Genomic DNA, 72,089 nt, shown 5'->3' on the forward strand with positions numbered 1-72,089 from the left:
GGCTTAGTCCTATGCTCATCGCAAGGTTGTTTTCCAGCTGAGTTTTCAGCTATTTTCAGACTGGAAAACCATCAAATTTCAGGTTACATTTTCAGCTGAAAGGCCTGCTGATATCAGGTTGCTTTTCCAGCCATTTTCAATGTGAACTCAGGCCCACTTTTTCAACCTGTTTGCATGGTTGGATGTGGCCAGGTCTGAGCTCTAATCATGGCCCAAAATATGGCCTTGCTATAATGGGGGTTAAGACGGACTGACGTACCTGGACTTCCACGCTCAAGGAGTAGTGCTAGCAGCAATGTAGTGGCTGCAATGGCGGAGCTTCTGGTCTACACTGACCCAACTCGGACCGAGTTAAAATGATCCAGGTTAGTGCAGTGCGGTACTGAGTATGCCCACAGTCTTGGTCTCTTCGTTTCACTCTCACACCCTCTCTGTTTTCTCTCCTTTTTCCTCTATTTGGGAGGTGATTACGAGGTGCACTGACCCGACTCGGTTCGAATCGAACGGCTCGACTTGGTGTAGTGCGGCACCAGATTTACACCCACTCTAACCCTCACACACCCTCTCTCTATGAGATTGCTTGGTGCTAATCTCGAGGGAATAGGGCTCTATTTATAGAGCCAGATCCACGCCTATCTCTCAATGGATGGTCCAGGTGCAAGCGGATTGGGCCCACATTTTCTCCATTTTTGTCCATCGTGAAAGTGATCTGATGGTGGGGAGATGTTTCTGCCACCATGGGCCATTGAACGGGTGCCTTAGATCTAGAAGTGGGGCCCATTGTTTCATGATGGGTTTCCCGACTAAACGGGGAAGATGGCATGGCCGTTCATGGCAATTTTTTGTTAACGGTGTTTCTTGGTGATCTGATCTATTTTAATGGGTCAAATGCGACCCATGATCATGGTGCGGCCCATTTTTATTGCTCATCATCGCCGTTTGCCCACCTTCAGCGATATATATTTCGTCTCCTCTGAAATTCTCGCGAGACGAGAAGTTTCTGGTGAGGGAGCAAATGCGGCCCAAGATGAAATGGCTGGGATTCATCCATGGAGTCCAGAGAGCCGCTCAGATCGTGCCAGCTAGAATTTCCTAGGAAGGAAATGTCTCCCAAGCCTTTCGTTCGTACAGACCGTTGTCTGTCTACTTCCGAAAATGGATAGAACGTCTGGATTTCTACTCTGAGGAGCGGCTGAGATTCAAAGAGGGTTGAAGGCACAGATTGCTGACATGGAGGACTCCCCACCGGTTATATTTTGAAGAAACGCGTCAGCCCATTTGAGGTCGTCCGCTGCATGTTCTCATTCACAAATGCATGGGATGATTTGAACGCCTAGGTCTTGGTCATCTGGACTTCTCCTACCTGATAGATGGTTCGAATTTGTTGGAGGATGGGTCTAGGTGGCCCATAATACGTCCACAATAATCTATTCCCCGCCATCCCTTTTTTATTCACGCAAATGGTTGCATGGGCTAGATGGACTGACTTGGGTCTAGTCATCCTGATGGTGCAAGATTGATGGACGATCCAGATCCCATGGATGGTGGCCAGAGATGGGTTGCGACTTGTGAGGGTGGACGGTGTTCGGTGTGACTAGGTGCAGCGGGAGAATCCTGTCCTTTTTCGCAAAGACGTCGGGTCAGCTATGCATTGACTGCCTTGGCGGTCCAATGCATATCGTGCACAGCCATGTGAGGTGCACGTGCACCTCATGTGAACCCCATTGTGATGTCTGAGGGGAAATCTACACCGTCCATTTTCTATGCGGTCCCAAGTTAGAGACCTAGGTCAAAGGTCAACCTATTCTAAGGTCCAAATGGGGCCCATAACTTGATTTAGAGTTTTACAAGTGATCTTTCGTTAATCCGATGATCAAATCATTCTCAGGTCTGTTCTTCAATGGTCCTCAGTTGACCCTAGAGGAATCGAATGGTTGGTATCCCAATCAAACGATTGGTTTAGTGGATTTCAATCCTCATTGACGAGCCTCGGGGGAACTAATGTCCTGGATTCGGGTTAAAGATGACATGAGGTCATTTTATGATCCAATAACTAAAATCCTAATTTAGTTCCATCTGTTGTCTGACATTCAATATCTTTGTGGCATCTACTTATGCTCGAGATTCGTCCTTAGTGTGTGTGTTTGCTCTGTTAAGTTTCCTTTAAGTTAGGTATCGTTTAGCGTTTCGGTTTATGATCGTGCTAGTTCAGGTTTTAAATGGTAACACCCACATACCAGAGGTGCGGGGTGTTACAGTCTACCCCTTAAAAAAAATTCATCCTCGAAATTTACCTGTGTCATGTCGCTGAATAGGTGCGGGTGGTTCTTCATCTTCCGCGGTGGAGACAACATACATACAGGCAGGGAGATCCCCCTGCTGTACTGGGGCTCAGGCTCTGGGTGGTTGTGGCCTCGCTACTGGCCTAACTGCTGCCTGGAAGGGACGGGGATGATTTCCTCTTGGTGGGGGCACGAGGCCCTCAACCTCCATTCTCTTGTAATAGAAGCAGATCATATGTCCTTCCTTCCCACAATAATTGTAACTCCTCGCTGTGAATGCTGGTGCAGCGGCAGCTGGCATGGCCTTGAAACGCATTTCTGGTAATGGTGGGGCGGGGGGTGCCTGCCTTAGCCTACTCGGGGGATCCCTAGCTGGGAGGCGCGACCTTGCGGTACGCATAAAATCCTTCTCAACTCGCATGGCCTTGTCTGCGAAGTCTACGATGTCCCAGGTGCGTAACCGCGATTGGATCCCTTGCCGGAGACCTTCCTTGAACTTCTGAAGTTTATATTCCGTATCTTCTAGGGCCTTAGGTACGAAGCGGGAGAGTTCGTTAAATCGGGCTTCATATTGGGCAACGGTCAGGTTGCCCTGTTCCAACTTCAAGAATTGGGCTATTTTCTCATTCCTGCATGATCGAGGAAAGTATTTTTTTAGGAACTTTGCCCGGAAGCCTACCCATGTCCAAGCGTACATGGTTGGGACGCCTCGCTGCACACTCTCCCACTAGTTTTCTGTTTCGCCTTCTAACAAGTAGGTAGCCAAGGTCACCATCTGCAAATCAGAACACTCCAACGATCGCATTAGCTTGGTGAATCGTGCCAGCCAGTGCTCTGCCCGCACCAGATCTGGTGCCCCTTCAAACGTGGGAAGTCGGAGCCTCTGGAATCGTTCAAAGATATCTACACCCCGGCTCTCTCTATCTCGTGATGACTCCCGGTGATTCCTACTACATAGAGTCTCCATCATCAAGGCATGCACGTCCTGCTGTTGCCGTGCAAATGTGTCTTGTTGCTGCTGCATCGTTGCGGCCATTTGCACGAAAACAGTAAAGGTCGCCGCCCCTATAGGCATATCTGTATACGTGTTAGCTGAAGGTTCAGCCGAAGGCATCCGCCGCTCAAAGTATTGTGAGGGCAGCCCAGAAGGAATAACTTGTGGAGATGGAGAATCCCCTATGGCTTCAGATCCTGTATCCGGATTTTCCACACTAGGCGGAAGTCCTGGCATGTATTTAGGGCTACACTCCCTCCGACGCTCGGTTGATGGAATAGGGTAAGCATCGACCATATTGGTTCGCTAGGACTGTAATACGGGTGGCATGATTCACTGCGAGGCCAGAATTTCATGGTTCAGGTACTAGGAAAAAGGCGGTTGTAGTCGAATGGTGAAGTAATACAAGAGTATGCTATATTACTCGCCGTATTCATGTCATGATGGGCATTCGCTTTTTCAGAGTGTATGACTTTAGCCCTTAAGTCTAACCGATACTTCTCATCGGAATTTAAGGGAACTAGGGTTTTTGTTTCTAGGTTCAGATGACTTGATTCACTATTTCTAAGGGATCCTAAGTTTCTTTTCTAGAGAACATAGGAATTCAATTTGTACCCCAAATCTCTTCTAGCTGGTGGAAGTTTCCACGTAGGTTTAATTTGTCAATATTTGAGGGAAAAACTAGGTATTTTGTTTCTATGTTTAATCGTCTTAGCTACTTTCTAAGGAAAAGTTTTTATGTTTTGCTTAAGTTAATCCCTTGAGGTTTTGTATGTTGATCCCACAGCCAAGTTGTCTCATACTTCGCTTTGATACAAACTTGTAATGCCCCAGTTTTTAGAACCTGAGTACATGACTCGTTTTTGAAAACCCGGGTGTTAATTGATAATCAAAAGATAATTAAACCAAATCAAAGTGCGATTAAAGGAACTAAGCATAGTATAAATGTAACCCATCCAAAAATAATATTCAGGGCCACTCAGCTGGGGCCCATGTACAAAACCTCAAATCTTAAAATGTTTCGAAAGTTACTAGCTAAAAAGGAAATAAAACTAGCGATTGATTTAGTCCGTAAAACTCTGTTGCGTCTTGACGAGGTTCCTCTTCATAATAGTCTTCTCCCAATCCCGTGGGATCAACATCCAAATCCGCCCCATTCGCACCCTCATTTATGCCTGCATTATCTATACGGTTATATATTCGAAGGATGAGTGGCCAGCTTAGTGAGAACTCCCCTCAAGATTACACACTACCATATTAACCAAGCATTGTTCCAGATAGTAAAACATACAAAACATTTCATGATGATCTTGTTTAAGTGCATGGATACGTGAGTGCACGTCAACTAGGGGTGCACATCCAGTTAGTCAATGAATGGGCCTTTCAAATAGTCGGTCCGATAGAGAATGGCCTTTCAAGCAGTCGGCACATTCATGCATGGGTATAAGCCTTTCAAACAGTCAGCTCATCCCAACAAGGGAATGGACCTTTCAAACAGTCAGTCTATTCAAGCGAGAGAATGAGTCTTTCAGACAATCGACTCATTCAACTTGCAAAGGAACGAGTCTTTCAAACAGTCAACCTGCTCAAGTAAGATAGTGAGCCTTTCAAATAGTCGGCTCACTTAAGCAATGAATGGGCCTTTCAAACAATCGGCTCATTCATACTAGGAGGATGGGCCTTTCAAAACAGTCGGCTCATTCAAAATAGACCCTTCCAATAGTTAGTTCATTCAAAAATAGGAGTGTCATGTATGCATGATTAATTCCAATCATTATTATCCGAATTTGCAAGCAACCAATTTAGAAAGACTTTCTAATAGGTATCGTAGTCCAAGGTTTATTATAAGCATGTATTACATAATTATCCTCAAGCAAAATTTGGCATACTACATATATAGGTTTCCACAAAATAGATATTAAGCATGTAATTAATTTTAATACTATCGCAAATAGCCATAAAAGCAGAGTCGTTAATTTTTAGGTAAAATTAGAGTTGGACTAACACATGAGTTAACATGGAAGAGGAAAACTCAAGGGATAGAATCCTCATTTGTAGGGTCGTATTCGTGTTCTTGGTCCAAGCTCTCTTATGGTCCAAGGTCACCTAAGGAATCACCTAAAATTATAGTTTGTATCTGTCAAGTATTCCCATAGTTTCATCCAACTAACATCAGAGTTCGAAGGGACAAATAACAAGGCCTTTTAGGCTTGTGTTAGAGCAAACAGGCCCACCATATATTTATCCAACAAGGTGGCCCTACCAGGCTCAAGCCCATCATTATTATGGGTCAAACTGAGCCTCACACGTAGATCCTATATGCATCAGGTGGGCCTCATGAATGGGCTGCACTATCTATACCATTTAGCTATTTTTAATGGATCACTTTAGAGTATTACCCCAAAAGGATGAATTTTGTTGAAAAGGTCATCTAGACCATATCACCAATAGTAATGGTGATCATGATTTCCACTATTGGAACCCCACAGGGCCCACCATGGTGTTTACTTTCCATCCAATCTGCTCATATGGTCACCAGGACCTGTCTTAAGAGGATGAGCAAATATCATGTTGTTCCAGAACTTCGATGCTCCAAAAAGGATTTCAATAGTGGACGTCCTACTCTCCACTGTTTATGGCAGTGTGGTCCATTTGATAACTAGATCTGTCTTATTTTTCTCCTGAGCTCTTAGGACAAGCTCACCAAATGTATGGATGGTTTGGATGAATCACATACATCAAGGTGGGGGTTCACGTCCCGACTGGTTGGATGGTTTAGATAAGACCCATATACCATGGTGGATGGTATCCACGTCCAGCACTGGGCGTCCACTGATGGACGGTCTGGAAATTTCCATTGATGGATGGCCAGGAATCAATGGCCCTTGGTGGATGGCCTGGAATAATTACAGCACTTGTCGTAGCCTACTGAGATTGAAATCTCAGGTGCGGCCCACTGTCTTGATGGTGTGGCCCACTGAGATTGGAATCTCAAGTGCGGCCCACCTGTAGCCCCATTTTTCTGGCCGATTTTGGCTTGGTCCTGGGCTCACCGCAAGGCTGTTTTCCAGCTGAGTTTTCAGCTGTTTTCAGACTGGAAAACCATCAGATTCCAGGTTACATTTTCAGCTGAAAGGCCTGCTAATATCAGGTTGCTTTTCCAGCCATTTTCAATGTGAACTAAGGACCACTTTTTCAACCTGTTTGCATGGTTGGATGCGGCTAGGTCCGAGCTCTAATCATTGCCCAAAATATGGCCTTGTTGTAATGGGGGTCAAGACGGACTGACGTACCTAGACTTCCACGCTCAAGGAGTAGTGCCAGCAGCAATGTAGTGGCTGCAATGGCGGAGCTTCTGGTTTGCACTGACCCAGCTTAGACCGAGTTAAAATGATTCGGGTTGGTGCAGTGCGGCACCGAGTACACCCACAGTCTTGCTCTCTCCCTTTCACTCTCACACCCTCTCTGTTTTCTCTCCTTTTTCCTCTATCTGGGAGGTGATTACGGGTTGCACTGACCCGACTCGGTCCGACTTGAATGGCTCGACTCAGTGCAGTGCGGCACCAAATTTACACCCACTCTAAATCTCACACACCCTCTCTCTCTCTACGAGATTGCTTAGTGCTAATCCTTAGGGAATAGGGCTCTATTTATAGAGCTAGAGCCGCGCCTATCTCTCTATGGATGGTCCAGGTGCAGCTAGATTGGGCCCACATTTTCTCCGTTTCTATCCATCGTGAAGGTGATCTGACGGTGGGGAGATGTTTCTGCCACCATGGGCCATTGAAAGGGCGCCTTAGATCTAGAAGTGGGGCCCATTGTTTCATGATGGGTTTCCCAACTAAACGGAGAAGATGGCATGGTCGTTCATGGCAATTTTTTGTTAACGGTGTTTCTTGGTGATCTGATCCGTTTGAATGGGTCAGATGCGACCCATGATCACGATGGGGCCCATTTTTATCGCTCATCATCGCCGTTTGTCCACCTTCAGCGATATATTCTCTCCTCCGAAATTCTCATGAGACGAGAAGTTTCTGGCGAGGGAGCAAATGTAGCCCTAGATGGAATGGCTGAGATTCATCTACGGAGCCCAGTGAACAGCTCGAATCGCGCCAGCTAGAATTTCCTAGGAAGGAAATGTCTCCCACGCCTTTCGTTCCTACGGACCGTTGTTTGTTTACTTCCGAAAATGGATAGAATGTCTAGATTTTTACTCTGAGGAGCGACTGAGATTGAAAGAGGGTTGAAGGCATAAATTGCTGACATGGAGGACTCCCCAACGGTCATATTTTGAAGAAACGCATCGGCCCATTTGAGGTCGTCCGCTGCATGTTCTCATGCACGAATGCATGGGATGATTTGAACGCATAATTCTTGGACTTCTGGACTTATCCTGCCTGATAGAAGGTTCGGATTTGCTGGAGGACGGCTCTAGGTGGCCCATAATACGTCCACAGCAATCCATTCCCTGTCGTCCCTTTTTTATACATGTGAATGGTTACTTGGGCTTGATGTACTGACTTGGATCTGGTCTTCCTAATGGTGTAAGATTGATGGACGGTCCGGATCTCACGGATGGTGGCCAGATATGGGCTACGACTTGTGAGGGTGGATGGTGCTTGGTGCGACTAGGTGCAGCGGGAGAATCCTCTCTCTTTTTCACAAAGCCGTCGGGTCATCTATGCATTGACCGCCCTGGCGATCCAATGCATGTCGTGCACAACCATGTGAGGTGCACGTGCACTTTGTGTGGACCCCATTGTGATGTCTAAGGGGAAAATCTACACCATCCATTTTCTATGCGGTCCCAACTCAGAGACGTAGGTCGAAGGTCAGCCTATTCTAAGGTCCAGATGGGGCCCATAACTTGATTCAGAGTTTTACAAGTGATCTTTCGTTAATCTGATGGTCAAATCATTCTCAGGTCTGTTCTTCAGTGGTCCTCAGTTGACCCTAGAGGAATCTAATGGTTGGTATCCCAATCAAATGATTAGTTTAGGATATCAATCCTCATTGACGAGCCTTGGAGGAACTAATGTTTTGGATTCGGGTTAAAGATGATATAAGGTCATTTTATGATCCGATGGCTAGTATCCTAATTTAGGTCCATCTATTGTCTGGCATTTAGTATCTTGGTGGCATCTACGTATGATCGGGATTCATCCTTAGTGTGTGTGTTTGCTGTGTTAGGTTTCCTAGAAGTTAGGTATCGTTTAGCGTTTAAGTTTATGATCATGCTAGTTCAGGTTTTAAATGGTAACACCCATGTACTAGAGGTGCGGCGTGTTACAACAAAATTCATTCGATGCAATTTAAAGAAAAAATGAAGCAACTAAAGGAGGACAATGCTTCGCTAAGGCAGGAGATGAACCTGTTAAAGGATGAAGTTAATACAAAAGATGTATGTGAAATTGCACTTGTTTTAATCTTAACAGGACATTATGAGCTACATAAACAATGTGTGATTTTAATATAGGTCATCATCTCATCGATGCAAGCTGAAGAGATAAGGAATTTAAAGGAGGACGATGCTTCATGCAGGCAAGAAATAAAGCAACTAAGGGAAGAATTTCAATAAAAAAATGTATGTGAAATTGCATTGTTTAAATTTTTAACGAGAAATTATATTATGAATTACATAGATAATATGTGATTTTATTACAGGTCACCATTGGTCCGACACAATTGAGTGAGGAAGGGAGAGGACAACCCATGGGTACGAGAGATGCAACTGGGCTGGATGCGACTCCGATTGCAGATGTTCATAGGCCCCAACACAATGCATTGGCCTCAAAATGGAGGTGTTCTCCATACACGACTCCATCTTCTTCTTTTATAAGGGAAAGTCGTCGGGGGTATGTGTATCCACATCGAGCTTTAACCGATGCGGAAGACAACGAGTTGAGACTTGTTAGGGAGTCAAGTGCACATCAATGGTTGAATAACATCTACGACTTAAATTCTTGGGTCGATTCTGAAGTAAGTTTCTATCCTTTCTCTTTCTTTATTTAATATCTTTGAATGAATATTATATGACACATTTTCCTCATTACGTAGGTCATCAATCTATATATAAACTACTTATCAAAGCATCAAGAAAACCGATCACCACATAGACAGGACTGCGCATTCGTCTCGTCAATATTTACGATAATGTGAAATTGAGGACTATAGTTTTCTTTATTGCATCATAAATTATTTATGTTTCTAATACTCTCTAATATCATAATAGCAAATCACGGAGTTTCAACTTGACTTGTTGCGTACTTATGGAGCTGGGAACCATAAGGACTGACAACAAATGAAGCTAAAAAAAGTGAATGAAAATCTTATAGTTATAGCCGAAGGTGGACTAAAGGCTTTATGGAAATATGACATAGTAAAATCTTACTTACTTGCACATGTACTTGGAATTAAATGATATTATTCATTTTAGAAAAGCATGTGTTTAACTGTTGTCTTATTTGTTGTGCTTGACAGATATACCTCCCTCTGAATGCAAGACAGCAACACTGGTTCATGGGTGTTGTTTATCCAAGGAAGAGAGAAGTTATTTTGTATGACAACATGAATACTGAATGGAATGAGAAAAATGAGTTGGTCGTCAGGCAGATAACGGACTGTCTAAGGTGGTTATTTCACATTCTTGATGGTGGAGTTAAGTTTTGGGAGAAGCCATGGAATGTGAAGATGATAACTGATAGACCGACGCAACAAACGGAGAAGATTGCAGTGTATTCATGTTAAAATTCATAGACTTCCTGAGTAGCATGCATGTAATTGATTTTCAACCTGTAAGTATATATTTTATTCATCTACATTAAATCTTGATTGCTTTGTCTTTTGTTGTTAATACTATTTCAAACTTTTTTTGTAGGAGAAAATCCCTAAATTCAGAAAGACAATTGCATACGACTGTCTACAGTACAAAAAAGAATCTGATGCTGCTTTCTTGAAAAAACAGTAACAGATATTAGCTAGACTAATGAAAAGAGTCAAACACTGATTTTGTATTGAATGTTGAATGGATTGGTGCTAAATTTATTGAATGGATGTTGAATACATTGGTGTTAAATTTATTGAATGGATTGCTGATGATATTTTCTTTAAATGGAATTGTGTTTATAATGTTTTTCCATATTAATATTTGTAATGGTTTGGTGAATGAGATGGGTCGTAGTTGTCCCATGGGTCATAGTTGTCATGGACTTTGGATTGTGGTTGTAATGTTATATGGGTCGTGGTTGTATTTCTAGATGACAACCACGATCCATTTTTCATGTGAAACACGATCCATGAATGGATCGTTATTGTCATCCACAAATGGTCATTGTTGATCCATTTTGGATGTGAACCAAGATTCATTCTATCGTGGATGACGACCACAATCCATATAACGTGAGAACCACGACCCATGTAGCAAGAAAACCTCGACCCATCATAACCACGACTCATATAACATGATAACCACGATCCATGTAACATGACAACCACAACCCCATCTGACATGGCAAGGGTCGTGGTTATAAGGTGTTAAGGGTCATGGTTGTAGGGTTGATGTAATTGAATAACTTATTTATTTAAAAATAATAGGAGTCAAGGTGATCCGTTCCGTCCACCTTGTCGGCCAGCTCGTCGTGGGGCCAAAAAGTCCTGCCTTGTGCGGTGCCCACTTCTAACAGACATCGCAGTGGGCCTGGAAAGTATCAACATGAGGTGGCATAACCTCCATCTCTTTTCTTCTGTGTGGCCCGCTCTATCTCTGGATCAGGCTAATACTTGGGCCCCAGTCGTAACTTGACACGACAAGAGGGATGGGCGGCATGGATTATACACATGTTTTAGTGTAGGACTCACGAATTGGGGCTTGCCCATGTGGATGACAACCACGATGCATATAACATGAGAACCACAACCCATGTCGCAGGAAAACCTCGACCCATTATAACCACGACCCATATAACATGAAAACCACGATCCGTGTAACAAGACAACCATGACCCCATGTAGCATGGCAAGGGTCATGGTCGTAATGTGTTAAGGGTCATGGTTGTGTAGTAAGGGTCGTGGTTGTAGGGTTGATGTAATTGAATAACTTGTTTATTTAAAATTAATAGGAGTCGAGGTGATCTGTTCAGTCCAATCACCATTTCTTTTCTTCTGTGTGGCCCACTCTATCTCTAGATCAGGTTGATACTTGGGCCCTAGCCCTAAGTTGACACGATAAGAGGGATGGGCGGGATGGATCATACACGTGCATCAATGTGGGCCCCACAAATTGGGGGTTGCCTATCGTGGATGACAGCCACGATCCATATAACATGAAACCATGACTCATTCGTGTAAAGTGCATTTTATCTAAAAAAATGACAACCATGATCTATATAACATGACAAACATGACCCATATAATATGACAACCACGAACCATAACAACTGACAACCACGATCCATGCAACACGACAACTACGACCCATATAACATGACAACCACGATGCAACAGTGTGGGGCCCAACGAGTTGGGCATTGCACATGGCCCTGAAAAGCACGACCCATATAACATGACAACCACAACCCTTATAACATGTCAACCACGACTCATAAGAACTGACAACCACGACCCATGTAACATGAAAACCACAACCCATATAGCACGACAATCACGACCCATAACAATTGCCAATAATGACCCATGTAACATTACAACCATGACCCATAAAACATGACAATCACGACACATATAATGCCTTTAAAGCAAACTAAATTGAAAATCAGTTCCAATCACCAAAGGAAATACGACTACAAGTCTCGAACTAGTGCATAACTCTACAAATGCATGTGTTCATTTATCTTATATAGAAATGAATTATTAAAGATTACTGCAAGAAATACAAAATATTATACTTTCTCTTAAATTAGGTTCAAATTACAACAATATCAAGCATATTCAAAATGTTTGCAGTATTCTATTCAAAAGTTCGATCTTCAGGATCGACTACTAGTCTTCAATTATAATATATTTATCCTTTCGAAGAAAGCCACGGGGTCTTTCTGTCTCTTGTTTTCTTAACGATGAAGGAATGTTATATCGCAAAATTCTCAAAGGCGGAGGAGAATGATATCGCAAAGAGCTATCATTTTCTTCCGAACGGCTTGATGATTCAGATGTATTCTTTAAATCTCTTAAAGGAACGTCAAATGTTATCCACCCTTTAAGGGTATCAGCAGGCTTCACTTCACAAGTATTATCTTCCAGAGAAATCTTTATGCAAAGCTGACCTGGATAGTGGGCACGATCCACTTCTTCAAAGTAACCTATGCCTTGGTCATTCTGATAACTTCTTACATGCAGCGGAAGAATACGTATGACATAGTCTATTGGATAATAATTGCACACCAAATAACATTGATGAGCCCACCAATGCATCTAGAAATAAGAAGTATGGACTGGATAGTTATAGCCAGGAATTATGAAGCGAGATCCAATATTATTATTCTAAAGTTGCCTCCATGTCAAAGCCCTTATATGGTCTGATGTCATAACTCCTCACGAACCTTGTAACAATGTCACAAGTCTCTGGTACCATCTGATTGAAACCAAAATGGCGAGCAAATCTACTAGGATAATATGGTTCTCGCCATAATTTATTACCTTCTATCAGTGGAAGAGTACTGGATCTAATAGAAATAAGAAATGAGTGCTCATCAAAAGAAATGGAATCATTATCGATAACTTTCGTATCTTCTAGGAAGCTAGTGAGTGGAAATTGAAAGAAGTCAATGGGCTCATTATTCTATATTTTCTTGGTGACCGAGCCGTTTGATTTTTCAATCATTTTCCTTAATTGATAATGTTGAAGAAGGAGTCGGTGAGGATTCAAATAGGCTCTTTCAGAATCAGCGAAAGTCCAAGGAAAGTCTACTCCTAGCCGGCCTACGAAGAAATGCCAAGGAGGGCAGACTAAAGAGGCTCAGAAGATGAATTTTTAGAATTAGAAACAATGCTTCCAAAAGCACGATATAGTGAGCAAAGGACCGAAGGAGCTAATGAATATTTTTGACCTTCTGTCATTGCACCCGCAACCACAAAAAGAGATAGACTAATGATTTCCACTTCTGTTGAATTTGAAAATATCACTAAGCTGAGCCAATAAGCCAAGAATGCAACCAATTCGCAAGAAGAACTATATTCAGTAGTCTTGATGATTCTGACCTGTAAAGCTGTCAAGATAATGATGCAATTATTAGACAGGTGATATGAAAAAATATATATATATATGATGAAGATTTTGAAGAAGAAAAAGAAGTATACCACATGTTTTAAGAGAAATGAGCCAGCAGTCAAGAGAATGAATTTCATCAGGCCATGGGAAATTAGCCATTTCTCTGTACAGTTCAAGAAAAGTTTCTAAAACTTTAGACATGGTGCTTCCTGAAGAAGTAAGAACGAATTCTTCATTTGAGGGCATATATTCGTCGAAGATATTACCCATGATAGGAAGGCTCGCTATGCAAAAGAGGTCCCATAAGATGATGCTGATCTCACCCAGAGGAAGATGGAATGAATTAGTAATTGGAGACCAGTGATTAAGAAAACTCCTGAAAATAGCTGCATCCCCGAAGAAATGTTTAGATGTAGCTATGATTACATTAAAAAGACCGATCTGCTTCAGTATGACGGTATGTTTTTAAACAATAGCACGAGCCCAATCACTATAGAAATCTCAAGTTGATAAAAGACCTTTTGTCAGGAATCCATCCGTTTTCCAAGTAAAGTTTTCGTTGAAGAAGCATTGTTGGGCAGTCTCGAAGAAATGAGTGGGAAAGAACTGATGAGGACTATAACAAGGACGTAAAAATCACATTTTATAGACCATGGCAACTTTCTGACGAGATTTGTCTTCTTTCAAACGTCCTTTTAAAATTCATGGCTCAATCATAATCCAATTATCTACAGAAACAAGACCATTTCATTGATCAGAGGGTTCGCTATGCAAAATTGACCAATGACGCTGCAAATTGATAGGAATGACAGTTGTTTCATTTACAGAGGGGTTATGAAACTCCAAGACTTTTTCATTGATCTCTATTTAATCTCAAGTACATTGGAAAATTTGTTTAGACTCTGGAGAAGATGAACACCCCTTCCTTCTTGAAGACGAAGCCTTTGAGTGCTTCATATATGTGAAATAAAGATTACCAGATCAGATATTAGATTTTGGAAAATAAAGGAAGAATTTAAGGGCTAGAAGAAAATTCAGAACTTAAGGAAAAATGGGCAGAGTTTCAGAATAGGAAGAAATGTACTAACTACAGAGGAGTTGTGCGAGCAACGAATTGTGTGGCTAGACGAAGGGTCGTGGTTATGATGAACAATGGGTCGTGGTTGTCATCCATAATGGGTCGTGGTTGACAACCACGGCCCTATGTGGATGACGACCATGACCCATAGGAAGGGTCATGGTTATTATGGACAATGCGTCATAGTTGTCATCCACATTGGATCGTGGTTGGGAACCACCAACCACTGTACATGACAACCACGACCCGGACGAAGGGTCGTAGTTCACATGCACAATGAATCATGGTTGTCATCCACATTGGATCGTGGTTGTCAACCACGACCCACTTTAGATGAAATCATGATCCATTGCTCAAAAAGGCTTCCATCCAAGTCACATTATCGGCATTGAAATAACAGGTAACTTCTTCTGCACTTTGAAATCGTACAACTACTAATCCAAGGACAAGGGCATTTTCGTCTGAAATAATTTATAACAATTGTCAGAAGGCTACCCTTAGAATATTTGGGAGGTAGGACCATATATCGATGCCAGTACGAAGGGTCATGGTTGTGAAGAACAATGGGTCATGGTTGTCATGGACAATAGGTCGTGGTTTGTGTGTCATGGTTATGATGAACAATAGATCGCGGTTGTCATCCACATTGGATCGTAGTTGTGAACCATGACCTAGGGTGCATGACAACCACGACCCAGACGAAGGGTCGTGGTTCACATGCACAATGGATCGTGGTTGTCATCCATGTTGGATCGTAGTTGTGAACCATGACCCATTGTGTTTAACAACCATGACCCAGATAAAGGGTTGTGGTTCACATGTACAATGGATCGTGGTTGTCATCCACAGTAGATCATGGTTATCAACCACGACACCCATTGTGCTGTGGATGACAACCATGATCCAATGTGCATGTGAACCACGACCCTTCATCTGGGTCGTTGTTTTATAACATGAAGGGTCGTGGTTGTCAACTATGAAGGGTCGTGGCTGTCACTGTCAATGGTCGAGGTTTGTTTTCTTAAAGGGTGGAAGGTATCAAAACATGAAGTTGTGGTTTTCATTTATCAATGATGAATGTTTGATCAAGGTGTGCCCTACAGTAAGATCACTTCACGTGACAACCAAAACCCTCACCTTCTCCACTTTGATCTTCATTTACCTTAGCAAATGCCTAGAATAAAATACTAACCTCGTAGTGGAAGAAACTTTCAGATGAGAGAAATGACAAGGAGAAACAACGTCCCTCTCTGGTAGTTAGTCCCTTGATTTTAACTTTTTTAGGAAAACGATAGAAGAAGAAGGTCTGTAAAAAGTGAATAAACGCAACATTTGGCCTTTCCCAGGCTCATAAAGGCTTCCATCCACATCACATTCTCAGGATTGAAATAAAATGTAACTTCTTCCACACTCTAAAATCGTATAACTATTGATCTCAAGAACAAGTGCATTTTCATCTGTTACATTTTATAAAAGTTTTCAGAGGGCCACCCTCAGAATATTTGGATAGTTGTATCTCTTTAGGGAATTTGACAGTACATAAGGTTAGTACGGTCAATTTCCCTAAATGTCCACTACTCCTATATTTAATAGGGTTGTGAATGGGCCTAGCTCAGGCCTAGCAACATTGAAATTTTAAATAAGCCTGGCTCGGACAGTTTCAAAATCTGGTTTGAAGCTAACCCAAGGCTTGGCCCGTTGACAGCCTTATTAGTTCATCAAGTATAATATTTGGTTTATGATCAATCTAAATTAAGATACATAATTCAGATGGTCCTGTATCATTTTTGTGTGCCTGTGTATCACTCATCACGCTCTATTGGAGTATCTATGTTTTTCTTATTAATTAATTTATAGTACAGCTAGTCTGTGCTGAAGGCATAACAAATTCCTGAGCGGCTCCTCTTATTGGTCCATGTCACCGGTTATGACATCGGATAAGGTGAGATGAATTTTTGAAAAATAAATAATCAGAATACATCAATATTTAGACTTTGCTCACATGTGTATTCTTACATTTGGTGCCCCGCTTCAGTCTCTCACAGTATCTAAGGTAGCAATGGATGTGGTGACGTGACAAACTTCTCTGAGATCCGTCATCATACATGTGTCATATCCACATCGTCCGTCCATTTTGCAAGGTCGTTTTAGTGTATGAGCTAAAAAACAAGATAAAGCCAAAAGCTCAAGTAAACCACTTCCAAAAAATAGTGGGACAGTGATGTCCACAGTTAAAAACCTTTCTATAGCCAACCTGTAGACACTTCATCTAAGGATGATAAGCTAATAAAGTTTAAATAGATGGATGGACAACCGAACCCCAATCCTAAACCCTAACTATAAAAGTCAAAACCCCAAGAACTCTAGTCCTAAATCCTAAACTCAACCAATTCAACCTAGTCGGCCTAATAATAAACCCCAACCCTAGGAGCCTAAACCATAGGAATCCCCATCCTAAACCCTAAACTCAACCCACTCAACCTGGTCAGCTTAACCCTAAAGTCTAAGAACTCAAAACCTTAGAGCCTTGAGTCAACTCGGCGAGTGAACTCACCTGGTCGGCCTACCCAACCTCACAACCCAGTCAACTCACCTACTTAAGCCCAAAACCAAGCCCAATTGGAGAAATAGCCAAAATCTTAAAGCAACAACCCTCATAGCAGAGCCTCCACACGCTTAGAGGATGCTGACTGCCAAAGTAGGGAGTCCAAGTGGGGACAGGCGGTAGCCAAGTTGCCACTGGCCATGTAACACTCCTCCTCTTTCGGGCAGCATCCCTCAAGCATGTGGGTTTCTCCTTTTTCAAACTTTAAGTGTGCGGTTGAGGTGCGTTTACTCCGATGCACATCTCCTTACTCAAAATTACCCTTTTACCATATCATTCAACCCACAAGATGATTGCATGTGGCAATCTCCAATCCCAACCATTCAACCATATTTTTCCCCTATGATTACCAAGAATTACCAGAAAATTGGGTGGGAGACTATAAATTGCCTCTCTCCCCTTCTTATCAGAGAACACGCACACTAAACATCTCTTATCCTTAGCCATCCCTCCACCAAGGAGAGTGAGAGTGTGTGTGTGTGTGTGTGTGTGTGTGTACGAGAGAGAGAGAGAGAGAGAGAGAGAGAGAGAGAGAGAGAGAGAGAGAGAGAGAGCCTAGCCTAGCCAGAGTTTAAGCATCTTGAGCCACCCAAGTTCAAATCTACGCCACTTAATCTAGCCTTGCGACACTACTGTTCATCTAACTGTTCAAGCCTTTATTAGTTTCATCAAATCAATGCATCAGCATCGTGCAACATTCATTCCCTTTTTAACCCTCTGCTCCTCATATATATTAGCATAATAGTGCATTTTTCATCGTTTTCACATATCTGACTGGCGAGCATATGCTCTGTGGCTTGCCGATATTATCGGATCTTACCCATCAGAAACCTTAGCTAGTTAGTCATCGTTTTAGCATATACATTACATTCCATTATTTTCCATCATATCTGACTGGCAGGCGCATGCTTTAAGACCTGCTGATATACTCGCAGCAAGTCCACTAGAAACCTTAGCCGGTTGGTTATCATTTTATCATAAGCACAGCATCGAGCATCCCATACATACACCTTATATGTGATCGTTTTGAACGTATACTTTGCGGCTTGCCGACATAGTCAGATCCTACCCATCAGAAATTCGGATCGATCAAACACCTCTACCATTACATCGCATTACATTTACAACACGCGAAAACTATCCCTTATTCTTCAGAAACTAGCCAGATCTTGTGAAGTAAAGACTATACATCTATACGGGTAGATTGGGTGCCTAATACCTTCCCTATTTGTAACCGCGGTCCCTTAATTGGAATCTCTGAAACTTAAACTTACGGGTTATCTTAGGGTTAAGAATCTTTGGGTTCTCAATCTTAAGTGTTTCTACGAGCTCTAACATACTATAGAATCGTAATAATTGCTTAGTGGTGATTTTAGTCAAATATAACACCTTCACCCCCTTTGGCAAAAGCTCTTGAGCGAGGCACAAAATGAAAAGAAGGGAGTAGATCTCTCGTACCCTCCGGGAATTCGCTCCTTCTAGCGTCCACACAACCATGATGTTTATTAGCACCCAACCTATTCATAAGGTCATAAAGACCTGGACGAAGGCAAAACACAAACATCAATTTGATCCAAGGCTTCTACAGCCTTAAGAAGTTTTCAACAGTTGGTGTTCAATACCAACTGATTTATGTGGTGTGGTCTACTTGGGCTTTGGATATCCTTTCATTTTGGGATCATGCCCTAAATTGAATTGGCAAATTTAAAATGGATGGAGTGCATGGATAAAACACATACACTACTGTGGTCTCACATGGTCATTTCACGACGGGCCACCGTGGTTTGGTTCCACAGAGTCCTTACACCATAGTGGTTCCCACGTAGTTCTTACACCACAGGGTTTACCTGGTAAAACCAACGCCAGCCAGCTAGCTGGGTGTCAAAGCTATGTGGCACTTACCATGATGTATGTGTTGCCGTCCATCCAATTTTTTCCAGCTCCTATAGTGCACGAGCCAAAAAATGATGTAGATCAAAAAGTTCGAATAGACCACACCACGTGAAGCTGAGGAGATTGAATTCTTAATGTTGAAATCTTCCGGGCAACTACGGAAGTTGTGTATCAAGCTGACATTTGTGTTTTTCTTTCGTATCCAGGGTTATGTGACCTAATCAATAGATTGGATGGCAAATAAACATTACAGTGGGCCCTAAGACACTTTTAACGGTGGGAGTTCAATCACCACTGTTTCTGGCTAGTGTGGTCCACCTGACATTTAGATCTACCTCATTTTTAGGCTCCCGTGCTAAATGAACTACCAAAATAGATAGACGGCAGGGATAGAAAACATACAGCCTACAAAGCCAGGTAGCCTAGTGGTGGTGGCACCCCCCAACCCGTCCAAAACGGATGCCCTAAAATTGAGTTGGCAGTACCCAGCCGAGGGAGAGGAAATTTGGACGCGTGGAACTTCAGTGGTCCCCACCATGATGTATGTGTTATATCCACACCGTCCATCCATTTTTCTAGATCATTCTAGGCATGGTTCCAAAAACGAGGCAGATCCAAAGCTCAAGTGGAACAGACTACATGAAACAGCAGGAATTTGACATCAACTCTTCAAAACTTCTCAGAAGGCTCGCATCAAGATGATGTTTACGTTTTCCCTTCATCGAAGGGAATTTGACATCTACTGTTGAAAACTTCTCGAGGATTAAGAAGGCTCGCGTCAAGATGATATTTATGTTTCCCCTTCGTCGAAGGGAATTTGACATCTGCTGTTGAAAACTTCTCGAGGATTAAGAAGGCTCGCGTCAAGATGATATTTATGTTTTCCCTTCATCCAAGTCTGTATGACGTCATGAATAGGTTAGATGGAAAATAAATATCAAGGTGGGCCCTACAAAGGTTTCAATAGTTTTCGTTCAATCGCCACTTCTTTGTGAGTTGTGGTCCGCTTTAGCTTTACACCTGTCTTGTTCTGGGCTCATGTGCTTAAATGGTAGGGGAAAATGGATGAACAGTGTGGATCTAAAACATACATTAGGGCGGGGCCACAGAAGTTCCACACGTTGAAACATTCCGTTGATTCGTTATGCAGGAATTTCGGTGAGAGAAAATCGTTGTACCAATGCTCGTAAATGTCCTTGTTGAAATCCGTATGTATTTTTATTTTTTCTTAATCATCGGCGCTGATGCGGAGCAATAAAAAGGGAAGACTCAGAATTCACCTATGCTTTCAACACAGACGATCCGCACTCTAATTTATAAGATCTGACGGCATTCACTGAAAAAGAACGTGTGTAGGTATTGTGTCCAACTGCACACATTGTCATGACTTTTACTCTCATGGGCCCGTTATCTGAATCAAGCTTTTAGGTGTTGGCATCTGTGGATGGTCCCCACATCATTCATGTTCTTTTACTACCTATGGCCCCAACTCCATTGATACGCTTCCGTGCTTCCATCCAGGAAAAGGAAAAAAAACAGAAGCTGTTGACCGTACAAAAATGGTCAAATGGGCTTCAGATAAACGAGACAGGAAGATGGCGCTGTTGATACTGTGGAACTGGAAATATGATGGAGCTGTCTCTCCACAGCACACGTGGCAGGATGACATATCGTTTCGGACCGTACATCTTGTTGTCCCCACCGTGGATGAAAAAGGGTCTAAAATAATCATAGATCGGGATTAACGTAGTAAACTCATCAGAGGCCTTTGAAGTAAATGGTGTAAAACAAATCGCTTACTGGTCAAACATTCAGGATAGAAAAATGAGGAAGGTTATCTAATGGTGTGATTTTTAAAACATGATGGTGGGGCCCACTCGACAGAGGAACATGATTGAAACATCAACCACTCAGATGTGGGGTGAAGAGATGACAGAGATGGCTCCACCGCTCATCCCTCCATGCAGGATGGGAACTGGCGTTGAGTGAACGAAGTTTTCGAACTTTCATATTAATGGGTAACATGCTTGTCAGGCCTTTTTCGTGTGATCCTAGCCTATTTAAGAGCTTTAAAAGCCTTGGGAAAAGAACATACACTAATGTGGCCCACCAATTTGAAATTTGAGTAAACGCAGTCCGTCTTGTCACCGTCCCGTAACTTTAGTCTTCCTGAAGAAGAGGGCAATTTCTCTCTTCTTACTTTTCATGAATTCCAAATAATGTATCATCTCATCTGACAAATTAATAATTTACTTGGACATAAGGTTAGAAAGAACATGATTGAGAATGTTAATAATTTACTTAGACATAAAGTTAGAAAGAACATGATTGAAAATGATGCAGAGGGCATGCATACATTAGCTACGAGCTGAGGAACATCATAGGGTAATTCGGATAAAAATAGAATAGAGTTTAAGGAAGACTTAGGTACTGGGTCTTCAACCCTGGTGATCTATTTTGGTTAATTATTTATGCTTTATGGATCTTTTATTATTACCGTTTTCTTATGAAATGATTATTTAATGATTCATTCGATTTATATAATTCTTCCTCATTAATTTTACTCTTTGATTATTTGTTTCTTTTGTGATTCATCTTTGACATGTTATGTGATTAATACTCCTTATCTCCACTCTATAAGGTATTCCATGTTAGGAAAATGGCATTGGATTCCTTCAATAACCTAAGAAAGATATTGTGTAATAGTCACAAGAATTCTACTAAAAGCATTAGAGTACTCGTAATTATTGTAGCCTCTTAAATGCCTTATCAATTGAATTCAAGATGGGCATGATATATTGTCAAACACATACTCTTTTAATACATACCACCCATGTTAGATAGTAGTGATAAGAGCAACGGCTCTGGGCGTATTACTTGGTGATGTGTGATGAATAAATGTTTCTAAGATGGCTTCCACACTTGCTTTGCATGTACATGTAAATTATGGAACGAAGTTTTTCATCTCATCTGATTGTGGGCACTATGTTCGAGATGGTTATTACCTTAAATTGAGAGTTAATTGCTTGTATTTTCTTTTGATTGATTGAATATAAGGCATTACTCAAATGATACCAATCAAAGGTACACCAAGGGATGTGGACCAATAGGTCCTAATCTACTCACAAGTATTCCCTTGGTTGGATTGTGCGTGCATAATATGACTTTAAAAAAAAATTCTTAGTTAATGGAAATGGACATAGTAATGATTCTTCTTTGATATCAGAGGACATTCATGTTAAACAACCTTAGTTAATTTCCACCCCTTATGGATGGATGTGCTTCTCCTGTTAAAATTTTAAACATTGTATTTGTATTATGTCACTCGTATGTTAACATTATCAGTTTAGCGTGTAATATGACATCGGTTCTATGATATGCGCCCTAATCTACAGGTCATGTGCATGTGATATAGTCAATCTCAGCAATTGATCTTAATAATCATGAGTCCTCAATGTATGTTATAAACTTAAATATATCTTGTGTTACATTGTTCTTACATTCAATGGGTTGAGTGAGGAGTACCTCGTACATCCTTGTCTTTGAGAACTTAAGATTGGATATGTTGGTCACTGACTAGGGAGAGTTGTGTTCTATGAATCTCAGTACCTAGATGAGACATGGCCAACACAGATGCTTAAGACACATGCGGACATCAATCATTAGTATGTATGATCATCTTATATGAGGGGACTGACTTGCGTCAGGATGGAAGGTCGTCATCATTAGAAACTGACTTAGCGTTGGTCGTTCCTTTTTACCATATAACCATGGATATGGGATCTTGATTTGGATCCTTGGACACTCACATTGGTTGATCAAAGTTTAAGTCAACAATTTAGGGGCACATTAGCTTCGAGTGTGATCATAGATTAAGGACCTGACTGCTCACATTAATTTATCAATCCTTAGACCTAAGGACTTGCGAGGGTCTTAGATCTTGGTTAGGTAGCTTTGGCTCACTTTGTGATGTTCTCTAAAGGCCACTAAAAATTAGTGATGTTGGGTATATCTATCAAGGTTCATTAATTCTTGCACAGGCCAATAGGTAATCCATTAGTTTTACCATGGAACTTGTATAGGGAAAGATTTGTTAAATCAAGGACTCATCATCTGATTTTTCCACTTGGCCCAACACTTAAAAAATTGTAATTGAGTTTTTAAAGGTTTTCAACTATAAACGTTTTGTTCTAATAGTTCAAACTATTTTAATCACACTTGATGATCTGATGGTCTACTTCATGATCCACGTGGGATCTATATCATAGGTGGATGGCCATGATATTGGAAGGATTTAAATCATAGGCATATACATGTGAGAGGCGGATTCATGGGATTCTTTTATAGTAGGTTACACCAAAGTTCATAAGGTGGTAGAGCACCATACTGATTGCGACCTGAAATCCCAACCTCTACTTATATATAAATCCTAATATAAAGGAGACTTCCACCCTGGGGAGAGAGATTAAACGTGTCTTGCCCCAAATTTGGGTATTATAAAGGAACGTGTTGTGCAGCGTTGCAATCGTAGCACCGGTGCGATCGCAATGGTAGATGTCTCGAATCAAAATGACATAAAATTTCAGGGGGGGATTAGTGATCGATAATCTAGTTGATCCCGGTGTAAAAAACAGGCATATGGAAAGTTCCAACTAAACATGAGTCTCATATTTTCCCTCTTAAAAGAAAATTTTGTCCTCAAAATTTCTTAACAATCCAACCCCAAGCAAAGCACACTTGTCAAGGTGCTACATTTAGAAGTTTTTAAGTTCTCAACGAGCGATAATTTAGAATACATTCACAAACTAGGAAGTCTAATGGTAAATTTCTATGCCCTTTCAAACAAGAATCTTAGTGATTCTAAGTTTACAACCACACACGATTAAAGATTCTAATGGCCAATAACAAAAATGTAGAATCGTCCACAAGTATTCCCGAGTTATGCTTTGATATCATCTTCTTTCATATCCGAAATTTGAGTATTGTAAAGCCGAAATTTAAGTATTGCAAAGGGACGTGCCATGTGACATTATGATCGCAGCACCGATGCAGTCTCTACGATAGAGGTCTCGGGTGTTCACAACCCCAAGTGCAGGGTCACGATGTAGTAATAACTCAGTGAGACCAAGGTCGAATCCACAGGGACTAAACTTGTACGTATTCTGAAAATAATTAGAACTAAAACTAGAAGAAGATCTAAATATAAATCTGGAATAATTGAGAGTAATTGTGAATAAAGTATCAAATATCAAAGGGAACTACAGTGCCAAGGATCCATTTGTAGCTATCAAGATGCTACCTTACTTGATTTAATAAACACAACTAGAATCGAAGTCTTATCCTATCTAGCTGAAAGATAAAATAATTGAAGCACAATTTGAAAATCGAAGTCCTATCCTATCGATTTCAGTCACACCAAGCTTGGGTTTCGGTCGGACCAAATTAATCCTCGGTCGAACCGAATTAACTCTAAAATTCATCGTTCTTCACTGGAGCTTTTTGTGCACTTTTAGTCACACCGAATCCTTCCTTCGATCGAACTAAATTATCCTTTGGTCGAACCGAATTAGCCCTGAATTTCATCGTTGGTTGCTGGACTGTTTTGTGCGATTCTAGTCGAACCGAACTGGGTTTCGGTCAAACCTAACTGTCCTGTTTTCTTTATGTGGATCAAGCTATCTTCTCCAGTCTTTTCTTCATCACTTATACTTGGTTTCCTTGGATCTTTGGCATGTGAATTCTTCATTCTTGGTCTCATAAGATCCATCCTTTGTCTTGGTGATTCTTGAGCATCAAATCCATGCTTTTAACATTATTTTCAATCCAAGCTCTCAGACTCACCTCACAATACAAACATGTATAAAATGTACTCATTAAGCATTATCATGTTGATAAAACCAAGATATAAATAGGGGTAAATATACAATATATGACACTCAACATCAGGTAAAACTGGCACAAAATTTCAGGGCAAAATCGGTAATTGACAATGTGATTGACCCTGATGTCTAAAATAGGCACACGAAAGGTTCCAATGGAACACATGTCTTATAAAATGTCCCCCTGGATGTCCTATCTTTAAGAGAGAAAAGAAGAGAGAAAATGTGAGAGATTCATCATCTCATTTCCATAATCTCCTTAGCCTATTTATTTTCCTTATGTGTAGTTTACTTGTGTAGATAGTTGTTCTATTTTCTCAGCCCTACCAAAAGAAATACATTCTCTCTTAGGTGTCCCTTCATTTGTGAAAGATCAAGAAGAGACTTTGGTTTAGGAGATCGTTATTGGCAAATTTACTTTGTCGAGATTGTCTACACCATCAATTATGTCTAAGTATGATTTGAACCTTATATATAGTTATTTATATTTGTTAAATTTGAGGTTACTACATTCAGTGGTTCCCTAGGAATGGATCCTTTGAGAAAGTTGAATTATATGTTCATCTGTTGCGCTTAGATTCCAAAGGACCCAACACTTCATACCTGAGCACTAAATCATCTGCGCCCCTATGGCTCAGTGGTAGACTCACAAGAGTTTCAATATGCGGTCATGGGTTCGAGCACCTAGGCGTGTATATGTGTGGGGTGTGTGAGTTTCAATTGTAGCTTGTCTAGCAAAAGCGGTTGTGGAGATTACCAGACGGTCGTGGCATAAAGTCAACAAGATGTGATTGATGATGTATCAAGAACTCGATAATTGAGAAAATCCAATGATGGGTGCCATGGATATTTAACATACTCCTAAGTGTGTACTGCAGTGGTGCGTTGAATAGTAGAGAAACTAAGCTAAACTAATGGCTCTGGATTTGCCGCAACATGGCTGGACAGAAGCGTTGCGACAAAGTTAAGAAGCTAAAATTAATAATCGTCATGGATAAAAGGATAAGTAGTGTAGAGTTAAAAGGATTGATTGATTGTTGTTAGCGAAGGCCTGGATCTCTTCTTCGAGTACTGCTTTTATAAGCTTCTAAGAAGCGGTGCGGTGCCGCGCGTAAGTCCTATAGTTTACACATGAATCTTTCAATTATGTAGCGGTTTTATTCTATTAGGATTTGGAATCCTTAGTGTGCAATGCTATCATATGTGATTTGCTTTTATTTTTTAACAACTTTCTATAATTTGTTCTTATTCCTTGCTACCTCTGAGAGAGTCTCAGACGTCCCTTTGGAAACATTTTCATTTTGGGTTAATCCAAGACGACTAGGCCATATGTTAGACTACAAAGAATCCAACATCGGTAGGTCTTTTGGAAACTTCTTTAATACACTAAAAGTCACACATGTGTGGCATATGTCAGTCAGATGCCCTACGAGTGATGACCACCTTTTTGGTGTAGACGTGTGTACGACTTTGAGTATGGCTCATCTTGAAAGGCTACGTGTCGTTGAGAGATAAGTGCTGACAATCTCTCTTGGTGTGAGTACATTTCACTCCCATATTTTGCACCAATATGCCAACATGTGCTGGCTTCTCGTTAGCCAATGTGAAGTTTGTTGTTTGTGCCTCGATTTGTAAATGATGTGCGCTAGGGAGTCTTGTATCAATTGAGGCCCCCATTGGAAGACACTAAAGATTGAATACTTGAATACTTAAAGCATCAAGGCTTGAAAACAATAGGTAAATTGGCGTGCCTAGGTGATTCTAGCCCTAGACCCCCTTTAGTTCCAAAACAACCTTCCTCTAGATGATACATTCTCCCATAATAAAATCCTTACTTGATCATCCCAAGCCTTAGTCGTAAAATGAACATGATAATCTAGGCTCATAGAGGTTCAGATTTGCTAAAAACTAGAAAACTCAATCAATAGAATTCTTGAGACAGTTGATTGAATCGACAATCCATCGATTCTATTCGATCAATCGAATGGTCTGGTCGATCGATCAAAGGTCCAATCGAGAATAGCCGGAACTATCTAGCGAATAATATGAACATTTCTATGAAACTTTGGTTGAATTGAAGGATCGCTTGATCGATTGAAGTAGTTGTTATCTACCCATTTTTTTTCCATTGCAAATCTATTTTCTATATGATGGGCATCCGTACCTCTTTGCAAATGATGGTTTTTGATGATTTAAAAGCTCTAGTGTATCACACTCCTTCCAATTACTCCTAGGATCTATCCTAAAGAGATTATTGTCATCTTCCTTGTGATTTATCACTCTAATGAGCATTCCAAGCTTCATTCGAAGATGAATATGGTATCTCGCATTCTCTAGAGATTAAACACTGACCTTATAGGTAAACCCTTATCTATCATTCTCTAGAATACCAATCTAGCTAAATCCCCAAATTGGAACCAACTAAGCCATTTGTTGTAGGAGATTCAACTAACCCATCTCTCCCATTATCTTGGTACTTCATACATACATCTTCAAGGTAGCCGATCGTTTGAAGCTAAAGAAGATTCATATTAAAGTTCAGAGGAACAAAAAAGAAGATGATTCAAGTGTGGATTGATTAAGCATCTCAAGAAGGCACATCAATGGGGTTCAATCCAACTACAACTAGTGAAATTTTATATTTAAGTCCATCATATACTCCTACCTTGTGTATGATTAAGTATAGAGTTTGCAACCCAAACTCAAACATGTCCTTGTCTAGGACCGCCTTTGGGGGGAGTGTACGTAAATTAGTTCTTGTGTGGGACTAATCGAATGTTATTGGTTAGCCTATAAAAACCCTTGAAGTCTCTAAGGGAGCCACAAACACGGCTTCGTACGTGTAGGAGCGCATAGGTTATTGGTGAGCTTACATAAAATCTTGAATCTTCAAGGGAGCCACCGACATGAGTGTATACGTGTCTACCAACACACGTGTGTAAGTGTAGGTCCTTATTTAGAACAGCCACCAACATGGGTGTATACGTGTCCATGACACAAGTGTGTATATGTAGGACTGCCACTGACACAGGTGGATACATATAGGTTTGTGGTGAACCTATGGAAAACTAATTGAGATAGTGAAATCCAGTACACTTGAGTTTGAGTGCATCCCTCTGGAATGAAGTAGGTACTTAACTAAACTACTATACATCATTGTGTTTATGATTGCTTATTTAGATGCATTTTTATTCTTGTTTGTGAATGAATTAGTGTAATTCATATAGATGCATTATTAAAGTGTATGCTAGCCACTTAATTTGTAGCACACACAATTGATATTTCATATCTCACACCTAAGACTACTTTGATCATATAGTTGTACCTTTGTAGTTTATGATATTGGATTCACTTAAATGAATTGTTTGAGAAAATAATTTTAGGTGGTCCTATTCACCCCCTAAGACTACTTAGACATAATGTTAAGCTTCGCAAGCTTCCAAGTGGCGTGGTATCCTGTTAGATAATTTACGTAAGTTCAATTGGTATCAGAGTGGGTTGCTCTTCAAGGACTTAACCGTATAGAGTAAGATCTGTTAAGTGCTTATAATGATGTCTAACAATGAGGAGAGTTCCATTAAACGACCACCATACTCTGATGGATCCAACTATGGCTATTGAAAGGCATGGATGGGGATATTTTTGAGATCCCTAAACCATTTGGTTTGGAAAATTATAAACCAAGGTTGGCATATGCTGATGGAGCAAACCGTGATTGATGGTGTCACCATCACCACTCCCAAAGAGAAATCCAAATGGAGTGTTGATGAGAGAGCTAGATATGGCTATGATGCCAAAGCTATCAATGCTATTTATTGTGCCATTTTTCCTAATGAATTTAAAAGAATTTACACATGAAATCATAAAACAAGCATAAGATACTTTAGAAACCACCCACAAAGGAACCAACACAGTTAAGCATTCCAAGATTCATCTCTTAACCACACAATTTGATAATATTAAAATGAAAGAGCATGAGTCTCTAATGAAGGTTTTATTCTAAATTCCATGTGGAGTTTAAGAGAACAAGTTCTGGAGGTCTGTATATGTAGGAAAATTCTTAGGTCCCTACCAGATAGATTTACCTACAAAATAGCATCAATAGAAGAGTGTAGTGACATTAATAGCATGAAGGTAGAAGAATGTATAGGTTCCTACGTACATTTAAACTACACTTTAGAGAAACACCCTCTAAGAAAAAATACAATGTCTTAAAAACCTTCACATAAGCACAAGAAAACATATCTAAAGATGACTGTGGTGATGAAAATGAAGAGTAAGAAGTGACCTTAATGACTAAAGAATTTATGAGGTTCTTCAAAAAGAATAGAGAAAAATGTTATGACAAAAAGGTAAATGATAATGCCTAAATATTGCATATTTATCATCTCCATTACATTAACTTTACTGACATTTAAGTATTAATCTAATATAATTATATATGTTTTCTACATGCGAGGAGATTTTGGATCTAAAAATGAATATACGCTTAAAAGGAGAATTTAAAGCTTAAAAGAATGATCATTGAAGATTTAGAGATTTAGAGGATATTATTGAAAATTTCACATGCCAAAGATCTAAGAAAACAAAGGACAAAGTATGAAAAAATACTAAAAAAATCACAAAGTATGATAATAGGAATAACAAACTGTTCGGTCCCACCTAAGGTTGGTTCAGTCTGACTGAATGTATACAGAACAGTCCAGAAAGAAATAGTGATTTTTAGAGTTAATTCGGCTCGACACTTAGGTGTGATCGAAGCCATATTCGCTCTAACCGAAGGAGAGTTCGGTATTACCTAGGAGAGGCAGAGACATCAAATAGATTTTTATGAAATTCAGCTCTAGTCGAAGGAATCTTCGACTGCAATCATTGCGACTTCGGTGCAACCAAAGGTTGTTGTCCGTACGACTGAAGCAAAACATAAGTGCGTAAAATTGAAGTTGGCTCTAAGTCAGTGTGAGTTTTCCTTATTTAAAGGGGTGTTCTAAGCTTTCTAAAGCACAAATTAGGGCTTGGGAGAAAGACCTAAGGGTGGTAGAGCTTCCACTGATTTGTCCTTCTTCTTCAATCCCTCAAATCTAGTTTATCTTTTTTGTTTATCTTTTATTTTTTCTATAAGATGTTAGCAATGTTAGGTCAATCTCTTAGTTAATGCTAAGGGATGAAGCTTGCAATTCAATTACAATAATTAATTAATTTATTTCATTAACAATGGTTTGAATGATGATTGTAACTTGATTTCATTTAGATTTAGTTTGAAGACTTTAAGTTGTTTATTTCTGGATTTATTGTCGCCTCTGAGTATAATGTATGCTTTGATTTAACAATTGATTAGCCTGAAATAGAGAACAATTCAATATGTATAATTGATTGATCTCTTGTTACTTAAGGGTGCTTTAGACACTTTTGATTCTCTACGATTGAGATCCGAGTGCTTTATAAAGGAATCGTTCAATCGAAATTTATATTCTTATTGGTGTTAATAATTGGTTTAACCGAATTATCTTTTGGTTGGATAAGATAGGACTTTGATTTCAATTGAGTTATATATTGAATCAGTGAATTGGATATTGTGATTGATATGAGTGGATTCATGGATCCTTACTCTCTTATTTATTTGTTTTAAAACCTTATTTCTATTCACTGAATTAAAAATCCAAATAAACCTTTAGTGTTAGACTAGTTCTAGGCCGTGTTCTCCATTCCCTGAGGATTCGGCCTCAGTCTCACTGAGTTACTACTACATCGCAGCCCTGCACTTGGGGTTGTCAACCCTTGGGTTCGATCAAGTTTTTGGCATCGTTGTCGGGGAGTGGCGCGAACACAATTAGGTTTAGGTTTTCTAGGTTTAGTTTCTATTTTAGGTTAGGTCTTTCTATTTCCTAACAAAAAAACAAAAACTAATCTAGGTTTTCGTTTTTTTAGAATTTTCATAATTTTGTTTTTAGGGTTTTTTTTTTCTTCTAACATTACTAACATTGTTTACATATTTTTGTTTGTAGGATCTTCAGTCTAGTTCCTCTCTTCTGGTTACATCCCTCCTCATTCCCTCTACTTGCTTTCCATATGGCTATAGGATTTTATTTTCTGTAGGATTTTTTTAAGTTTATATTCAAAATTAGGGTTTCATCATGTTCATGTTGGAGTGGATACGAGAATACTCTAATCAACTTCTAAGAGATGAGATATTGGTTGAAGGATTGTTAGATCATTATGTTAGGAAATACCCTATGTCTTATAAAGTAACTGGAGCCACGATCGAGGGCCGAACAGGATATGATGTTCCACTAGTTAAGAAGACAATGCGTGATTATATGGGTGAGAACATTTATCATCAACCATTGAGTACACTCACTTATGACTCGTATGATCTTGAGTCGTGGAACCATCAGAGCTTAAATTGGAGAGGTGTACCAACCATGGATTCTAATGATTATCCCTTGGGTCTCCTACTTATGAGATCCAACTAGAAACAACCTAAGAAGATCCGGTTTAGAGATTCATGGATGCTCAAGAGCAAGTAAATCAAAACATCATACAAACATTCCATGACATCAGAATATCATTAGATATGTTTGCATCCTCCATTCAAAGAATTCAATCATGCCTCATTAATGAGGAAGAAACTTATCTAGCCCAACCTCAGCCCAATCCAGTAATACAATGCAAGGAGAGTGATCTCAACTCGCTTGTTGAGCACAGAGCTTATGGTTTAGTTTCTCCAAAGGTTGATTTCATCTAAGTTTCTAGTTAATGATAAGGGGACACAAGAAAATTTTCAAACATGGTAATGTTGATATAATACACCAATATGACATGTTTGATTCCATTGTGGAAAGCGAGCCCATTTTTACTAGATGTCCCAACTCTATAAAAGTTTGCTTGGCACACTTTGAGGATTCTAATGATAATATGGTAAAGAAAGTAGTGAATGCCTTGCAAAGCAATACCTCCGTAGTTGACACTAACCGGGAGAATCATTATTTTGAAAAACCTCCTTCCACCAATCTGACATGTTTATCATCAAAGGTGGAGTAGGAATTATAACCGAAGTCTAAAACTTCAGATTAAATGGAGAATAAACTTCTTAAAGAGTTTTTTCTGAATTTTAATTGATTGTAGTTTTTGATTCAATGTGGTGCACTAACATTAACAATTTTTCTACCAAATGTGAACTTTATAAAAGATAGATACCTCAGAGCAACAAAAGAAGATTTTATGCTGAGGTTTATAAATTTTTTGGACATTAATGCTTCAAGATATCCCGGCCTACGGTACAATGGACTTTTGGATGATTATGTTGAGAAACCCCTCGAGAAATTTATCAAGATACTGGCCAAAGGAGGAACCTATCTATCCAGAATGAAAAGTTTTTCCCTTGCTTTATTATATTAGGAATTTATTGCTTTCCTAGTATTAGTTTAGTTTAGTTGTTGAAACACTAATTGGTAGGAAGTTTGCGATAGCTTATCTTTTAGTCGCCTTTTAGGTACTTTTCATCTTCTTCTCTTTATTTTTATTGCTCTCAATGTTGCTTTTATTGCATATGTTTATACATTGAAGACAATGTGGAATTTAGGTTGGGGGGTAGGTTTCCTTTGAAAATTATTTGAATTTGTGCTGAATTTTTAAATTTTTGAGCTAACATTTTTTAATTTTTTAATATTTTTTGTGAATTTAAGTGATTTTGAAGATAATTCAGATATTAAAATGATAAGATACCTATTATTGATGATTTTGGATGAACGAATTTTAGTTATTTGATAGATTTCAAAATTAAATTTGAATTTCTTTTAATCTTTGATTTGAAAGTTTAAATATTGATTAAATCATGTAATTCACATGTCACATCTAGCTTATACATTAAATTTTTATTTTGATATTGAATTGTTAACTTGATGATTATTGAGAATGATAAGAATCAAGCCTAAAAAAATTGTCCATAATGTTCACTAAAAGAATTTAAAAAAGAAGAAAAAGTAATGCCCAACTTTAAAAATATAATTGTCGTGAAAAAGGGGCTACCTATTAACGTTCCATGAATGACTATTATGGAAAAAAAAATGAAAAGAAATAAAAAATTGAAAATAATGTGAAAGTCGTCGATGGAAAAATGAAAAGAGTTTTGGTTATGCTAAATACTCTTTTGATTATCAACGTTATCATGAAAGTAGAGAGTTGAACTTTTGGTTGTGATAAGTTTAGATTTCATTATGCACTTATGGAACTCAATGTATAGAATTTTTCAATTATAGGATTAATGTTTTGAACTTGATTAGGATGTTTACCAAGTGCTAGAGTTTAGGTGGAAGTTATGCTTTCCGTTAAAGAATTTTAGATTTCTATCATCTAAATTGTTTTTAGAATTGTTTTAGTTATAAGAAATTTATTTGTTTGGTTTCTAAATATCTTTCGCATGTTTTGCTCAGGACTAATAAAACGTTGGTTGGGGGTGTGACGCCGCCTAAATATTGCATTTTTATCTTCTCAATTACATTAGCTTTGTTCATTTGATATAATGCAATGAGATTTTGGATCTAAAGATGCGTATTGGGGGTGTGACGACGCCTAAATATTACATTTTTATCTTTTCAATTACATTAGCTTTGTTAATTTGATATAATGTGATGAGATTTTGGATCTAAAGATGAATACGCACTTGAAAGGAGAATTTAAAGCTTAAAAGAATGATAACTGAAGAATTGGAGATTTGGAGAATGTTATTGAAGATTTCACATGCCAAAGATCCAAGAAACTTAAAGACAAATGATAATGAAAAGACCTGAAAATTTATAAAGTGCGATAACATGAATAATAGACTGTTCGGTCCTACCTAAGTTTGGTTCGGTCCGGCCGAATGTGCACGGAACAGTCCGGCAAGAAACGATGATTTTCAGAGTTAATTTGGCTCGACACTTAGGTGCAACCGAAGCCATGTTCGGTCTAACCGAAAGAGAGTTCAGTGCGACCTAAAGAGAGATAGAGACTTTGGATAGATTTTTATGAAATTTGGCTGCAGTCAAAGGAATCTTTAACTGCACTCGGTGTGACTTTGTTGTGACCGAAGGTTGTCGTCGGTGCAACCGAAGCGTAGCATAAGTGCCTAAAATTGAAGTTGGTTCTAAATCGGTACGATTTTTCCTATTTAAAGGGGTGTTCTAAGCTTTCCAAAGCACGAATTAGGACATGGGAGAAAGACCTAGGAATGACGAAGCTTTCATAAAGTCGTCCTTCTTCGATCCCTCAAATCTAGTTTATCTTTTTAGTTTTTCTTTTATTTTCTCTCTAAGATATTAGCCATGTTAGGATAATTTCTTAGCTATGGCTAAGGAATGAAGCTTTTAGTTCAATCACAATAATTACTTTATGTGATTCATTAACAATGGTTTGAATTATGATAATGAATTGATTTGATTTAGATTTACTTTGAAGTCTTTGAGTTATTTATTTTTGAATTTATTGTCGCCTCCAAATACAATAAATGCTTTGATTTAAGAATTGATTAGCCTGAATTAGAGAAGGATTCAATCTGTATAATTGATTGATCTATTGTTACTTAATGGTGCTTTATACGCTTTTGATTCCTTGTGATTGAGATCTGAGTGCTTTATTAGAGAATCATCCAATCGAAATTCATATTCTTATTGGTATTATAATAAATGGACCAAATTATCTTTTGATTGGATAGGATATGACTTCGATTCCAGTTGAGTTATATATTAAATCATCAAATTGGATATTGTGATTACTACAAGTGGATTCCTGGATCCTTAATCTTTTATTTATTTGTTTTAAAACTATTTTTCTAGTCACTAGATTGAAAACCCAAACAGACCTTTACTGTTAGACTAGTTCTAGGCCGTGTTCCCCATTCCTTGAGGATTCGACATTAATCTCACGAGTTATTACTACATCACAACCCTGCAGTTGGGGTTGTCAACCCTTGGGTTCGATCAATAAATTGGTTGAACCCAAGAGAATAGTAAATCTTTCAAAAAAAAACCGATAGATGACAAACGTTACAATTGTGAGAATTATGATCATTTTGCCTCTAAATGTACTAGCAAGCCAAGATCAAAGGGAAAGGGTAAGGCAACATGTGATGATTCTGAAAAGTCTGAATCATATTGTGATGATTCCCACAGTGATGAAGACCTTGGATCTCTTAGAGTTCTAATGGCCTCCATCACTACCTCTCTCCCTGAAAACTTGGGAGGAGATTCTGACTATGACACCTCGGAAGAAGAAGAAGAGACATCATTTCATGAAGAAGAAGAAGATGAAGGACATATCTAATTGCAAAAAACCCACAACCTACTTTGCACTAGAAGCTTGAAATTCATTAAAAAGTTAGGTTTAATAAAGGCCGGGAAGATTCAATTGGTTGACCAACTTGAGCAACCAAAACTAGAAATCTCTCTCTGATTCAAATACAAGAAAATCTCAAGTCTGACCTTGAGAAGACTATAGGGAGATACACTGGTCTTGAATTTGAATTTGATACAATTAAATTTGAAAAGCAAGAGCTAAGATTGAAAGTTACCAAACTTGAACTTATCTTGCCAATGCTAAGGTTGCCCAAAAGGACCAAGTAGAAAATCTTTAGGTATGGGTAAACCTTCTAGGTATATGAGAAGTTTTGACCATAATAAGAAAACTCATATAACATCTACCCCTTCAGTGATCACAAATGACTTGTCTGCTTCTTGTTCACAACCCCAAGTGTAGGGTCACAATGTAGTAATAACTCGGTGAGAACGAGGTCAAATCCACAGGGAATGGGGAGCACGGTCTAAAACTAATCTAAATCTAATTTGATTTGTCTTAGTTTTTAATCAAGCGATATAGAAAAAGATTTTGAAATAATAAAGATAAAATACTAAGGATATAGGAATCCACCTAAGGCAATCTCAATATTAATTTACTTGATTCAACAATAACTCGATTAGAATCAAAGTCTTATTCTATCCAATCAGATGATGGAGCTATTAAAAAAAAATCTAGAGTTTTGTTAGAGTAGTTCACACATGAAGATCTATTGCAATGATTGGAAGGGATTCCATCATCCTACTATGCCCAGGAAACAATGGTGAACAACAGGATTTACCAAATGGTAAATCTCCACAACTCCAAATAGATTAAGAATAAATCAAAAGCCTCCACAGAATCTACTGTAATTAAAGTCACAATAAATCATAGAAATTTGGAAATATTCCTTAAATTAAATTAGAAATCAGTGGAAGTTCAACATAAACTTGAATCAAAGCAAGATGAACATCAAAATAAATTATAGGTTTCATCCCTTAGCCTTAGGTAAGAAATTAGCATGAAAAGACTAACATTCTAGAATAAAAAACAAAAAAAAGAATCAACTAAAACCGGTGAGGAAATCAAAGTAGAAGAACGTTGCTGGCGCCACACATAGGCATCCTCTCCCTTTCCAAACCCTTAGAAGATGATTTGGAATATCATAGGGACTCCTATTTATAGTTGTGGAATTCCAACTTTTGCACCGAGTTGGAAAATTCCACAAACCGCCTCAAATTTACACACTCCACATAAGCTCCATGTAACGCCTTCGATTGCACCTTCGATGCTATTGAAAAATTGTCCAAAACTGTCCAGTGAGATTAACTTGAGATATCCTGAAATTCTCGATTACATCCAACTTGCTTCGATTGCACCTTCAAAGCCATTGAAGTCTGTTTTAGAACTATTTCAGAATTATGTTTTTCTAGTTCCGGATTTTCAGAATATCTTTTTTTAGGACAATTTTCAGGATTTCTTTTCTTCACTTCAAATCTTCGATTCTCTTTATTTCTCACTTAGTTTCTTTGGATCTTTTGGCATGTGAATTCTTCATTAATGACCTCTAAATCTTCAATTCTTCATTATCTTCTTTTGAGTTCTAAATCCATCATTTTAAGCGCATATTTATCATAAGCTTCCGAATCACCTCGCATGACAAAAATGTATATAATTAAATCAAATTATCAATTAAATGTCAGGAAAACTAATGTAATTGAAGGGTTAAATATGCAATATTTGAGTCTTAACACTTCTAGAAGTAGATCGAGAGCCTCTCTTGTGTGTCATAATTGTGGAGATGTGAGCAACTTAAAGTTTGGATGCCTCATTTCTAAAAGGCCACAATCCACCTCAGTCCTAAACCGAATAGGTAAATATATCATTCATGACTGAGAAATCGGCACACCAATAAAGGAGTCATCCTAAATGGTCACCGGGAAGGAAGAAGAAGTTCTAACCCTTCTCAAAATGAACAATCATATGAGAGAGTTGATTAAGTAAGTTACTCTTCTGAATAAGAAAATAAAGAAAATGCTTAGTTGGGCAATAAGAAGGGTAGGAAACGCATAGGTAAATCCCCTACCAAACATTGATCTCCAAATAAGATCTCACCTAAAAGAGATAAATTCAATGAAGAAATTCTCTCGCGAAAACAATCCGGGTTTTAGGAAATTTACACCCTAGTTAGTTGTGAAGAGAGATAGGTGACCTTAGATGTTCTATGTGCGCTTATAGGTAAATATGATGATCTTAACATCTTTATCTTTTTTTTATTAGTTTATCTTTAAGTTAATTCATTCTTATTTTTAATTTTGCTAAACTATCTTGGTCATGTTGCTTGATAGGTATATCTTTTGAATTACCACATTATGTATACTCCATGAGTTTAATGTTTATATGCACCCTTTATATATTCCTTTATTAGTATGTGCTTATAGGTAGATTTATGATTTATAGAAATTTTCATAATTTTGAGATTATTGGTATAACCATGGAATTGTCTCTTTGTCATTTACTGAAAAAAAATGAGGGAGAAATCAAGATCCCACCAAAACATGTGTTGAATTCATTTTAAAAGTTCACTTTGTTGCAAGGATTTGATGAAATTAGGGGGAGCATTGCAAGTGTCTACATGTTATATCTTATATTTATTTTGTAAATCATTGTAATATTTGACATGCAATATTTTAAGTTGTTTAGGGTCTAGTTTAGTTTTGTTACATAATTAATAAATGGGGAGATTGCTAGTGCCTCGATTTGTCAATGATATGTTCTAGGAAGTCTTGAGTCAGTTAAGCCTCCATTTGAAGATATTGAAGACCAAAGACTCGAAAACTTAAAACATCAAGGCTTGAAGACAATAGGTAAATTGAGGTGCCTTGGTAATTTTAGCCTTAGACTCATTTAGTTCCAAAACAACCTTCATCTAGATGATTCATTCTCCCATAAGAAAATCTTTGTTTGATTATCCCAAGTCTTTTTCTTAAAATGAACATGATATAAGCTATGCTCACACAAGTTCAGATTTACTGAAAACCAGAAAACTCAATCAAAAGAATTCTAGAGACTTTCAATCAAATCAGTAGTTCATCGATTTGATTCAATTGATCAAAGGGTCCAGTCGATCGATCGAAAGTCCAATTGAGAATGGCCAAAACTATCCAAAAAATAATCTAAACATTTTATTTTATTTTTTGTAAAACTTTGATCAAATGAAAGATCGCTCGATCAATCAAAGTAGCTATTTTCTGCCCATTTTTTATCTGTTACAAATCTATTTTTTATATAAGGAGCATTCGAACATCTTTGCAAATGATAGTTTGTGGTGATTTAAAAGCCCTAATGTATCCTACTCTTTCCCATTACTCCTAGACTCTACTCCAAAGACATCCATGTCATCTTCTTTGTGATTCACCACTCTAATGAACATTCCAAATTCCATTTGAAGATGAACATGAAATATTGCATTCTCTAGAAATTAGAAACTAACCTTATAAGTAAACTCTTGTCTATTATTCTCTAGAATGCCCATCTAGGTGAATCTCCAAATTGGAACCAAGCCATTAGTTGTACGAGATTCAACCAACCCAACTTTCACATTACCTTTGCACTTCATAAGTACATCACTTAGGTAATCAATCGTTTGAAGCCGAAGAAGATCGATATTAAAGTTTGAACAAAAGAGAAGTTGATTCAAGTGCGGAGAAGCATTGATCAAGTATCTTAAGAAGGCACATCAACAAGGCTTAATCTAACTAATAAGAGTTTATATTTGAGTCTATCATATACTCATTCCTTGTGTACAATTAAGTACAAAGTTTACGACCCAAACTCAAACAGGTCCTTGTGTAGGATTGCCTTCGTCGGGAGTGTACATAGATTAGTTATTGCGTACAGCTAACCAAAGGTAATTGATTAGCCTATAGAAAACCCTTGAAGTCACCGAGGGAGCCACTAACATGGGTGCGTACGTGTAAATTTTTGTGTAAGACCGCATAGGTTATTAGTGAGCCTATAGAAAACCTTTTAAATATCTATTGTAGCCACCGACACGACTGTATACGTGTTAGCCCTTATGTAGGACCACACTACGCCAAAATAACCAAAAAAACGAATCGACATTTACGATGGACTTCATTCATCACATGCTACATCAAATCTATTGCAAATACTAAACGACGGATCTGATCCATCAAAGAAAACAATAGATCATATCCACAATTGATGGATGGGTCATTCTAAACTTTTGCGACGGATATGGTCCATCGCTACTCTTTACCTTCTGAAAGTAGCAACAGATTTAGTCCATCATTAAAATTTCATATGATGCACCTAATCAACATCCACCCATTAAAATCATAATATGAAGGCACAAATGACCATTCAAATGGATAGTAAAAACTTGTAAAATATTTATAATGAAAATCATAATATTAAGGCAAGCAAGCATATCTGAATCACGTGTAGCTGTTCACTTGGGCAGTTAGGTAAAATTTCTGCAAAATGTTTTTATTTTATTTTTTAAAAAAGGTTCACATTTGTTGTTTTTTAAATTCGTTGCACCTGATAGCATATCTATACACATTAAAATCATAATATGACGGCATGACCATTCAAATTCGTGGGTTATAAAAACAAATAATATCTATACACATCAAAATCATAACATCAAGGTAAGAAGCGTATCAGAAGCACAAGGAGCTGTTCATTTGGGCAGTCCATTGGAACAATCTAAACCACCCATGCCAACAAAATAAACAACCAGTAGTAAATAATAACAAAATCTTGTCCCAAAGTTGAAAGTGTATAAAACCACACAATAACTAACAACTATACTAGCATCATATGACTTCTCTCGCTATGATATCCAACTTGTGAAAAAGTTGGGAGTGTATGAAACCAGACAGCAGCTGACCATAGTCACCAAGCTTCCGGCACTTCCCTTATGTTTGTAGGGAATACCTGCAACAAAATCAAGCTTTAAGCAACAATATAAACCCAGTAGGCTGTGTTTGGATGCACAAATAAATTCAATTGTGAATATTTCGAAAATGGCTTCAAGAAAAAATGCATACTAGACTAACTGTTGAATATAAGCCTGTTGAAGATGAAAATAACAAAAAAATAAAAAATAAAAAAAAAATTTAGAGAAACATCCAATTAATAACATGTTGGGTAAATGAAAGGTAGGATCTCCCTGCAAAGAACACAAAAGCAATAAGTGCAATTGCATCGAAATATCATTTTACATGAAGAGGATATAAATTTAACAAGTGTAATGATAGAAAACTGCAAAATTGAAAGAGACGGCAATCTCATCATTGTCTAGAACCTGGACTCTTGATGACAGAAAATAATAGGCATGAGCATTCCCACTCCAAACGTAAGAAGTTATGTGAATGTTCTTTTTTTTTCTTCTTTTTTTCTTTTTAATACACACACACACACACACCCACACACTCACGCCGTCTATGTGAATGTTCATTCTCCACCTATTAGCAATTTCTGAATGAAGCAAGTACTTGGAACTTTCTATAACCTAAGCGACAAACCATTTCCACCTTTTTTGAAAGAATCAATGCAAGATTCATATCATTTCAGTCTGTTTAGAAAATCAGTCTATCGGATGATTCAGCTTGAGTCACCCAGAGTCACATTGAGTTGACCGAGTCGGACGGCCAACTCTATGAGGCATGCCGAATAGGGAGGCGGTCACCACCATGGGCAAGTTTCCTAGTGCCTCAGCTTGAAATCTCATCAAGTTGACTTGGTTCCAGTTCGAGTTATCAAGTTTTAGAACTATGATTACAACTTGGTTTTGAGCATTTCTTTGGAATTTTTGGACCTTGAGGATTTTAGTCTCCATTTTGATCTATTTTGGTTGCCACAACTTGCTTTCAACGAGTCATAACAGTTTGGGCCAGGTTGGGTTGCTATGCAAAAGTTAAATCCTTGGAATTATGTATTTTCTAGAAAGTTCAATTTTATTGGCCAGGCATTAGAAAAACTAGAGGAAGGCATGTGCCACGCATGCAACCAACCATAAGCATTCTTACCATTGGTAGAACATGACCAATGATGGTCCACCCATAGGCAATGTACATATGGCATATGTGCAACTCAATACAAACTGTCCAAATCATGGGCCTTATTGTAGACCCTCTATTTATATCTTCGTTTCCAAGGCTACTTATCCATTTGGATCATTGGGGGAAACTCTTGCACCCACAATTCTCATTATATATAGCATAGATAAACATTTGTGGATTCACAAGCGTGTATGCATATTTCCAAATTTTCTTAGTTCTGCAAGAAAGCATTCATAAACACTGATTAGAAAGATTCCACTAGAAAACAGAATGTCGAAATTGGATTATTCATTAAAAATAAAAATAAAAATAGAAAAGTAAACAATCAGAGTCAAGGAGAGCTGTACAGTACAATTATATGCTAATTTACTTCCTCTAATGTGATGGGATACTAAGAGATATGTACCTGGTATCACCCTGTCGCCGCTGTCCAAGATTTGTTAGTATAATAGCAAACCTGGTCCCAAGAATCTGCATAGAAGATCAAACAGTGGCAGGTAAATAAGAATCAAAACTTGAATGCCTTTTCTGGAAACATGATTATGTAAGACTTGCTAAGGTTACATTTTGTTGTTCCCACTTTTGAAGCTAAATGAGCTATGTGCTCCGCCCAAATTACAAGTGGATAAGAACCTTCCATTTCAACCACAATTTGAGGTGAAGTGTTGGAAAACTGAAACAAACACAATGTGGTTTTTGTCTTCCATGCCCCCAAATAAGGATGGGTGTATCATCAGTCGGAATGGCTGCTGACAATAATTACCCCTTTTCATTTATTTTTAAATAGTTCTTTAATCATTTTCAATAAAAAGTTCCGTATGTTCGAGCTGTATCTGACGTGGATCCCACACCCATTTCCATGCCATGCAAATATGCCTAACATGTTTTAACATTTTTCTTCTCATGGGTGATTGCTGCTATAGTGATGGTCTATATTGGCTTCCAGGAGGAAGACATACTAAAGAACGAGCGATAGATGCATTGCTGATTGAGCCAGGTGACATCTTAAAAAGTTCTTCCTCATTCAAAGGTTCTAGCCAATGGTGCGGTTGCATGGGGCTAAGTTATGTTGATGAGAGTGTGGTAACTGGAGAATCGGCAACCATTATGGAGCTAAACTCTTTGGTTATAGGAGGTACAAATAAATTTGCATGGTGCCCTTCACATAAAAGCCACCAAAGTGGGGTCTAAAATATGGTTTTGAGCCAGATAATTTCCTTGGTTGACTGCCCGGATGGCCAAAGCACCTTTTCAATGGTTTACTGATTTTGTAAGTACTATTACTGAAGCTTTACTGGGAACTTTCCAAGTTCATATTTAATCAACTCTATATGATTCAAAATTGTTAGCTCAATTGGATTTGGAACCTTTCAAGTGCATATGAATGAAATGCGATTCAAAATTGCTGGCTCAATTATGTTTACTGCAACTACCTTAGATTCTCTAGTTTTCTCTCTCTGTACTTTCTTTCTACTGTCTCCATCAATCCAATAATCAGCAATGAAATAAGAATTAACTGTAAAGAGCTTTCCTAAGTGAACACATTTGTGCAATAAAGCTCGTGTACACACTACACGTGCTAACATGGCACATGTGTGCAACATCCAACACATCCATTAAGGTTGGTCTAACCTTGTACATATTTTCACAAAATAATAATAATAATAATAATAATAATAATAATAATAAAATCTGGTCCAATCAGCATGTGGACGCAATATTGGAAACAGGTGGATAGGTTAGAAATCTTCAGCCAAGTTTTTCAGAGTAACCAATGGAGTAACTGATTCTTGGGCTACATCTTCAATATAGTAGTGCCATTCCGATGGATGGATTGGATCTTGGACCTATCATGCCATGTTGGTACATGTTTGGCGTGTGCATGAGCTTTATTGCACATGTGTGTGGGCTTAGCAAATCTCTAACGATAAACATGGAAAAATATGCGAATTTTCTTCACAGGAGGCCACAAGGATTTGAGCAAAAGAGTTCTAGAAGAATCATTCTTCTAAGGTTTTGAATCCCTTTATAGGAAACAAAGGCATATAAATCTCATAATAATCTGTTCATAATTAAACCAATATGTATAGCTTTATAGCTGAATCATGAAGTCCTACCCTCCACAAAAGAAACAAAGGTTTTAGCCCTACCGAACAACATAACTTGCCTATTTTGTCTATGAGATAAGGAAACTTAACAAGAGTCCAACTATTCTAAACTGCCTTAAATACCAACCATATGGCTTACACACATGCTGCATGGTTGTAGAGAACCTTCAAAAAAATACCTTACAGTTTGTATAAAAAGGGACAAAGGCCATCCAGTTTCCATACGAGTGTGTGTATGTGTGTGCGTGTGTGTGTGTGTGTGTGTGTGTGTGTGTGTATTCAATTGGTATGTGGACCGAAAAGGGTATCTGGTTGGGTCGTGGGCCTCAAAGTCTAACCATATGATATCTGGCCATCCAATTGATCCTATGAGACCCACCGGTCAATTAGAGCTAGTCAAATACAGAGAAGAGTTCTTTCAAAACAAAAAACTAATACAAAGAGTAGTTAATGACCTCTTAATGTGGGTTCCACTTATGTGATGCCGCTAATGCCAAGACTATGTTGTTAGCCGTGAAGTCTAACAACCGTAATTTTGGTGGTATATCCAAATACAACCTACATGTGTTCATGAAGATGAAGTTTCTTAAGAGTTTGAACCTAAAATGAAATGCCATATAACACAAATGAAACTTTTTCTTCCTTTTTTTATTGATAACAAAATTAATTTTATTGAGCAAGCCCAAAGGTGAAAGAAGTACAAGAATCCATTAAGATAATGGATAGGAAGACCTGATACACAGAAGAGCCCCTTCTGAAGTATCCACCATAGAGTTAGCTTCCCCATGAATATGCTGAAAAGAGATGTCCAATGAGCTTGATTGGAACCTTATGGAGTTGGATATGAAAACTAATTCCCAGTGCAGATCACATTTCCCTAACACCAAAGCACCAGCACTAGTGACCCACCCTCAACTATCACTGATCCTCGTACATGTAAGATGTCAATGAAGATTTCAGTCTCTATTTCAAATGCCAAGAATTCTGCGCTATTTGAAGTTCTGGAGCCAACCAGTTTTGAGAATGTACACATAATATTAATATCATTGCAGTTGTTTCTCACGACTCCAACCCCCATTTCCCCTAGGTTACCTCTTCAACTTTTTTGAATTGAGAGAGCTTTTATTGAATCAAAGATTAGAGAAGTACAGGATTAAAAGCATGCCAGTAAGCAACCCTGTCATCACTACCTTGAGACCAACATGCTGGTGCACGCAAGAAATCAAAAGGTACAACAACCAAACAACAAACTACACATAGTCCATAGTTTGGAAGGAGAATCCACCCAACTAGAGATACTCCATAGCTACTCTCCCATACCATTCCTTCACGATTTCCTCGGAGGAATAACCCTGAAATTCAATTATAGACATAAAGTATCCCGTTAACATAAGGTTGATACCCTTCTTGTTGTGACATTCGATCAACTTTCAAAGATTCCCCTATTTCTGTCGCCACCAACTCCACAATGCAGTGGGGATCATCTTCCACAAAATGCTTCTTCTCCTGGAACAGACCCACATTCCAGCCACAAATGACATCTCGGACAGAACCATGTCATGACTCCAAATGTCCCTCACAACATCAAAATGGAGGAACAGATGGACGAATTCTCCACCGATTCCGTTCCGAGAACGAGTAACGGAACGGGAGAACGGGATCATGACCGAAAATCTAGAGGGGAGAGAGGAACGAACCCAGAAAACCGTAGCAGAAGCTGTTCGTTGAAGCAACCGGGCGTTTGGTCCTCGATCAGGCTTCTACGCGGAGCTTGTCCATTTTCATGGGATTTCCGATGGTTGTCGACAAAAACGAGAGAGAGAAAGAGAGAGAGAGAGAGAAAGGAAATGCACGGCGAGGGTTTTGGAAAAACCCCTCTATTGTCAAAAAGACAATCGAGCAATGGTCTCGTCAGTACGTTTACACACGTGCGCACCCTCGCACACGTATCCTAGGCACAAAACCTTAACGGTCCAGGTGATGCGGCACCCCCGTGAAATCTGCCAGGCCTGAATTTCACCTTGATCCAAAACTCCCTGGGCATATAGAGGAAAAATTAAGGAAACAATTTCCTTTTGGCATGGCCTGCCAAAGTTTTAAATCAAGGTGAAAGTGGAGCCCTAAACTTTTTATAGGATGCTGCATCACATGGATGGTTTAAATTCTTGTACTCATATCACATGAGATGATATCTCAAAAACTTCTCACGCATTCATATGAAAGTTGAGGCTAAAACGATCATTTCACGTGCTCGGTATATTTCGGGCTAATATTGAGTATTTATGCCCATTATCCAATTTAAACCATTGCTAACTTCATCTCAAGGTTTTTCAACAGCTTGGATTAGAGTTTAGGGTCCAAACACTATATATTTCATAGGTTTTCATGAGATTAGCAAGTTACGGCTCAATTTTGAGCTAAAATTTTGGCCCAATTTAGAAATTTGATCCCGTCATTCTATTCTAATTGTCACGTGTTCGATTTGGCTGGTTTCAGGTGAGAAAGATATTGGACAAGATTGATCACTAATTTAATAGCCCATATCCTAAGATCTAACAGTCAGATTTGAGTGAAATTTAATCTGCACATTGAAAATCATTCTCTTCAATCTGAACTGATCAGATTGTCAAAAAGCTGTCTAGGTCTATACAAACTGATTGTGCCAATATAAATAGTGTTTTGGACGGATCTGATTTGTTTCAAGTCAAATTGAACTTTATTTTGTTATATATCCTAATTAGAACGTTTTGAACATATCTAACTGTTTAGATCAACTTTAGGATAACTTGATCATAGAAATTGATCAATCTCATCATTATAAGTTATTCTTGAAATAACACTTCATTATACTTGGGCCATCATTTTATGTACACGTGAACTTGCATGTATGCATAAACACTTGGAGGCTCAATTAGTGGATGTCACTAGTAATTTACTCCAAAATCCCAATTTTTTTTTTCAACTGATAAATTCCAACCAAGCTAATATCCAACTAACTGAATGAGTGTAATTTTTCATATTCAACCGTCATATAAATGTCCACTAATAAATTTGGTTCTCTCATTTCAAATTTCTCAATTTTTTTCAATCTCGCCAATTTACTTTTAAATCTCATTTTTTTATTGAACTACTCAAAATTTTTGAAAATTTTAATTTCTTCCAAATTTTTTTTTTTTTTTTCAAAATATCATTTTTTTTTTTATTATTATCAAACTTCTCATTTCTTTCAAACTTCTTAACCTTTTTTTCAAAATACAAAATTTCAAATTTCTTTTTAAAAAAAAATCATATTTCTTTTAAATCTTCATTTATGTTTCAACATGTCAATTGTTTTCAAACTTCTTTTTTTTTTTCAAAATCTCATTTTTATCTAACTTTTCAATTTTTTTCAAAATAGAAAATCTCAATTTCTTATTAAAACCCACATTTTTTCCAAATCTTTTTTTTTTTTCAAACTTTTCAATTTTTGCAAGATGCCATTTTAAAATTTTTTTTTTTTCAAAATCATAATATTTTTAAACTTCTCAATTTTCTTCTTCAAGCTGTCAAATTTTTGTTAAAATTTCAGTGTTTCTTTAAATCATTTTTTTTTTCAAATCTCAATTTTTCCCAAAACATTGTCCAAATTATTATTATTTTTTTTAACTTCTCAATTTTCTTTTTCAAGATGTCATTTTTTTGTCAAAATATTTTTCAAAATTTCTATTTTTTCAAACATCTCAATTCTTTTTTTAAACATATTATTTTTTTCAAACTTCTCAATTCTTTTTTCAAAATCACAATATTTTTTTTTTTATGAAACTTTTCATTTTTTATTTTTTTTTCCAAACACAAAATCTCAAAATTTTAAAAAAAGAATGAGCAAAATCTCGAAAAAAAAAAAATAAAAATCTCACTTTTTTCAATATCTAATCTCTTTCACACTTATCATTTTTTTTTTCAAAGTGCCATTTTTTTTAAATGTCAAAAATTTTCAACATCTCAATGTTTTTTAAATATCATTTCTTTCCAAAATTTCAAGTTTTCTCACACATTGTAATTTTTTTTTCAAACTTTTGGACTTTGTTTTTCAAAATCACAATTTTTTTCAACTTCTCAAATTTCTTTTTCAAAATGTCAATTTTTTCTTTTCAAACTTATCGACTTTATTCAAACTTCTCATTTTTTTCCAAAATGTCTTTTTTTTTTTTTAATCAAAATATCAATTTTTATTAAATCAATTTTTTTTTCAAAATGTAATTTTCTTAAACATTGTCAAAAATTTTAAACTTCCCGACTTTATTTTTCAAAATCATTAAAAAAAATAACTTCTCAATTATTTTTTTCAAAAAGGCTTTTTTTTTTTTTTGTCAAAATCTCAAAATTTTTAATCTCAATTTTTTTTGAACTAATCCATTTTCAAAATTTCAATTGTTTTTAAATCCCAATTTTTTTAAAAAAAAATCTACAACTTAAGGGAGCCCCGATGTAGGGTGGGATTTTTCATGTGATATTTCCAAGCATTTAAAATATGGTTTTCATGTCAAAAAAAAAAAAAACTATAAATAAAAAAACAATAAATAAAAATCACTATACACAAAAAGCAACAAAAAATTTCAATGCATTCTATCAATTGATACCAAAAAATATAATAATAAAAATACTATTAAATCACTGAAATTCTATTTAAAATCACTTCATGGTTTAAAATAAAGTACAATTTTGCATCAAATTCTAAAAAAAAATAAAATTATAAGCTTGAGGTTTGGGGTGAAAGTTAGATTAGCCAGGATTTGTCACGAACCATGGTCCGTCGCAAAGGCAACATATAATCTGTCACCAACTGTTGAAATTGGTTTTTCAGTGGAATTTTTCGACAAACCAAAATCCATCAAAAAATCTTTGTTGATGGATATGATCCGTTGAAAAAATTTATGATGGAGTATATTCATCGTAAAATAATAGTTTATGATGGATTCTTGTCCATTGAAAAAATACCGCCTAAAATTTACCTGAGCTGGACTTCATGATTTAACGACAGACTTTTTCTTATATTTGCATGTCCGTCGCAAAATCTGTCGACAAATCATATCCGTCATTAAACCAAGTGTTTTTTCTTTTCTTTCTTTTTCTTTTTCTTTCTTTCTTTTTTTTTTTTTCTTTTTTTTTTTACGATGAACTAGATCCATGGTAAAACCAAGCATTTGTGTCATTTTTCACTGTTTTGGCATAGTACCACCACCGACGTGGAGGTGTACATGTAGGTTCGTGGTGAATCTATTGAAAACCATTGTAAAGATTTTTAGTGAACTTATGAAAAACCAATTGAGATAGTAAAATCCGGTAGACTCGAGTTTGAGTGCGTCCTTCGGGAGTGAAGTAGGTATTATATACAATTTACGATGATGGCCCCAACATGGGTACTTGGAGAAAAATGTGCAGGAAACACAGTGCAGAATTACTTTTGGCCCAATTTTGAGTACATACCATGAACACGAGGGACCACCCTTCAACATGAAGTCAGGTGCCCTTCGTGTTCCTATATATGGACTTCAAAAAAATATAAGATTGGACCAATTGGTTGTGCACACATAATGTTTGGTGTAGGGCCAAAATAATATTTTAATTTTCTGCACATAATTTTCTACACAACCATGCCTAGCCCTATTTTGGGACCCACTCCCCGATCATGTGGGGTTTAATTTAACCCAAGTAAAATATTATTCTCTATTCATTGGTATAGGTTAAAGGTTCCAAGTGGTGGCTCATACATATCTTGTGCGAGGGGTCCACTACAGAGGACCAAAGTTTGTACATAACAAATAATCATACAGTTCTCAGCAATGGGGTTTGTCACAACTTTGGGCCCACTTTCCAAACATTTGGAGATCATTCATGACAAAAAGGTAGGACATACCAGCTCACAGACATTTGGATTAAACATCCCCCATAGTCAAACCCTTAACTACAGAGTGTGAGGCCCACCACAAGGTGTCAAAGAGGCCTACATACAACACAATTGGGTAATTAGAAAAATTCCAACAAATAGAAAGTGTAAAGGGAATGAAATAGATCTAATGGCAAACCATAGATAAGACACACACAAAAGTGCACATGGGTGTCCAGATTGGATGAACTAATAAAACACATAAATCACAAGTGGTCCCACTCCCAAGTGAGTCAATAAGAGGATGAATGTTATGGACAACATATATATAACATATACATCAAGTAGCACATGAAAGGTATTGATCAAATCTCTATGATCAGATTCTCTGTTGGGAAATTCAAGCCAATAGATGGTTTGAGAATACATCATTTAGTGTGTGTGTGTGTGTGTGTGTGTGTGTGTGTAGGTTTCCAACTATATAGGGCCTTAGATCTATTTAGACCACACACAACAATTCAAGATTTACCTTACAGAAGCATCTTTCGATCTAGAATTTTCTAAATTCTATAAACTATGAATCTGAGCATAAAGATTGTACATATGATTATCAATTAACTTAAGTAAGGTAAAGAAAAATATAAATTAAATCTGATCGTTGGAATCCCGGATATGGCCGACATAACATGTAGCCACAACAGGCCCTCAGAAACATTTTGGTATTATGCCAAGAGTTCAGTCGTCCGAACTCCAATCGAGGCTTATTATATATCGTTGGAAAGCTACTTAGATTTTCTACGAAGTCAATGAAATATATCTTTATATTGAGTTCAATAAAGGGACTAAAAAGTGGTATGTTTGCATCCACGTGCATGCGTATGGGCTCAGGCATGGGCATAATTATGGTCACGGTCTCAAGCTCGGTGCGAGGGCATGGGCATGAGAGGCAATGTGGCTATAGAGGCGCTAGTGGCGTACTTTCCACTTCACACATGCACATCATGTCACAGATAGGTCGCTCCCTCGTGACCTTATGCAAATTAGTGCGAGTCGTGGTGTGATAATGGTTAAGAGAGATGGGTTAGGTGGATGGATTCAGAGTATTGTAGGTAAGAGGTCTGAGAGAAGCCTATCTACCTTATATAGGGGCTAAAACTAGCCATTTAAGAGGCCAGGTGTAACTAATCATGCAACAATAAACTGGAAAATATAGAAATTGTTGCATGTCACTAGCCCAATAGTCATAAACGGCTAGCCACTGAGTATAAACGGGTAGTATGTAGTTGGTTTTCCGACATGAAAAATGGTCAGAAACTGCCAAATAATGACTGGATTCTCATTAATAGTCAGAAACAGTCAATTGAAGTTGTGACCCTGAACCAAAACGTCCAGCTACCTAAGCCAATATAAATTGAGCTTGGTTGGTTCATTTCAACATCACAAATCACTCGACTCACTCTCTCATATGAACTAGTAAAGCTCCAAGTGTTTTCTAATCAAGCCAGTAAGGTTCAATACTAACCTAAGCTAGCAAGTCCACAAGAACTAGACCAATGTAGTGGTCCAAGCCAGTAATTTCATTTTCTATCTTTCTTTCTGACTTGGGAATTTTCCTTTAAGTTTTCATATGCCAACAAATTATGTTTACAAAGTTCTACTAGTGGTTTCTTTGTGTTTGCTAAACACAGAACCACACCCATGCTCATCATATCCTAGAAGCTATTTTCTTGTAACCTGTCAGTAGACTCAATTACTTTGAGAAAGGGGCAAATAACACTTTAAGGATAGTGTGATCACACGTGCTTTAGCTTATCCTTAATATTTTTGGTTTCTTTCTTCTCTTTTTTTAATAATTATAAATCTGTAATTTAAGAATATAAAATCCTCAACACTTTCTCCAACTGTTTGTTTTAAGAAACATGTATCAAACCTGAATTTACCATGATCACTTTGTTTCGACAAGAAACGAAAGGTATTTGATTTGGGGATTATCTTATTCAATTATAACAAAGAAAATATACGAAGAACAATCATCACATTTTTTTTTTTTTTTTAATTCTTAATTCATTTACATCCTTTCTATCCCTTGATTCTAAGATAAAATATGTACATAAATGCAAGCAAGGATTGAGTTGAATATCAATTTCAGCAGCATTCTAGATCATGATATGATTTCCACTCATATGAGTCATTGTGCGGGAATGTTATTGTTCCAATCAACTTCATGAACTTGAAGAACTTTATTTTTGTAGTGTGAATTGAGCTTTCTTCAACATCTTCAAAATGATGATCTATCATTGGAAATTCACTTTCCGCGCAATGGACTTATTGCGCGGGCAGCAAATGAATATTGCCATCTAGTTGTGAGGACCAGTGCCTTGTGTGAGAAATTTGTTGCGCATCGCGCAATGGGTTCTTCAGAGTACATTGACGAATCTTGGTAATTCTTCTCTCTTCTGCTCTTCTGGAACTACTTTGATCGATCCAAATGAAGAAGGTGATGGGGTATTTGTAGCCTCCTGCACATGTGAACCCTCCTCTCCGCACAACAGATCTAACACGATGTTCCATTGTGTGGCCATTTTCATTGCATGCATACTTTGATTGCGCGTCACACAATGAATCTTCTAAACTCATGTTGCACGACTCATAATAGACAATTATGAATTTTCATCTTTTTCATATTTTCTTCTCTTCTCACTTATTATTATTTTTTATGCTCCAACAGATGCCCCATTGATCCTTTATTTTGAATATTTTCTTCAATATTATAAAATGGAGGATAAAAAAATATCCATTCCATTTATTCCTTTGCGTGCAACAACATGCCATTGCACTATCGGGTCCGTGCAATGGACTCGGGTCCGTGGTACTATATAAGTAGCACTTGTCTCCATTTTGCCCATTTTAATCTTCAGAGCTGACCTCATTTTGCACTGAGATTCATTTCCATGTAATAAAAATGAGTGCGCAACGAGACTTTGAGTGCGACTAGACTTTGCGTGCAACAGACTTGTCTGTTTTTTCAAAAATTTTCTAAATACCGAAACTCTGCTAAATCTTCCTGATATATATATATATATATATATATCCAAATTCCTCCCGATATCCTTTCATCTTATCTTCCTTGACACAACTTAGAAATATGTCAGGGCTACATCTTCAAGAAAGAAGATCATGCATCTCATCTAGGAGCCAGACAAGTCATTCAAAATTCTTGGAATTGTGTAGAGATTTATGAGAAAACTTTAGAATTCTACAATCGTTCTAAGAATGAAATGATCATCATTCCCAAAACCTGCAACGTCATTGGTCCATTCTTCGTTGCGAGCTAGTTGACCAAATGATCCGAAATAATCTTATTTCTACTGACAACTAAGTTATTATGGAATCAAGGATTTTAGAAGGATCTCTAGAAGAGAATGGATCCCACCAAAGAGTTAGCAGGATTCATAATATGCGATTTTTACACCCATGTTATGATCCTCAACATCCCTTTCGTACTCATTATTTTGAAACCGTTCAACAATACTTCTTTATTGAAAGATCATCCTGGAATAAAGAATGATTCTTGGTGATGGGTCTCTTATCTCCTCGCGATTTCTATAATGCTTAGGCTCAGGCCATTACTCGGAAACATGCTGCCGTTCTGGAGCATATTGGCCTTTTTGACACGATCATAGATACGTCAGAACATTTTTGTGGAGATGCAACTATCTTTAGAGGCTTCCTTAATCATTGGTTTCCAATTACCAATTCATTTCACCTTCCTTTAGGAGAAATTAGTATCACCTTGTGGGACCTTCTTTGCATAGCAGGCCTTCCTATCATGGGCAATATCTTCGATGCATATATACCTTCAAATGAAGAATTTACTCCCACTTCTGCAGGAGATAATAAATTTGAGATCCCGAAAATCACTCTCGAACTCTTCAGAGAAATGACTAATTTTCCGCAGCTTGACGAAATTAGTTCCCTTGTTTGGTTGGCTCATTTCTCTCGAAAACTACATTATATCTTCTTTTTTCTACTCTCTTTTAGAGTCTTCATCTTATATACATTCATATCATCTCGTTTTGATAACCATATCTTCACCTTGATAGCTTTACAAGCTAGAATCATCGAGAACTCGGGATTATTCGCGAGAATATTAAGGGCACCACCGAATATTCTTGCGAACTAGCCGCTTTTCTAACTTACTGGCTAAGCTTGGTGATATTTCTAAGTTTGAAACAAGTGGAAATCATCAAACTGACTTTCTTCGTAGTCACAGGTGCAATGGCGGAGGGTCAAAAATATCCATTATCTCCACTAGTTCTTTGCTCATTATATCGTGCTTTTGGTGATATCATTTCCAGCTTTAGAGGTTCAATTGCTGAATCTTTTCCAGTTTGTGCTCCTTAGCATTTCTTCATAGGCTGGCTAGGATTGTATTTTCCTTAGACCTTTGCTGATTCTGAAAGATCCTATTCAGATCCTCAGCGGATTCCACTTCAGCATTATCAGCTGAGAAAGATGATCGAAAAATTAAATGGTTGGGTCACCGAAAAAATAGAAAATAGTGATTCTATCGACTTCTTTCAATTTCCATTTATTAGTTGTCCTGAAGATATAAAAGTTGTTGATGATGATTCTATCTCTTTTGGTGAACGTCCGTTCCTTGTCTCCATCAGATATAGTACTCTTCCATTGAGGGAAGGTAACACATTCTGGCGTGAACCATATTATCCAAATAGATTTGCTTGTCAATTTGGATTTGATCAAACTGTGCCAGAGACTTGTGATATTTTTATTAGAACAATGAGAAGTAATGAGAAGTTATGGCATTGGGCCATATAACTAGGCCTCAATATGGAGGCAGCTTTTGAACATTCATACTGGATCATGCTTCATAATTCATATCTATAATTATCCAGTTCATGTTTCTTATAGTTAGATGCGTTGGTGGGCTCATAAGTACTGTTTAGTGCATAATTATTATCCAATAGATTATGTCATATGGATCCCTTTACCGCGCGTAAGAGATTACCAGAAAGACCAAGGCATAAGTTACTTTGAAGAAATAAATCATGCCCCCTCTCCAGGCCAACTTTGCATAAGGATTTCTTCAGAAGATAATATTTGTGGAATGAAGCCTGTTGATACTCTTGAAGGATAGATAGCATTTGGTGTCCCTTTAAAGAATTCAAAGAACGCATCTGAATTCTCAGATCTTTCAGAACAAAATGACGATTCTTCACAATTTCATCTTCCTCCGCCTTTGCAAATTTTACGAGATAACCTTTCTTCATCATCAGAAAAGCAGGGAACATGAATACATCGTCTTTCTCTTTGGAAGGATAAAAAAATTATAATTGAAGATCCGTAATTCGTATAGTTGATCTTGAAGAACTAACTTTTGAATAGAAAGTAGTAAGTATTTTGAACAAATTTAATATTGCTATAATTTGGACCTTATTAAAAAGAAATGCATTCTGTATGTTTGTTTAATCAATATTTGAGATTTTCATGATTTATTTCATCATATCAGACAATTTGTATATTTGAGCATATCTTGGATAAAATGGATGAAACATATGTATTTGTAGCATTTTGATGCTACACATAGTTTAAGCTCTTGAGTAGTGGACTTAATATCCTTTAACTGAACATACTTTGATTGGAATGACTTGACTTGACTTGACTTGACTGGACACATTCACACACAGTTTAAGCTCTTGAGTAGTGGAGCAGGCACAGTTTTTTAGACTCTTGAGTAGTTAGAGTCAGGTCTTATGCAAGTGGTCTCTATAACTCTTATGAGTTCGTAGTGAAGCTACCAGGGTAATGAACTTGGTAGGTTTTACATGCAAGGTTGACCGTAGTAACTCTCTAGAGCTCATGGGGCTCGCAGGGCTACCTTAGGGTACCAAATTCAAGGTCGTCAGTCCATCTATTAGGGGGTAGCTCGTTTAGAGGACTTGTCCCTATGAGTTTCTACTGAAATCAAGCCAGGAATCTGGGGGGTCTTACGCATGGTTGGCCTATCTATGGATGAGTCAAAGAGCACACACTGTAGCTCACTTTTTTTTCGTCTACAAGGTCGGACCCATTCAAGGGAGTACATTTTCTTTCACTGTCCCCCGTGACGCTGTCGGAAGCTATACAAAAGGCTTAGTCTTACGCATGATTAGTCATCCTGGACTTTTGGCCACTTAGGGATTTTCGTCGCTGGCTCTCTCCGTTGCTTGCATAGGTTTAAGCATGTGATGGCCTTCGCGTGCTTTTTAGGGCCACTAGCTTCTCATTGCTCCCCGCATAATATTTGATATATCATCGATTGTAGTAGGTCTTGTGCGAAGCATTCTGCTGCCATAGATGATAAATCGCCAAATGATATATTTTCATTGCTAATAATAGTATTCTTGATAATATTTACATTTAAAATAGTGTATCAACTTGGCAATAATATCAGTTTGACGATAATGACTTTTGTAATAGTGGTCAGCAACAATTAGCGATGGCGATAATTCAATTTGACGATAATCATCAGTGCTTGGCGATAATTGGCGATATTATTAATTTTGGCAATAATCATTAGCGTTTGGTGATAATCGGCGATAGATTTGATACGCTTAATATGCTTGAGAATCTACCTTTCATTCATTGATATATGGAGAAGAATACATGGCATTGTCTTTTGAGGCTTTTTCATCATTCTTCTTGTCTTTCCTCCTTTTGATTGTGAAGTACTATATTAATAACCTTCAAAATCAAAATTGCAGTGAACTTTAGGGATGATATATCTTGATAAAGCGAGCCTTGTCATGCATACTTATAGCTCCACACTCTAATCACAAAGATATGAAAAGTCGCATCCATAATAGAATATGGCTTTTCTTCTAAATAATCATGACTGACTTTAATCGGGATTGTGTGCCATTACTTTTTCTTTTACATTATACATTTTCCTTATGATAATTTCACCACTGTCTATCATTTCTTATAAAATTTTCTTCAAGACGAAGCAATTCTCAGTTCGATGTCCAAGAAGACGATGATAATAACAGTAATCATTTTCTCTCATTTTCTTCATCTCCTTTGGACGTTTTGGCCATGGTAGTTTGATCTTCTCTGTAGGCAATAATTGATTCATCATAAGAAGTACATCATTTTCTTTAAATATATATTTTTCATAGTTATTGAATTGTCCAAATCTTTTCTTTACTTTCTCCACTGTAAAATTGCTCATATTTCTTTTATTAGAGTTTCTTTGTTCAAATTGATAGTTCTTCATTTCCCTTTCTTCCTTGACATTACCAGTCGAAGTCTTTTTGGAATATTAAAACAACCGGTTCGTATAAAAATTGAACTCTTTCCCACTGAGCTTTTCTAGATCGCAAGCTTTTACAATCAGATCTTGAAAGGTTTATATATTCGGACTAATAAGACCCATTGCAATATATGGTTTTATGCATTCTATACATAGCTTGACTTGTTCTTCTTCTTTCACCAATTGTGAGCATGATGCCCCCAGTATCCTCCATCGATCGATGAGTTCTTTGATTGGTTCGTCTTGTCTTTGACAGATAGAAGTTAAGACATCTGGACCAATTTCTTCAGTAGATGACCTAGGAAGCTGTGAATAATAATAGCGAATATTTCTAATGGAACTTGCTGTAGGAGATATGGCAAATGGTAGTTTTCATGTCATAACAGCTTTCTCTTTATCTTTCCATATCTTTGACGGATCCTTGTAGACGCTACGTTTATAGTTACTTTTCTCTCTTGCTTTTCATCCTTTTTCATTACTATCTTTCCTTGCTTTATCATTTTCTGCAATATATCTTTTAATGTGAAGCAATGTTCTATAAGATGCCTTAGGAAACGATGATAACAACAATAATTCTTTTCTTTTGTTATCTCGACTTCCTCTGGATATTTGGGTTGAGGTAACTTGATAGTTACAACAGTTAGTAGTTGCTCCATCATTGGCAAAACATCTTCCTTTTTGAAGATATATCCTTTGTGAGAATCATATAATCGACGTCGTTTATCATTTTCACGACCTTTATAATGATATGAATTTTCTCTTTTCTAATTTTTCGTTTATTTTGAAAGGTGTGTCTTTTCTTCTCTCGATTAATAACATTTACCATTGACCTGTTTGGCCCTCTTCTTTCTGTCCTATTTTGAAATGCTGGAATTTTCCTTGCCATTAGCTCCAGTGCGTGTGCCTTTGTAGTGAGGTCTCAAAAGATTCCTATGTTGGCACTTGTGAGTCTGAACGCAATTCCCATTTCCATGGAATTTAGGCACATCTTCACCTGTTCCTTTTCTTCGGGTAATTGTCTGCATGAGGTTCCTAAAGTTTTCCACCAATCGATGAATTTCTCCACAGGTTCGTTTTCCCTCTGTCGTATAGAAGCTACTTCTGTAATACTAACATCATGATCTGATGAGAAGAAGTTTGATATAAAAGCACCTTGCATCTACTCCCAAGTTCATTTTGACCTTGGCGCCAAATTGGAATACCATCGGAATGCTTTTCCTGTTAAAGAAGAGCCAAACAGTCGTAAGCAGTATTGTGAGGTGGTGGAGAAATTACCCAGTGTGGTAATGAAGTGCATTAGGTATTCTTCTGGAGACCCATCCTCGTTGAATTTTTGAAAGTCAGGATGTTTGAAATTAGCTGGAAATGGTATGTCCTCAACTTCTCTCAGATACAGCGTTCTATAGCGAAACCTCTCGGTATGCTCACGTTCTCTGACTATTTCTCTAACTACTTGTAGAATTTCCTCTTGGGTTATTGTTCTCACAGCAAGGGCAGAGTTGTGTGATCCTATCCTCGTAGGTTACGATCCTTCAGGCCATTGCTCATTTCCATTTACCGCAGCCATCATTGGTGGAGACACAACTTGAGCTACGTTGTGGGCGAGAGTTGCCAAGGTTTCTCGAAGACTTTGATATTCTTCCATTAGAGTCCTTTGAGTTTGTGCCATTTCGGCCATTTTCTCATCAACATTTGGTAGTGGACCCTGACTTGTTCCTGTTATATATATAATGGCTTCTCCACTCTCTGATGAAGTTGTCAGTGAAGTGGGATATGAGCGCATCGAAGTGCTAGGGCTTGATAAGTGAGAATTCTTATTAAGTTCTCTTGTGTTTCCATAGGATTCGACTGATTGTGATGTAACTAGTAGAGGCGTCACTTGCGGAGATACAGAGGATGGTGAATCTTCTACACTTGATTTACCCTTTTCTTTACTTGTCCATCGGACGTTTGCGACGAGCAAGGCTGGGAAATCTTGCGACGTTAGGGAGTAGGGGGATCTCCCTGGATAAAGTGCTGGAGGAGCAAGTGTAGGATTCTTTCTAGCTGCGTTTCTTATCACCGGACCTCTGATCATTTGTGACGAAGTTAGGTTGACAGCTGCACGAGACTGAATCTTCGACCTTCAACTAGAAATGATTATCCATTCGTCTCCTTCATCTCGTGTGAGGGGTGATACAGATATCACTTCCGCAACAACTCGAGAAATGTTATTTCTGATCGGTGATGTCATTCTTGGGGTTGGCTGATTCTTCAGACCCAGAGATTGATTACGAGCATACTCCACCACGAATCCGGTTGAAGTGAAATAGAAAACTATTTTGCTTGAAGCGGTTGTCATTAGTTGTAGCTTGAACGTATGCATTGTACCATAACTTTCTGATTGTCAATACAAAATAATATTAATTAGTGTCTAGATAACTTATCATGGAGATGAAGGGGAGGATTTTCCCATTGAGAGTCGTCATTTTGGCGTCGGTATGACGCCAAACTATTATGAAATTCTCTCTCTCTCTCTCTCTCTCTCTATATATATATATATATATATATATTTATATTTATATTCTAAGTTATTATTGAGTAAGACAGAAAGTCCCTAGCAAAGTCGCCATTTTGTTTCAACAAGAAATGAAAGGTATTTGATTTGGGGATTATCTTATTCAATTATAACAAAGAAAAGATATAAAGAACAATAATCACATTTTATTTATTCTTAATTCATTTAAATCATTTTTATCCCTTGATTCTAAGATAAAATATGTACAGAAATACAAGCAAGGATTGAGTTGAATATCAATTTCAGCAGCATTCTAAATCATGATATGATTTCCACTCATATGAGTCATTGTGCGGGAATGATATTGTTCCAATCAACTTCATGAACTTGAAGAACTTTATTTCTATAGTGTGAATTGAGCTTTCTTCAACATCTTCAAAATGACAATCTATCATTGGAAATTCACTGTCCATGCAATGGACTTGTTGCACGGGCAACAAATGAATATTGCCATCTGGTTGTGTAGACCATTGCCTTGCGTGAGAAACTTGTTGCGCGCCACGCAACGAGTTCTTCGGAGTACCTCAACGAATCTCGATAATTCTTCTCTCTTCTGCTCTTCTGGACTATGATCGATCCAAATGAAGAAGGTGATGGGGTATTTATAGCCTCCCGCATGTGTGAATCCTCCTCTCCGCACAACAGATCTAACGTAATGTTCCATTGCACGAGCATTTTCATTGCACACATACTTTGATTGCGTGTCGCGCAATGAATCTTCCAACCTCCTGTTGCGTGACACGCAACAGACAACTATGAATTTTCATCTTTTTCATGTTTTCTTCTCTTCTCACTTCTTATTATTATTTTTGATGCTCCAACACGCTTTCTATCTTTGCCAACAAGAACTCAACACCGTTTGCATTGATTAAAGCTCTGTTTGGGATTTAATATCGACATGTGGGGCCTATCTATACTTTACATGATCACCATACACTATGCAAGCTACCGAAAGCTTTTAGCGACTCACTTCTACGCCCGGCCCGCCACCTATCCTATCGGTTTGGAAGAAAGCTACCTGTCGCCTATCTCACCCGACACTTTGAAGGGTGAGCCTTCGCTTTTTGGACCGTCTTCTGCTCAATGTGGTGCCCTCCCATTTTTTGGTTTGAAGTTGAGGCCTTATGTATAATTCGAAAGTTCTAATAGCCAACTCACCAATATCTCAACGCGTTGTGTAAGTAAAACTCCAGAAGCTATTTTAAATCTCCAGTGTGCATTGTGAGATTGTTCAGAGAGAGAGAGAGAGAGAGAGAGAGAGAGAGAGAGAGAGAGAGAGAGAGAGAGAGAGAGCGCGCAGTGAGAAAGGGAACCGAAGCTTTCAACAATTTGAAAGAAGATTTGAGCGTGAGGAAGAACCTGACCAACTTGATTCACTACCATGGTGACACTATCCGACTATTAGCCACTGTTATGCTAAAGGAAGAACAAACCAATAAAAGAAAATGAGAGAGAAGGACAGAAGAAGAAAGAAAGAGAACAGAAAAGTAGGATGAAGATGGAGCGTGGGAAAGAGAGAGTGAGAACTCAACTGAGTTAACTCATTGGTCGGCCCTGATGTCAATATGAGTCTTTCTTTTAAGTTACATCTAACCCTAGGTGCACCACAACGTAGGTAACCACTTTGAAACCCTCCTATTTCATTAGTGCTTTCGTTGCCTTCTTTGTCAACCGACTAGGTTGACTCACTGAGTCGAGTTAGTGAGACAACCCACTGGTCTTGCTATTTTGAGTCAAAGGACCAAGGACACTAGGACTCTGTTAGATTAAATCATGGCACATGACCCTCTAATATGAACTACTTAAGTTTGCAGAAATTCTAGCAAGTGTTTATTATTGTATTGAGACCAATTGTGGCATGTCAAGTTAAATTTATACTGAGTCTCGTAGAATCCATCCATACATCATTATCCTCCATATTTATATTGTGAGTGTTGGTAGGTGGTCTTTCCGGTTGAAAACCTTATATATGTTGGTTGTATATTGATTCAACTTGATTATTTATCATATATTGTAGATGTAATTTATTTGATTTTTTATATAAGTTGTAAATCAATTCTATTTTATTGTGGTTACATATTGTAGCATGTATTTATTTAATTCTCCTACGTGTTGTTGGAGAAATTTATTCGATTTTTGTTACATGTTGATGAATGAATTTATTTGATTATTGTTACATGATTTAGAATGAATTTGAGATTGAGATTGAGGCTCTAAAATTGTCATGATCAGTGTACTGTCATGGGTTCCCATTGATGTGATGTTAATGCCCTAAAATTGTCATGATCGGTGCACTGCCATGGGTTCCCATTGATGTGATGTTGTGCGAAGTCCCTAAATTGATCTTGGTCGGTTCACTACCTTAGACGATTCCTTATATGGACAATTGATTATTTATGGTATGGGTGCTCGTCTTAAAAGGATCGGGAATATTTATTTTAATTGAGTCTTCATTATCATAATTACAATTGTTGTTATGGAAATGTTGATGCCAATTGTTCTCCTATATTCGAGATTGTAAGTGTGCAAATAGTCTTTATGCATACATTTGTGGGTCATGGTCCCCAATAGGTATGAGACTGTTCAGGATCAGGAGTATCATCTTGGAATTACTTCACATGTTACACTACATCGAAACAATGAAAAAAAATCATCACAAATCGCAATTTTTGATGGTTTTGGACCGTTACAGGGTCCGTCGTGCCAAAAGTGTCGTTAAGATAACGATTGACCATTGAAAAAAGGAGGGTCCATATCCGTCACAAAAGTGACGATAATAGCCCTATGGGGTAACATTTAGAGATGGCTTTAAGCCATCGGTAATTTTCACTCTTTACTACAACAATTATAGATCTTTGGTAATTTTCTTGCATTAAAAAAATTTGAGCAATAATTTTCTTTTGTATTTCTTTCACTTGATAATTTTTTTTAAAAAAATTAATAAAAAATCAAGCATCACAAAACATGGATATAAATTATAATAGGTTGAACAAATAATAATGAAAATAGAAGAAAAAATTGAAATAAAAATACCGGCACACCAAGAATGAAACATTTGAGACGGAGAAAACCGTTCTCACAAGTGATACTTTTCAATGAGACATGCCAAAGAACCCTGCATTACAAGCTCAAGGAAGATATAATTTTGTTTTTTTCTTGAAGAGATCATTGTATAAAATATATCACTACTCCCAAAACCAAGAGTTACAGATGGAGTGACTGATAGTAAATCTCATAATATGAATATGAACATACAACATAGGTTTTGCAGATGGCCTGACTTCCTTGATCAAGCAAAGAAACCTCCTTTATTGCTGATTCAATATTATATGAAACTAGAAAGCTTTAAAAAATAAAAATAAAATCAAATCAAATCAAATCCCATCTTTGCTCTACAAAATGACCCACCATTTCATGGAACTACTTCAGGCTAGACAAGGGCAGACTGATGGAAGGGCGATCTAATCCACCCACCAGCAAGTTCACAATAATCACATGTAAGATGATGTTGATGACCACGCAATAACAAAAAGAAAAATTGGTCTTAAAAACTCAAAATTAGATTCACGACGAGAGATGGTAACTACAAGTCAATTCCTTTTTTTATTTATTTTAAAGGTACAAGTCAATTCCTAATTAGTCATGGTTTCTTGAGTTTGAAATGGTGGCTATTGTAGTCTTAGTGAATTATCAGGGATGATTGAGCTTTTGAAAAATCTAATTACCCCATTAATCAACAGTAGATGAGTTTATCAAGTGCCAATAGGAGTTTCAAAATAGTGGTAAATGGATTGCAGCTGATAGTAAGAAAACCAATGGGAAGTTGCTTCATACTTCACAAATCCTCAAGAAATGACCCCTGCTGTTGCTGCCCAGATCAAAGAGCCTCTTCTGATATGCTCTAATCACTGTCGAAAGGCCCAAGCTTCCAATTTTATCCTGAGGGGACAAATCGACCAACCTGTCACCACTCAAGTCAGATGTTATAAATTCCATCAACTGTACATCAAAATGACCCCTCAACGTATTTTTAGTCCCTAAATTTGGCCTTATGGCTTTCAGGCAATGTACAATTTAAGAACGTAACATTGATGGGCCTCAACAATTCTTTTTCAAGTTCAATTTGGTCAATACTAAATCAAGGTTTGAATATATATATATATATATATATATATAGAAAACTTTAGCTATCAAAATTTAAAAAGAAATAAGAAAAGTTCAACTGAGGCATGTCGACTGATGTACACATGCATATCTCGGTCACATACCGTTTCAGTCATCGAATCTACCTATATTGGCATTTAGGCTCAAGTTGTTCGGTTGGAATCAAACTAACATTAGTTCTGATACACCTACATGCATCACATCTGACAAAAACATTCAAACCCATAACGTGCTGAGCAAGGCCATCCAACCTGCTCATAAGATTATATGGACCTGGATGAAGGTAAATAACAAATATCAGCTTGATCGAGAACATCTTCAGTTCCCAAGAAGTTTTTAACCGTGAGAACTCAATTCCCACTGTGTGGTCCACTTGATACTTGGATCTGCCTTATTGAGTTCCCACCTTAAACGGATATGGAAAAATGGATGGACGGCCTGGATAAAATCCATACATCAAGGTGGGCCCCACATAGTCCTGCCTAGACGGATTATGTCCAGGCGGGGGCAGGTTGCAATCCGCGTTCATCTATGACATGAGTTATGAATAGTTACCAAGCCTGTCAGAATTGAATCAATTGATGCGTGTGGCATTAAAACTTTTGCCATAAGACGCATCAAATGATAGGACCCCACTGCATGGAATATGACCTCAAGAGTGTAATTAAATGACTAAATCCAATCCTCTAATTAATGAATGTCTGTTCATTGATTTGAGAAGTTGGACAATTCTCATTTTAGACACGCTATCGGTGGGTGAAATTCGGATGGTTGGATCTGAGGCACATATGTGACCTGTGTAAAAGTGATGTGTGCATACCATCGATCAGATGGTTTGGATTTCTTGGTTGATTGATGTTCGGGCTATCATCAACATAGCAGGGTGGACGATTTGAAAGGTACGGATTTATGTTCATCCGATCATATGTATGGTGAGGATGCAAAATATATTTTTTGCCTTCAAACTCGAGCATAGCATAATTGCTCTAATATCAATCTCCAGGTTCTATTAAGACTTAAAAAGCTGGATTTGGTCCATACTAGTTGAAAACTGAGTTGGCTCCATCAACTTGACTCAATCCGACTTCATTTAAGTATATAATTTATGTATTAGAGATCATATTTTATATTATTTATGGGTTATAAGCTTATGTTTAATCCTTAAAATCACTAATACATAATAACTTTTAATGATCTCACTTTTCAATGGCAATCAAACAGGGCAAAGTGTGAAATGACCTGACTTTTAGGAAAATAATCTTAAATAGTGTGGCCAACCTGTATAAATAATGAATCTGATGCATGTATCTCAAAATATTATGTGTGCTTGCTTATTTTTTCTTTTCCACCAGCACCCACCCACCTACAGTATATGGGCACTTATCCGTGGTCTCAATGTTGAAATAGAGTCTCCTTATCATTGATGCATGTATCTCACAATGTTACATATGCTTGCTTTATTTATTTATTTACACACCCACCCACACTACACACTCTCACACACCCACCCAAACCACATGGGCAATCTATCCCTGGTCTCAGGGTTGAAATAGTGTCTGTTTACATTGTTGGGGGACCGCGGAAGCACACAGAGATGAATATAGGAGAGTAATCCAATTGCACCATGCAAACTCAAAGATAACATGGTGATTTAATGTGGAAAAACCTGTATGGGAAAAAACCACAGCACAAAGTGACAAATGATCACTATGAAAGCAGAAATTACAAAGAGAGAAAGCTTACCTAATTCCAACAATCTCGAATCTCGCCCTTTCTACACCCTTTGAAACCCCTTAACGAATTAGAAACCCTATTAATGCTTCCCAATCCTGCTTACACCCATATATATAGCTTATAGAAGGATCTCAAGCAAAATCGGAAACAAATTCTACAAAATCGCAACTCTGTGTAAATCTGCGCGATCAATCGATGTCATCGAACACACTTTGATGTCATCAAAACTTATCCTTCGATGACATCGAACTAACACCTAAACTGTCCAGAGGCAAAACATGAAAATATGATTTTCTCTGATTGCATTGAGCCATCTTCGATGGCGTCGAACTGATCTTCGATGTCATCGAACACTCATCGATGGTATCGAGAAAGTGCCTAGTTAGTCCAACGACCAACATAAGAAAATATGAAAAATCTCGATGGGATCGAGCGTTGTTCAATGGCATCGAAGATGTCATTGAAAAATCTGTCGATGACATCGACATGCCCTGTATCTGACTCAATTTAAGACATTAAGTACAACAATCTCCACTATATCTTCAATCATTAAACGTGTAGCTTCTTGTCATCTTCTCTTATCTCTCCCTTGCATCATAGCTCCATCAACGCTTCTAGTGCACACTTCATCCTTCTTTTACGCCATCGTCAAGCCTAGAGAAGTCACACAAAACTTGAACTTCTCTGTAGGAACCACACCTTGGTGAGCATGTCCGTAGGATCCACGCTATTGTGAATCTTCTCCAAAATTACGCCTCCTTCCTCAAGCACCTACAAATAAAATGGTGATGAACATTAATGTGTTTAGTACGTGAATGATAAATAGATTTTTTAGCCAAATTGATGGTGCTCTCGCTATCATAATTAATCGGCATGGCCTCTTGCTGAAGCCTCAGCTGATTTATCATTCCTCTCAAGCAAACACCTTCATTAAACGCTTTTGTCAATGCCATATACTCTACTTCTGTTGTAAAAAGAGCCACCATAGACTAAAACTTTGACATCCAACTGATTGCTCCACTCGCTAGCACAAACGAGTAACCTGAAGTTGACTTTCTGGAATCCACACTGCTTACGTAGTCTAAATCCACATATCCTACTAATTTTTTTTTCTATCTTCTCAAAAGTTAAGATGTAGTCTTTTGTACCTTGAATGTATCGAAGCAGCCATTTCACCTCTTCTTAGTGTTTCTTCTTGGGGTTTGACATGTATCTACTCACAACACCGACTACTTGTAAAATATCCAGTCTAGTACAGACTATGACATACATTGAACTGCCAACAGTATTCAAATAAGGCACACGACACATAACCTCATTTTTCTCATTTGATTTAGGACATTATTCTGAGAAAATCTTAAAGTGAGCCACGTGGGGAATGCTCACCGGCTTTGCCTTGTCCATCCCATACTTGATCAACACATTCTCAAGGTATTCTGCCCGAGATAATCAAAGCCTGCTCTTCTTCCTGTCTTTATGAATATCTATGCCAAGAACTCTCTTTACAGCCCTCGGATCTTTCATCTCAAATGTCCCTAATAACTGAGTCTTTAGTATATTGATTTTAGACATGTCATGACTGACGATTAATATATCATCAACATACAATACTAAGATAATGAACTTTTCATCATTGAGTTTCTTGTAATAGACATAGTGATCATATTCACTTGTAAATTTATAACTCAACATGAAAGAATCAAATTTTTTATACCACTACCTAGGCAATTATTTCAGGTCATACAATGACCTCATTGACCTGCATACTTTGTTCTCTGCCTCTTTACTTTGTAGCCCTTTGATTGCTTCATGTAGATCCGCTCTTCTAAATCCTTGTGCAAAAATGTGTTCACAATCCCAAGTGTAGGGTCACGATGTAGTAATAATCTCGGTGAGACCGAGGTCGAATCCACAGGGACTAATCTCGTGAGTATTCTGAAAGCAACTAGAAGTAGAACTAGAAAAAGTGTGAATCTAAATCTGAAATAAAAGGAAGTAATTGTGAGAGATTTAATTAGAAACTTAAGAAATTCAAATGTGGGAACTAGGGTGCCAAGGATCCACTTGTAGTGATCAGGGAGTCCTCTTGCTTGATTCAAGTAACACAATTAAAATTGGAGTCCTATCTTATTCAATTGGAAAATTATCAATAAAACCAAATCTGAACTTCTACTGACCTAATTCTTAATGAAGGAGAACTATGATAATTGGTAGGGATTCCATCACCAAACCATGCCTAGCAGACAATGGCAAACAACAGGATTTACCAATCTCATAATCTCAAAGCAGGAGAATTGTAAAGATTAGGAAGGGTTTCATCACCCTACCATGCCCAAGGGACAATGGTGAACAACAGGACTTACTAATTTCACAATCTCAAATTAGGAAAAGAAAATATTCAAAGCTATTATAGATCTACTGTAATTCGAGTCACAATAAACCATCAAAAACTAAAAGTGTTCCTTAAATATCAAATTAGAATCCATGAAGTTCAACATAAACATGAATTAAAGCAATAGAAACATCTCATCATGCTACAAGCTTCACCTCTTAGCCTTATCTAAGAGGTTTAGCTAACCATATACATGATTGGATTTAAAACCCTAGAAAAAAGTATGAAAACAACTAAGGAAGAAGAAGAAAAACTCTTGGCAATGGCTTCTCCTCTCTTTTGCTCCACTCCTTAAACCCTAGAAGATGCCTAGGAACATCCTAAGGGATCCTATTTATAGTTGTGGAACTCCAACTTTCGCACATAGTTGGAAAACTCTAAAAACTGCCTTAAATTTACGCAGTTTATTAAAATAGACTTTACTCTGCACAGTTTCCCAAAATAGACTTCACTCTGCGCAATTTCACAAAATGACCCAGAGTTTCAGAATATGCTTTTTCAAGACATTTTCAGGATTCATTTTCTTCACTTCAAATATTTGATTCTCTTCATTCCTCATTTGGTTTTCTTAGATCTTTGGCATATGAATTCTTCAGCTTGGTCTCCTAAGATCTATCCCTTGCCTTGGTGATTCTTGAGCATCAAATCCATGCTTTTAGCACTCTTTTCAATCTAAGCTTTTAAATTCACCTTGCAATACAAACATAAGTAAAATAGAACATTAAGCATTGTCATGTTCATAAAACCAAGATATAAATGGGGGATAATTTGCAATATTTGACCCTCAACACAATCCCCAACCAACATTTTATTAGTCCCAAGCAAAGTATGTGAAAAATATTTCAAAAACTATATGATAATTTTTATAAGCTCAAGTGGTTAAAAAAATAATCTAGATAATAGAATTCTAAAATACATCAATGTTGTGCATTACCTTCTATTAAAATTTAGCACTCGGTAAGTTTCATAATCAAGTTCAAAGCATTAATCCTCCAATTAGAACAATTCCAGACATTGAGTTCCATGGGTGTATAATGAAGTATAAACTTATCACAATCAAAGGTTCAATTCGTCACTTATATGATAACATTGAAAATTAAAAGAGCATTCAAGACAACCAAAACCTAAACTGAAACTTGCTTTACAGTTCATCTTTTAGATCCCTCTTTTATTCCTCCAGCTTTTGATTTTTTTATCGATGGCTTTCACCCTATGTCAACGTTTTTAAAGATCTTTAATAGGTAGCCCTTTTCAACGACAACTGTTTTTTTTAACTAGGTATTTTCTTTTTATTTCTTTTCAATTCTTCCCATTTAACATGATGGACAAATTCCCCAAGTTTGTTACTTTCATACTTAATAATCATCAAGTTAACAATTCAATATCAAACTGACACTTTAATATGTAAGCTGGATGTGACATGTGAAATCATGACTCAATCAATGTTTAAAACTTCTAATCGAGGATCAATGACTTAATTTAATTTTGAGATCTCCCAAGTGACTAAAATCTAAGAGACATAAGGCATCAACATTAAGTATCTTACAATTCTAATTAATGGATTACCTTCGAATTACTTAAATTTACAGAAATTTCAAAATTTTTTTTCAATTTTTCACAAATTTGCCCAAAGATTAAGAAAACAACTAATTAGCCTGCCTAATCCACACCCCCAACTTAAAATCTGCATTGACTTCAATGGAAAAGAGATAAGCATTCAATGCAAATGAGGCAACGAAAATAAAGGAGAAGTGAGAGAAATGTAGTACCTGAAGAAAGAATTTTGAGGCTTTTTCATAAGGATCTCAATGTGAAGATGGGTTAGCACAAGAATTTAAACTAACAGAAAGCAAACTATCCTAAACAATGAAAAGCAAACTTGTCACGCCCTAAACTCGGAAACCAGGCTCACAAAATTTTCGATCACTGAATCCGGTGCTGACAGCCTCCATAGTACCCTATTCTCATCTCGCAGCGCGCATACGCCAGATTTCGATCCTTGGATCCTACAATAAGGATTTTCCAACGTACATTTATCTCATAAGAAGCATAACCACAAGTTTACCAAAGTCACAAAGGCAACATCATCATCACATATCCACTAATATAAACAGTTGAATACAATGCTTAAAGGAAAAATACATATATAAAAAATTAAAGCTCTAGAAGACCGTTACACGCTCCATGCTCAACGCTGCTGCAACTTAACGCCACCTACATACATCTATCATGCATAAGCTTATAGAAAGCTTAGAGGGTGGTGAAAGTGTATACGTAAGATAAGTGCCAAGTATGCAATATCAGACTAAGTAGAAATATTGCAAGTCTATAAATCATTCAATATCAGAATATGCAATGCGGATCGACTATGCAAATGTGGAATCGTAGAGAGCTAAATATCAGATGCCAATGATGCAAATATGTAAATCCTGAAGAGTCACGAATACCATCAACCTCATCTAGGCAATACATCAAACCTATGTGTATCGCGCGATCATGTGGGGATAACTCCATCTCATAAGGAGTCCCATAAACATCTCAGCCCAATGGCATCTGCTTTAATCAATCTTCCATGTAAATCAGCACTGTCCAGACATTATCTATGTAAACTAGCACTGTCCAAACATTGTCTAGCATCATCCAGCATAATCTAGACAGTGTGAATGAAATAAATACATCATAGTGGTGTCCACAATCCAGATGGGACCCACAAAACTTGCTGATGTCTACACAACAGCAGTGGCTACTGGGCCAGCCATCAAATGGACGGCGTGGCCAAAACGCATGCATCAAGGTGGGCCATACATCCATCGAAATGGACAGACGGTGTGAATATAACACATTCATCAAGGCAGGCCTCATACAATCAGGGAGCGTCCATCTACTATGATGAAGGGTGGATATAAAATAAATACAATCAAGGTGGGACCCACAACCTGTTGACGTCAGTCCAGTAGCTATATTGCTGCTGGACGGACGGTGAAGGTAAACACATATATCATGGTAGGGCCTCACCAGCACCCGTCCAAATGGACGGTGAATATAGAACACATACGGCAAGGTGGGCCCCACCCCCACATGTGCAGCATGTGTGGGGTGGGCCCCACAACAAAACAGATGGATGGCGTGAATGAAACACATATATCACGGTGGAGTCCCACTGTCCAGGTGGACAGCTGTTGCTGCTGGCCCACCATCCAAATGATGGACGGGTGGGATATAATACATACAACACAGTGGTCCCATGGTAGCCAAAATAGACGGACTGTTTAGATGTCCGGACACATCAGGTGGGCCACGCACCACTACAAGAGAGAGAGAGAGAGGGAGAGAGGGAGAGAAAGAGAGAGGGGGAAACGTGATGGAGGGGAGGGACCCTGCTACTATGGGCCCTCCCTTTCTTACAATGTATACCTCAAATGGGTTCCATCGAATGTGGGCCTTAAATAAAAAAAATCAAGCTCTAGCATTATGATCACCTACCTTTGATCTCTTCTTCCTTTTTTGACCAATGCGTTCTAGAGCTCCAAGGGATGCGATTCAACGGTCGAGATGATCTGTGAAGGGTGGGATTGGGTGGTAGGACGGTGGGCCACACTAGCTTTTCCTCTTCTCCCATGGAATGCTTGGACATTGGGTTGCTTGGGGGAATGGGAGAGAGAGGTTGTAAGAGAGAGAGAGAGAGAGAGAGAGAGAGAGAGAGATGAGTGAGTGATGGGTGAGTGATGGGTGTACTCGATGGGTAAGGGTTATAAGACAGAGAGTTAACTTTGGGGATGATGTTGTACTTGACATTTGATGTGTGATGTGTACTTGATTAATGAGATATATTCTCTTGGGTTTGTAAATGTGCAGTGTTTCTCGAACTGAATGCGAGCCCACATCTCCTGGCCTGGGTATGGCCTTAGTGCACGAGATGCGGCGTCGAAACCGTGGTGATGACACAATCGCAAGGGTATAAGTCTCGGGTCGAGCTGACTCTGGAATACAGGATATGACTCGGTGTTGCGCGCAAATGCTATCTACGCGTTGCGGGTCGCCGAAATTCGACCGGGAGGACCACGGAAGCCTATGGAATGGTACGGTCTAGGATACGGGCCTCATAAAACTATCCTAAATAGCGAAAAACAAACTATCCTAATTCTAAAGTATATGAAAGCAATAATCCTAAACTAGGAAATAAGGAGAAAGCTACTTAGTCATGCCACAAGGTTCCTCCTCTGGTCAATATCTTGATAAATTCCTTAGTAGGTTTCTCAACAAGATCATCCAAAAGCCCTTTTTGTTATAGGCTTATATGCCCTGGAGAATGAATTTTCAAAGAAATTTATGGACCTCATTATAAAGTTTCCTTTTAATCTCTTGAGGTGTCCAAAGTATATATGATTCACATATGACAAAAAGTTTCAATTTTAGAACATTATGGTGAATTAAAGACTATAAGTAGATGTAATTCAAAAAAATTCTCAGTAAGTGATGTAATCTCAACACATTCTAAAGTTTCAGGCTCTAGTTCAATTTTCAGTTCCACTTCCTTTAATAGTAAACATTCAGGATTTGTAGAAGGAGGGGATTCAGAATAAGGGTTCTCTCGGTCAATATC

The 72,089-nt window shown here is 37.8% G+C and overlaps 1 long non-coding RNA gene across 1 annotated transcript; it reads right to left on the reverse strand.

The window, feature by feature from the left end:
- Positions 1-39,770: 39,770 nt before the first annotated feature.
- LOC131252094 (uncharacterized) lies at positions 39,771-45,292 on the reverse strand. The gene is made up of 3 exons (XR_009174177.1): positions 45,159-45,292; positions 41,760-41,824; positions 39,771-40,226 (listed from the first exon to the last, which is right to left on the reverse strand). It is a non-coding gene; the product is annotated as an uncharacterized LOC131252094 (long non-coding RNA).
- Positions 45,293-72,089: the final 26,797 nt, after the last annotated feature.

This window comes from Magnolia sinica, chromosome 1 (genome assembly GCF_029962835.1).
Source record: "Magnolia sinica isolate HGM2019 chromosome 1, MsV1, whole genome shotgun sequence".
NCBI classification, from domain to species: Eukaryota; Viridiplantae; Streptophyta; class Magnoliopsida; order Magnoliales; family Magnoliaceae; genus Magnolia; species Magnolia sinica.